Source organism: Muscardinus avellanarius, assembly GCF_963383645.1.
Source record: "Muscardinus avellanarius genome assembly, chromosome: 3".
NCBI lineage: Eukaryota > Metazoa > Chordata > Mammalia > Rodentia > Gliridae > Muscardinus > Muscardinus avellanarius.
In genome coordinates this window covers 43604529-43673649 of record NC_137788.1, presented here as the reverse complement: position 1 = coordinate 43673649, position 69121 = coordinate 43604529, and the positions used below count along the sequence as shown (strand labels likewise).

The 69121-nt window shown below is 42.2% G+C and overlaps 1 protein-coding gene across 1 annotated transcript; it reads right to left on the bottom strand.

The window, feature by feature from the left end:
* Nucleotides 1-31796: 31796 nt before the first annotated feature.
* LOC308260082 (uncharacterized protein C1orf185 homolog) lies at nucleotides 31797-68880 on the bottom strand (the record flags this gene model as incomplete). The annotated part of the gene is made up of 9 exons (XM_080691413.1): nucleotides 31797-31868; nucleotides 32017-32384; nucleotides 34897-34930; nucleotides 38014-38149; nucleotides 43050-43155; nucleotides 52077-52174; nucleotides 58947-59068; nucleotides 65889-66105; nucleotides 68723-68880. The coding sequence occupies 9 exons, from the start codon at nucleotides 68878-68880 to the stop codon at nucleotides 31797-31799; spliced, it is 1311 nt and encodes a 436-aa protein (XP_080547539.1).
* Nucleotides 68881-69121: the final 241 nt, after the last annotated feature.

The following is a 69121-nucleotide window of genomic DNA, read 5'->3' as shown; positions in this document are numbered from 1 at the left end:
ACAGGTATTCTACCTCCAAGCCATATCCTCAGCCATTTATTTATTTATTTATTTATTTATTTATTTATTTATGGTACTGAGAATGGAACCCAGGGACAATCTACCTCCAAGCTATATCCCCAGCCCTATTTTTTATTCTTTATTTTTTATTTTTATCTTTTACGGTACTGGGGATGGAACCCAGGGGCATTGCACCTCCAAGCTACACCCCCAGCCCTATTTTTAGTCTTTTTTTATTTTATTTATTTATTTATTTTTTGGTAGTACTGGGGTTCCTGGAAACCCTTCTACCTTTGGGCTACACTCTCAGACCTATTTTTATACTTTTTTATTTGGAAACAGGGTCTCTTAAGCCAGTTTGGCTGGCTTTGAACCTATGTGATCCTCCTGTCTCTGCCTCCCAAGCGCTGGGATTACAAGCATGCGACACTAGGCCCGGCTCTTTATTTGCTTTCTGAAACAGAGTCTCATTGAGTTGCGAAGGGTCTCAATAAGTAGCTGACTGTCCTCAAACTGTGATCCTCCTGTCTCAGCCTCCCAAATGCTAGGATTACAAGCATGCACCACCATGCCCAGATCCTATTTTATTTTTCATGTTGAAACAGAGTCTTGCTAAATTGCTGAGGCTGACCTCCAACCTGTCATGTTCCTGTCTCAGCCCCCCAAGTACTGGGATTACAGGCATGTGCCACCACGCCCTACTCAAGGCTTTTAAGGACAAAATAACAGTCTTGCTTGGGACAGCGTTGCAGACTACAGATTGAAAGGCTTTGTGTTCTGGCACAGTGCAAACCCCAGCGTCTTCAAGCATGTCGATAAGCACACACTGCCGGTGTGCTCCAGGAGCGGTACGTCATGACCCAGTCCCTCTCCTGAACTGCTGTGCCAGCAAAAGGGAGAGGCGCTGCTTAGATAATGACACACACTTCAAGTTTTTCTTATTATCGGTCATGCTTCCAGGCATCCTCCTTTTATTGGTGATCTTCATCCCACTATCAAACTGCTATTTCTTCTTCCAAACCCCCACTCTTTGATCCAGCCTCTGGGTCAAGGAGCTCAGTTGTCTTTAAGGCATAGTCCCTGAGGAAGACCAGGCTGTCGCTGCACCTCAAGGCACTGCCAGAAAGACAGCGATGCGATTCTGGGAGGGTCACATCTGTGACATCTGTGACTGCATCGAAGACCTTGCTTGTGGCTGGGGTGGTGTCACCCTGTGAATGAATGGCATCCGGAAGAAGACACTCCAGGAGTTCATCTGTGACTTCACAGGGCTTGCCAGGATGAGGAGGCTGCACAGATCAGCCAGGCTGAGGTGGAGATGGCAGACAGCTATGGCCTGGGCGTGCAGGGGGGTGACATTGAGAAGCACTTAGAGGAGGTTCCTGAGGAAGTGACTAATGACCCGTCGCTGGAACTGGAGCAAGAACACAGGCTGAAGAAGAGGCTGACGCAAACTGCAGAAGAGGCAGAGAACCCCCAGGAAAAGTCACGGTGAATGGTTTAGCAGAAGCATCCACAGACTTCTAAAAGCTTCTTAAAAGCCAGGCGTGGTGGCACACGCATATAATCCCAGTACTTGGGAGGTTTAGACAGGAGGATTGCAGGTTTGAGGACAGACCCAGCAATTTAGTGAAGCCCTGTTTCAAAACAAAGAATAAAAGAGGGCTGGGGGTGTAGTTCAGAGGTCGACTGCCCCTGGGTTCAATCCCTGGCACCACAAAAGAAAGCTCTTTAAAAAGTGTGAAAATAAGACCTGGGCGTGGTGGCGCACACTTGTAATCTCAGCGCTTGGGAGGCTGAGACAGGAGGATCACACAGGTTCGAAGCCAGCCTCAGCTACTTAGTGAGGAGGCCCTATTTCCAAATAAAATATAAAATAGGTCTGGGAGTATAGCCCGGAGGTAGAAAGCCCCTGGGTCACCCCCAGTACCACACACACAAAAAAAAAGTGTGAAAATAAGTCAGGCTTGGTGGCGCACGCTTGTAATCTCAGCATTGGGAGGCTGAGACAAGAGATTGCAGTTCAAGCCTCAGCTACTTAGTGAGGCCCTTTGAAACTCAATGAGTCCTTGTTTCAAAATAAAGAATATAAAGTAGGGCTGGGGGTGTAGCTCCAAGGTAAAATGCCCCTGGGTTCCATCTCCAGTAATGCAAAAAAAAAAAAAAAAAGTGTGAGAATACGGGCCCCAACACTGAAAAGCAGTCATTAGTAGAGCGTGCTGTTTATGTCTTCTTATAAGCAAATCTATGATGAGAACAAGCAGTCCAGCAAACCCCATAGTCATATTTCTAAGAAGAGTGGCATTTCCTTAAGAAGGGATCAGGCAGGTCGGTAGGGAGGCGCTGCAGGAGGCACTGCTCTCACCGGAGAGGATAACGTGCCAGGCGATGCCTGCTGTCACCCCAACACCCGCCAGTGGGATGAAAAGGTAAAGGTGGAAAATGCTGACTGGTGAATCTAACCCTATGTAGGCCTAGGCTAGTGCATTTAATCAATTAACTTATTTATTTATTTATTTATTTTGCGGCTCTAGGGATGGAACCCAGAGGCATTTGACCTCCGATCTACACCCTCTGTCCTATTTTTTTATTCTTTATTTTGAAGCAGGGTCTCACTGAGTTGCGGAGGGCCTCGCGAAGTAGCTGAGGCTGTCCGCGAACCCACGACCCTCCGGTCTCAGCCTCCCGAATGCTGGGATTACAAACGTGCGCCACCACGCCTGGCTAGTGCATTTATTTTAAAACAAGAGGAGTCAAGCATGGTGGTGTGTACCTGTAATCCCAGTACTTGGGAGGTTGAGACAGGAGGATATCAGATTAGAGGCCGGCCTCAGCAAATTAGTGAGACTTTCAGAAACTTAGAAACCATGTTTCAAAAACAATAAATAAAAAAAGGGCTGAGGGGGTGTAACTTGGAGGTAGAATGCCTCTGGGTTCAATTTCTGGTAATATATATATTTATATTTAATATATACTAATTAATAAATATATAATGTAAACAAAAACGTTTTAGCCAGGTGTGATGGCACACACCTGTGACCCCATGATCCTCCTGTCTCAGCCTCCCAAGTACTGGGATTACAAGCATGGACCACCATGCCCAACTGTTTGTGTTTTATTTAAACCATTACAAAAGTCAAAATTTTAAAAAAAGTTATAAAGTAAAAAAGTTACAGTACATTAAACTGTTATTGAAGGAAGAACGATTTTAATACATTTAGGGTAGTGTAATCGTACAGTGTTTATGAAGTTCATAGCAGTGCAGAGTCAGGTCCGAGTCCCTCACCATCCACCGACCTACCCAGGGCAGCTTCCCATCCTGTACAAGTGTGCCATTTCATTTTTTTTTTCCCCTACCTCTAAGCAACACCCCAGCTCTTTTTTAAATTGATTTTGAAGCAGGGTCTCAGTTGCTTAGAGTCTTGCTAAATTACTGAGGCTGGCCTCCATTCCTGAAAAGCTCCTGTCTCAGTCTCCCAGGTAGTGGGATTACAGGTGTGTGCCACCATGCCTAGCTCCATTTTTATACCACATTTTTACTGTACCTTTCAGTGTTCAGATCCACAAATACTTACCACCATGTTAAAATTGCCTACAGTACTCAGTTCAGCAACATGCCGTACAATTTTGCAACCTAGGAGCAATGGGCTCTACCTGTATGCAGAAGTCTTACCACCTAGGTTTGTGTAGTTTCTAAGAAGTCATCCCCATTGCTAAGCAACGCAGGACTGCAATGGACCTGTCACTTCCGCAGTGCTTTCATATGTGCCCAGCTCTATCCTGATTGGTTTAATGCTAGGAGTGAGATGATCTGCGGGCCTGGGAGCGTGGCTCACTGGGAGAATGCCTGCTTGGCATGCACAAGGCCCTAGACCCAATCTGTGGTACCACAAATAAATACACAACAACAAAAATCATCTTGGGTATGCCGGGCATGGTGGCGCACGCTTGTAATCCCCAAGCTTGGGAGGCTGAGACAGGAGGATCGCACAGGTTCAAAGCCAGCCTCAGCTACTTAGTGAGGCTCTCAGCAACGTAATGAGACCCTGTTTCCAAATAAAACACAAAATAGGTCTGGGAGTACAGCCGGGAGGTAGAAAAGACCCTGGGTTCCACCCCCAGTACTAAAAAAAAAAAAAAAAAAAAGTTAAAAAAAATCATCTTGGGTGTGGATGTAGCTCAGTGGTAGAGTACTTATCTACTATGCATGAGGCCCTGGGTTCAATTCGGAATAAGAAGAAGAAAAAAGAGAAGAAGATACGCAGAGTCAACAGGCCTAACACCAAGTCATGGCCTTTTTTGGATATTTTCAAGCTGATTGGATGTGAAAAGAGCATTTATTTTGACCCAGGTTGGATAATAACCATTATGGCAAACACTTATAAGACATTTTCTATATGACAGCATCTGTTTCATCTGCACTTGATGGTACTCATTAAACCCTCACAAATCTATGAAGTAGATTAATTTCTCCATATTACAGATGATGGAAGATATAAGTAGAGATGTGCTAGAGTTGGTTCATAGTAGTTTATAAAAGCCAATTGCTAGCTGGGCATGGTGGTGCACATTTGTAATCCTAGTACTTGGGAGGCTGAGACAGGAGGATCCAGGTTCATGGCCAGCCTCAGCTACTTACTGAGGCCCTCCACAATTTAGTGAGACCCAGTTTCAAAATAAAGAATAAAAAATCAGGCTGGGGGTGTGGCTAAGAGGTAGAATGCCCCTGGGTTCAATCCCCAGCAACACACACACACACACACACACACACACACACACACACACACACAGAGCCAATTGCTAGCCAGGCATGGTGGTGCAGGCCTATAATCCCAGTACTAGGATGGCTGAGACAGGAGGATCTCTGGTTCGAGGACAGTCTCAGCTATTAGTGGGAAGATTCCTTCAACACAGGAATTGGAGGCTAGAGGCTAGTCTGGGCAACATAATGAGACTATCTCAAAAGAAAAGAAAAAAGAAATATCGGATGGGCATTTGAGGGTAAAACAAGAATTTGAGCCATATACATTTATAGTTTTCATGAAGGGACTTCATCTCTTTTTCTTCCTGGTATTTCTCCTTCAGTTCCTAAAACTAAGAGAATGGGGGAAGACCTATCTCAAAAGCTCTTGGCCTCCACATAGATCCACGTGTAGGGAAGTAGCTATTCAGTGCTCTTTTTCCTAGCTTAGTGTTGGAAAAGAGCCCTTGGGAAGTGCCCTGTGTACCTGTGTAAGCTAATTATAAATATAATCTAAAATTGAAAATGGTAACCAGGACTATTGCAGGAGATTTTATTCAGAAGCAGATTATAAGAATCTAGTATCTTTTATTCAGCCAGACATCAAAGAGATATTGCAAAACTGTACAACATTTTATGTTTTGAAAATATTTTAATAAAAGTATATTATTTATCATTATTTAGGTTAGTATGTAATGTGTCTCATATTGTTTTTTTAAAAACAAATAAAAATTTATCAGGTGTTTCTTTGTGTGTGTGGTACGGGGGATGGAACCCAGGGGCATTCTGCCTCCGAGCTACACCCCCAGCCCTAGTTTTTATTTTTTATTTTGAAACAGGGTCTCACTAAGTTGCAAAGAGCCTCACTAAGTAGCTGAGGCTGGCCGTGAACCACAATCCTCCTATCTCAGCCTCCCAAGTGCTGGGATTACAAGAGTAGCCACCACTCCTGACTATCGTGTGTGTGTGTGTGTGTGTGTGTGTGTGCGCGCGCGCGCACGCTGGGGATTAAACCCAGGGGCATTCTACCTCTGAGCTGCAACCCTATCCCTATTTTATTTTTTTTGAAGTAGGGTCTCACTAAATTGTGGAGAGCCTCACAAGGTTGCTGAGGCTGGCTATGAACCTGTGGTCCTCCAGTCTCAGCCTCACAAGTACTGGGATTACAAGTATACGCCACCGCACCTGCACCTGCTCTGTCGTTTTTGTTTTTGTTTTTCTTTTCTAAAAAAATGAATGTAGTTTAATTCAAACACCGTGTGTGTGTGTGTGTGTGTGTGTGTGTGTGTGTGTGTGTGTGTATAGCTGGGGATGGAACCCAGGGGCATTCTACCTTCCACTACACCCCCTGTACTGTTTTTTATTCTTTATTTTGAAACCGGGTCTCACTGAGTTGCAAAGGGCCTAAGTAGGTGAGGCTGGCTGTGAACCTTGATCCTCCTGTCTCAGCCTCCTGAATGCTGGAATTACAAATGTGTACCACCACGCCCGGCTTGCTCACCCTGTTTCTCAGTTTTATTATTTATTTATTTATTTATTTATTTATTTATTTATTTATTGCGTGTCTGGGGATGGAACCTAGGGGCATTTGACCTCCAAGCTACACCCCCTGCCCTATTTTTTTTTATTCTTTATTTTGAAACCGGGTCTCACTGAGATGCAGAGGGCCTAAGTAGCTGAGGCTGTCCACGAACTGCGATCCTCCAGTCTCAGCCTCCCGAATGCTGGGATTACAAGCGTGCGCCACCACACCTGGCTTGTTTCTCAGTTTTAATTTCTAATATGATAAATCTTGGTAGATATTGTTCGCCTAAACCAAAGCTTGTTCTCTTACGATTAAATGTTTGAGAATCACTGATCTCAGCTGCTGACCAGTGTGTAGTCCATGCTGCAGCACTAAGATTACTGGTGAGCTTGTTAGAAGTGCTGAATTTGCAGGCTTGGGAGACTGAGACAGGAGAATCGCACAGGTTCGAAGCCAGCCTCAGCTACTTAGTGAGGCTCTCAGCAACTTAGTGAGACCCTGTTTAAAAAAAAAAAAAAATATATATATATATATATACATACATACACACACACACACACATATATACACATATATACATATATGTATATAAGATGGAGAATGTACTTTTTACCAGCATCCTCAGCCGATTTACATGCACAGTAAAGTTTGAGAAACACGGGCTAAAAATTCTTCTTGGAAGAGATTACATGAGTTTTATAAGGTGACCAGGAGCATGGGGGTGGAGGACTACAGACAGATGACTCAGGGAGAGCTTGGTGACGGCAGAGAAGAGAGAAATGTCATAACATGCTGGAGCACTGCAAATAGAATATGTCTAAATTCTTAGTAACATTTAGCCCTCCAAAAAATAAAACAAATTATGGTGATTAAAATATCTCTACAATAAAAAGCAGATGCTAAAGCTGCCTGTAGTCCTCTTCCTGAAGCTTTATTCTGAAAGATATTTGAAATGAAAAAAAAATCTTTTGGTACTGGGGATTGAACCCAGAGGTGTTCTATCTCTGAGCTATACTCTCAGCTTTTTACGTTTTGTTTTGAAATAGGGTTTCTGAGGCTGACCTTGAACCTGTGATTCTTCTGTCTCAGGCTCCCAAGTAGTAGGATTATAGGTATGTGCCACCATGCCCAGCTGTTTAGACTTTTAGACTCCAGAACTTCTCTAGTTTTGAATCTCACAAGACCTGATTTAACCATCGCCTAGTGTGAGAAGATGTCATACAGCTCTTGTCTTCCTTCCTTCCTTCCTTTCCTTCTTTTTTTTTTTTTTTTTTTGAAACTGGGGATGGAACCCAGGGGCATTCTAACTTTGAACTATATCCCCAGTCTTATTGATTGATTGATTGATTGATTGTGGTAACAGGGATGGAACCCAGGAGCATTCTACCTCCAAGCTATACCCACAGCCCTATTATTTATTTATTTATTTATTTATTTATTTATTTATTTTGCGGGTCTGAAGATGGAACCCAGGGGCATTCGACCTCCGAGTTACACCCCCTACCCTATTTTTTATTCTTTATTTTGAAACAGGGTCTCACTGAGTTGCAGAGGGCCTCACTAAGTAGCTGAGGCTGTCCTCAAACTGTGATCCTCATGTCTCAGCCTCCCAGGTACTGGGAGTGCCCCGGGCCTGGCTCAGCTTTTAGTCTTTCTAATGAATATTAGAAAGCTCCACATCCCAGGAGGTTGCCACGGCAGGGCAGCAACTCAGCTCTTCTCCGGAGGAATAGCCATCTGCCCAGCTCATGTATAACCACCCAGCAGTTAGCAGTTACTAGCTGCCAAAAGTTGCCACGGTTCCAGCCAAAATCATGCAGATTTTTACCCAAATTTTCTTTTTATCCCTTAAATTAATTACTTTTTGTTTTTTGTTTCAAAGACAAAGTCTCATCTCACTAAAAGACAATTTCAAAAACAACAATCTAGGCCAAGCATGCTGGTGCATATATGTAACCTCAGTTACTTGGGGAGGTGAGGCAGGAGGATTGCAAACTTGAGACTAGCCAGGGCAATTTAGCAAGACCCTGTCTCAAAACAAAGAAGGCAGCCTGGAGTGGTGGCGCATGCTTGTAATCCCGGCTCTTGGGAGGCTGAGACAGAAGGATCGCACAGGTTTAAAGCCAGCCTCAGCTACTGAGTGAGGCTCTCAGCAACTTAGCTAGACCCTGTTTCCAAATAAAGTATAAAATAGGTCGGGAAATATAGCCTGGAGGTAGAAAAGCCCCTGGGTTCCACCCCCAGTACCACAAAAATACATACATACATACAAACATACATACATACATACATACATATGAAGGGGTTGGAGGTAGCTCAGAGGTAGAATGCTCCTGGGTTGAATCCCCAGTACCACACACACACAAAATAAATAAGAAGGAGGAGGAGGAGGAGGAGGAGGAGGAGGAGGAGGAGGAGGAGGAGGAGGAGGAGGAAGAGGAGGAGGAGGAGGTGGTAGAGAGGGAAGGAGGAAGAGAGAGACAGAGACAGAGAAAGAAGAAAAGAAAGGAAGGAAGATTAAATATAGTATTTAGTACAAAATACAGAAAATAAAATGCAATGTGTTCTCTCATTAAAACAATAAAAATAACATATATATGTTGACAGAGACTAGATTTAAGAGCTTGGAGACAATAGTTGTAATGTGAAAACATGGGGAGTGGTTTATTTGATAGGGGACAGAAGTGCTAGCAATGTTCCCCACTCCTGTATTATTGTTTCAAAATGGTTTATGTGATGACAAAACATTTTTTTATTTTAATTTTTTTGTGGTACTGAGGATTGAACCCAGAGGCATTCTACCTCAGAGCTACATCCCTAGCCCTATTTTATTTTTATTTTGAAACAGGATAGGGTTAGGTAGATGAGAGTCTCACTACTTGCTGAGGCTGTCCTTGAACCTGTGATCCTCCTGTCTCAACCTCCCAAGTGCTGGGATTAGGAGCATGCACCACCACGCCCAGCTCCAAAACATTTTTTAAAATGAGATTAAAGGTGTGGATAGAACAAGATGCTCGCCAAGCTTATTCCTGTCAGGCCGAGCTCTATATCCCAAGGTGGGAAGGGGCAGTCCTTGCACTTTGAGAGTGAGAGAAAGGAGTTCAGGGAGGCAGAAGGATTTGCTTGGTGTTTGAACAGTCAGTAACACAGCACATTAGAATCAAGGAATGTGGGGAGGAGGAAATGGAAACACCCTGTATGGTCTGTGTCCTCCGTGCGCCTCTGAATTCACTACTGATCAGGTGCGGGCCAAGCATAGTGCTGTACAGTTTGTACTTGTTGTGAAGGTGCCCAACCCAGGAAACAAGTGGTGCTGAATCAGACCCGACTCTCCAGGCTGGCAGAGAGCAGCCCTGCCCGTAGAGTGGGCCTTGGCCTAATTTTCAGTGACATCACCAAGGACAGCTGAGGCCCTACCACGGGATAGTGGAGGGGGCCGTGGACTTAGTACATTGAGTCTAATGCAAGGAAAATACCTTCTTAGTTACAACACATCCATCTCTGCACCAGCAATACGAGGACTGGGATTAACAGAATGATATGAAGGCATTATTGATATGAACCCCACACCGTCCATTACCTGGCCTTGCACAAGTTGAAGACCAAAGTTGATATATTGGATGTAAGTAGAGAACATTAAATGACCTGTGGTCTGCTGATCCTGCTGATCCTGCTCTTGTGATTGAATGAAGAAATGGGGCTAGTGAGACCCTGTTTCATAATAAAATATAGAATATAAAAATAGCTCAGAGGTAGAATGCCCCTGGGTTCCATCCCCAGCAACACATACACACACACACACACACACACACACACACACACACACACACACACACAGAGTCTCCAGTCACTTCTCCCTCCCCCTCTCTTAGCTATCTCAGAAAAACTCATTAAAATAATTTTGGAGCAGTTTGTACTTTTCAAACCCTCCACACCAATCTCAGTAATCAGGTTCCCAAATAAGCCATGTGCTCTTACTGCTCTCCTTCCTTCCTTCCTTCCCTTTTCTTTTGGTACTGGGGATTGAACCCAGGAGCATTCTACCTCCAAGCCACTATACCCTCAACCTATTTTATTTTTTATTTTGAAATAGTCTTGCTAAGTTGCTGAGGCTGGCCTTGAACCTGTGATCCTCCTGTCTCAGCCTTCCAAGTTATAGGATCACAGGCATGCACCACACCCAGATCCTCCCCACCTCCTCCTCCTCCTCCTCCTCCTCCTCCTCCTCCTCCTCCTCCTCCTCCTCCTCCTCCTCTTCTTCTTCTTCTTCTTCTTCTTCTTCTTCTTCTTCTTCTTCTTCTTCTTCTTCTTCTTCTTCTTCTTCTTCTTCTTCTTCCTCTGCCCCTGCCCCTGCCCCTGCCCCTCCTTCTCCTTCTCCTTCTCCTTCTCCTTCTCCTTCTCCTTCTCCTTCTCCTTCTCCTTCTCCTTCTCCTTCTCCTTCTCCTTCTCCTTCTCCTTCTTCTTCTTCTTCTTCTTCTTCTTCTTCTTCTTCTTCTTTCCCTCTCTCTCTTTGGTACTGGGGATTGAACCCAGGGGCATTCAAACTCCAAGCTACACCCCCAGCCCCTTTCCTTTCTTTCTTTCCTTCCTTCCTTCCTTCCTTCCTTCCTTCCTTCCTTCCTTCCTTGCTTGCTTGCTTGCTTGCTTGCTTGCTTTTTTGAAATATGATCTCATTATGTTGCTGGAGGTCTCACTAAGTTACTGAGCCTCTTTGAACCTGAGATCCTCCCATCTCAGCCTCCCAAGGACCGAGATGATTACACCACTGTGTAGGCACCACTGTGTCAAGTGCCTTTTTAATTTTCTTCTGTGGTACACAGGGGGCATTCTATCTCTGAACTACATCCTCAACCCTTTTTTATTTTTTGTTTTGAAACAGGATCTCTCAGCCAGGCATGGCGGTGCACATTTGTAATCCCAGCATTCAGGAGGCTGAGATCGGAGGATCACGGTTCTTGAACAGCCTCAGCTACTTAGTGAGGCCCTCTGCAACTCAGTGAGACCCAGTTTCAAAATAAAGAATAAAAAAATAGGGCAGGGGATGTATCTTGGAGTTCGAATGCCCCTGGGTTCTATCCCAGACCCGCAAAAAAAAAAAAAAAAAAAAAAAAAAAATCAAAACCAAAACCAAACCAAACAAAAAACAGAAAACAGGATTTCTTTAGGTTTCTGGGAGTCTGTGCTGCTAAGGCTCATCTTGAACCTGTGATCCTTCTGTGTCAGCCTCCCAAGTACTGTGATTACAGGAGTACACTACTATGCCTGGCAACATTTGTTTATTTTGAAACAGGGTTTCACAAATATCTTGAGGGCCAAGTTTCTGAAACTGGCCTCGAACCTGCAATCCTTCCTTCTCAGCCTCCCAAGAGAAATAGCAATATTTTTTAAGCCAGTAAGTTTTGGATAATTTGTCACATAATTTCCAATAAATGTAACAGATTTGATATCTGCAAATGAGGTGCTTCTATAGAAAAATACCCCAAGAACAAAACAAAACAAAGAAACAAACAGAAAACAAAGCAACATCAGCTTTGGGACTAGGCAATGGGGAGAGGTCTTGAAGGGTCTGGAGGAGCCTGTTGGTGAAATTTGGGAAGGTCTGGAGGAGATTGCTGGTGAGGATTTGCCACCAATAATTTTTTTTTTGGGCGGGGGGGCCTGGGGATGGAACCCAGGAGCATTCAACCTCTGAGTTACACCCCCTGCCCTATTTTTTATTCTTTATTTTGAAACAGGGTTTCACTAAATTGTGGAGGGCCTCACTAAGTAGCTGAGGCTGTCTGCGAACCACGATCCTTGGGTCTCAGCCTCAGCGTGTGCCACCACACCTGGCTAACCACCAAGGAATTGTGATGGGAAACTGGTGGAGAATCTGACATCAGTGTTGTTGTAGCATAGAAAGTAGAAAGGTATTTAATGAACTTGTGGATCTGGCTGCGGAGTTTCCAGGCAGAAAGTGCAAAGTGTCCACTGGCTTTTTTGAGCTGTCTATGAAAAAATAAGACAAGAAGGGTGCAGGATCGTATTTCTGTCTTTCTTTCTTTCTTTTTTTTTGAAACATGGTCTCACTAAGTTGCTGCGGAATCCCTTTAAATTGCTGAAGCTGGCTTCAAATTTGTGATCCTCCTGTCTCAGCCTCCCAGGTACAAGAATTACAGGCCTGTCCCACCACTCTTGGCTTCAGGATCAGATTTCTATTCAGTGTAAGGTTCTCAAAGGAAGAAATGGTAAAGATTAAATCTATGGTGTGGCCAAGAAAATAGGGTCACATGGTGAAGACAAGTCTGGGGTGCAACTGTAAAACCTTTTAAGATTTTAGAAATATTTAAGGCAGTCTTGTAGGTCCTTTTAAAATCATTTCTAAGGAAAAGACAGCTTTAAGGATCTTAATTACATGCCTCATAGCCCCTCCCTGCCAAACAACAGGGTTCCTGAACCATGTGGGTGTGGAACCCGTCTGCGGCACAGGGCCTGTCCACAAGGCTATCAGAGGGGGCCTCGCATGTGGGTTTTGCTAATGGACTGGAATATAATCCCTTGCACAGGAATTTCCCTAAATTTTAAGAGATTACATTAATTTGGCCTGAAACTCACAGATACAGTACAGAACAAAAAGAGGTCTCTGGGTCCCCACCTACTATGGGGAGAAAGGAGTCAGCTGCTCGGGCTGAGGTGGGAGGGTGGCTCCAGACCAGCCTGCGCAACACAGTGAGACTCATGGGCAGGAAGCCAAGGAGGAAGGGAGGGAGCAATGCGCAAAGGAGAAAAAAGAAAAGAAAAACAGTAACCAAACGGGCTATTGCTATGGAAAAGGAAAATGACACGGAAGGCAGAAAGTCAGTTGGGGGTTGGCGTGGTGGTGCACACCTGTAATTCTGGTACCTGACAGGCTGAGACAGGAGAATCTCAGGTTTGAGGCTAGCCTCAGCACTGTAGTGGAACTTTGTTTCAAAATAAAAAATAAAAGACTGAGGGCGTAGCTTAGAGGTAGAATACTCCTGGGTTTAATCCAATCTCCTCCCCACAAAAAAAAGTCACAGGGAGTTATTCCCAGGGACCAGAACTAAGCCTTAATTAAGGAACTGGCATATGTACCTAGCTAGACTTCAGAATTTTTTTTTATTTTTTTAAATATTTATTTATTGGCCGGACGTGGTGGCGCACGCTTGTAATCCCTGTGCTTGGGAGGTGGAGACAGGAGGATCGCGCAGGTTCGAAGCCAGCTGCACTGGCTTAAGAGACCCTGTTTCCAAATTTAAAAATATATTTAAAAAATAGGTCTGGGAGTGTAGCCTGGAGGTAGAAGAGCTTCCAGGAACCCCAGTGTCACCAAAAATAAAATAAAATAAAATAACATTAAAAAATTAAAATATTTATTTATTTATTGAGACAGGTGTGGTGGCACACGCTTATAATCCCCACACTTGAGAGGCTGAGACAGGAGAATCGCACAGGCTTGAAGCCAGTCTCAGCTACTTAGTGAGGCTCTCAGCAACTTAGTGAGACTCTGTTTCCAAATAAAATACGAGTATAACCCGGAGTAGACTGCCTCTGGGTTCTACCCCCAGTACCACACACACACTATATATATATATATATATATAGTGTGTGTGTGTGTGTGTGTGTGTGTGTGTGTGTGTGTGTCACTGGGAATGGAACCACCCAGGGGTATTCTACCTCTGAGCTATACCTTCAGCCCTTTTTTTTTTTTATCTTTATATTTTGAAACAGAGTCTCACTGAGTTGCAGAGGGCCTCACTAAGTAGCTGAGGCTGTCAGCGAACCACGATCCTCCTGTTTCAGCCTCCCAAATGCTGGGATTACAAGCGTGCGCCACCACGCCCGGCTTCAGAATTATTTTTATGTTGTTGCATTTTGTTTTATTTTGAAACAGGAACCTCTAGGTTGCCCACATTGGCCCTGGATTTGTGAGTTCAAGTGATCCTCTTGCTTCAACCTTTCCCAGTAGCTAGGTAGGACACGTGTCTGGCTAGATCTCAGAGTCGCTCTGCACCAGCGGCTGTCATGTACTCCCCCACCCCCTTTTCTCTCCCCTTTTCTAGGTACTGGGGCTTGAACCCAGGGCCTCGTGCGTGCGAGGCTCTACCACTACTACTCTTGCTACGTTACCCCGGCTGCTCTGGAACTTAGGATCTTCTCCGTGAAGTGTCTTCCCGTAGACGATCCAGGTGTGCGCCACCAGGCCCAGCCGTGTGCACAGGAGTGTCTCTAGCGGTTCTCTTACACCCATCTCACCCTGTAGCTGGGGGTGGGAAGGCTGGTGACTTATTTTTTTAGTTCACAGGTGTTCAGAAAGGAATACTATCAAGCTGCTACGCCTGGGAGCCGTGTGGGAAGCCACAGCGCACCTAAGGCTTACTCCTGCGGTGCAGTCACGGTGCTGCTGTAATGGGCTGGGTTTTGCTGCCCTTAGAAGATGTGCGTGCACTTTGCATGTAAAAGGAATGCAAATAACTTGTAGCCCTTAAAGAGCAGGCTGTCACATTTTAAAGATGGCTATAAATTCCTCCATAATCCTGCCAGTGACAGGCAGGGTCTAGGTCTCCTCCTCTTGAGTCTGGGTGGGCTCTGTGAGTGCCTTGACCATCACGCTGCAGAAATGACCACTATACTAGTCTTTACTTTCTTTCTTTCTTCCTTTCTGTCCTTCTTCCTTCCTTTCTCCTCCTCCTCCTCCTCCTCCTCCTCCTCCTCCTCCTCCTCCTCCTCCTCCTCCTCCTCTTCTTTTGTGGTACTGGGATTGAACCCAGGGGCATTCTACCTCCCAGCTACATCCCCAGGCCTTTTACTTTTTATTTTGAAACAGGGCCTCACTAGGTTTCCAAGAGTCTCACTATGCTGCTGAGGCTGGTCTTGAACCTGTGATCCTCCTGCCTTGGCCTCCCAAGTACTGAGATTACAGGCGTGTACCACCAAGCTTGCTAGTGTGCTAGTTTTCAATTCCAAGTAATTCAGAGACGGTAACTTCAATTACTTGTCTCTAGGGAATCACCAGCACACTCTGGAGAGATCCAGTGAAACCACACAGAGTTGGGAGGGGCCCAGTGGAAGCCAGCTGGCCGGCCATCCCCCACGGCTCAGAGCATATCTGTGAAGCCGAGTGAACGGCACTGTGTGACCCCGGTTGACTTCCTGTGGAGCAGAAATGACTGCTTATCTCTAACTGAATTTCTGTCTCACAACATTGTGAGCAATATTAAAACGGCTAAAACACTAGACTCCGCAGTGTGCTGTTACACAGCAGTAATAGAGCTTCTCTACCACTTTGTATCCATCTCCTCTCCAGAACCGTGCCCCAGCCTGGGCACTGATAGTGAAAGCTGGCTGAGCTCCAGCAGCCTTTAATTTCTGGGTTTTAGCTCTGATGCAGACTGTAACTGACAGAGGTTGGATTAATCTCATATGGCATCCTGGCATTTGTTGGATGACCAGAGAAACACAGATGATATATAATTAAGCATGTAATAAATATTTTAATGAGTTTGGAAGGGTGAATAAGAGCTGACTAGGTAGAAATAAAGGGAAGGACACTTCAGACAAAATACATAGTATATACAAAGACTCAACGGCCTGGGAAGGCCAGGCGTGGTGGCACATACCCGCAACCCCAATACTTAGGAGGCTGAGATAGGAGGCTCGCAGTTCACAGCCTCAGCTACTACTTAGTGAGATCCTTTGCAACTAACTCAGTGAGACCTGGTTTCAAAAATAAAGAATAAAAAATAGGGCTGGTAGAACGCCCCTGGGTTCCATCCCCAGTACTGAAAAATAAAATAAAAGAAAATAAAATTGAAGTGGCACGTACAAGAGAGAAATGAGGAGATGAAGCTGAAACTCTTTCTCTTTGTGGTACTGGGAATTGAACTCAGGAACGTTCTGCCTCTGAATTATACCTTCAACCCTATGTTATTTTTTATTTATTTTTATTTTTATTTTTTTTAGTGGTACTGGGGATGGAACCCTTCTACCTCCGGGATATACTCCCAGACTTATTTTATATTTTTTGGAAACAGGGTCTCTTAAGCCAGCGAGGCCGGCTTCGAACCTGCGCGATCCTCCTGTCTCCGCCTCCCAAGCGCGGGGATTACAAGCGTGCGCCACCACGCCCGGCATATTTTTTGTTTTGAAACAGAGTCTCACTACATTGCAGAAGGACTCATGAAGTTGCTGAGGCTGGTATTGAACCTGTGATCCACCTGTCTTAGCCTTTCAAGTACTAGGATTATAGGCTTGTGCCATCACACCCAGCTTTATCTTTCTTTCTTTCTCTCTCTCTCGTTTTTCAGTAATGGGGATGGAACTCAGGGGCATTCTGCTCCCAAGATACACTCCCAGCCCTAGTTTTTATTCTTTATTTTGAAACAGGGTCTCACTGAATTGCAGAGGGCCTCACTAAGTAGTGGACACTGGCTGTGACCCATGATCCTCCTGTCTCAGCCTTCCAAGTACAAGCCTGCACCACCATGCCAGATCTCTCTCTCTTTTTATAGATGTGGAAAATGAGGCTCTGGATGGGTGTGCTGCCTGTCAAAGAATGCATTATTAGTAGGTGGATGATTAGGATTTGAATCCATGTCCAATAACTCTGACACTGATTTTTAAAAGACCTTGAGAGTGAATATGACTTCATTAAAAAATAACTTTGAACATATTCTTTCTTCCAGGAATTGTGCAAAGTAGAGAGCTGTGAGAGTAAATGTCCTAAGAAATGTAACAGTATGAGTGCATTATAGTAGATAGGATTGGCTTTCCTTGGGGAACTGAGAAAAGATTCTCAGAAAACTGAGCATTTTATCTATTTCTTCATTATTTTTGTATTATTATTTTAAACCAAAGCTAACATTCATTAAGCGCTAATTGGATGCCTGGCATTGTACTACATGTTTTATGTGTATTATTTTATGTCTCAAAAAACCTATGAAGTAGGCATTATTATTTCCCAGGGTGAGGAGAGGGAATGAGAGCCAGGTGTGGTGGTAGAGGCCTATAATCCAGCACTTGGGAGGCCACGGCAGGAGGATCGCAGGTTCAAACACAGCCTCAGCAAAATTTAGCAAGACTCCCAGAAACCTAGCAAAATCCTGTTTTAAAATAAAAAAGGGCTAGTCCCTATTAAGATGTATGACTACAATGCACCAATAAAAAATAAATAAAAAAGGGTTAGGGGTGTAACTTGGAGATAGAATACTTTGAGTTCAACCTCTACGACCAAAAAAAAAAAGGAAGAGAGGAGGGAGAGAAGGAAGGAGAAGAAAAAATACTTTCACTGGAATGCAGAAATCTATACTGAGTCATCAAAATGCTTTGATTTTTTAGATTTTTTTTTTGTGTGTGTGTGTGGTACTGAAGATGGAAAACAGGGGCCTTCTATTTCTGGGCTACACCCCCGATCTATTTTATATATGTATATATTTTTTGGGGGGCGGATCTGGGGATGGCACCCAGGGGCATTCAACCTCCAAGTGACACCCCCTGACCTATGTTATATTCTTTATTTTGAAACAGAGTCTCACTAAATTGCAGAAGGCCTCACTAAGTAGCTAAGGCTGTCTGTGAACCCCGATCCTCCAGTCTCAGCCTTCCGAATGCTGGGATTACAAGCGTGCGCCACCATGTCTAGCTATTTGCTTCTCTTTTTTATTTTTTGTTTTTTATTTTTTATTTAGGTGGTACTGGGGTTCCTGGAAACCCTTCTACCTCCGGCTACACTCCCAGACTCCTATTTTTTATATTTTTATTTGGAAACAGGGTCTCTTAAGCCAGGGAGGCTGGCTTTGAACCTGCACGATCCTCCTGTCTCCGCCTCCCAAACGCGGGGATTACAAGCGTGCACCACCACACCCGGCTTGCTTCTCTTTTTTAAAAAAATTCTTTGTCACCTCACAGCAGTGTCACACACCTGCAATTCCAGTACTTGAGAGGCTGAGACAGAATGTTCATAGATTCAAAGCCAGCTTCAGCAACTTAGAACCTCAGCAATTCAGCAAGACCCTGTTTCAAAATAAAAAACAAACCAGATGCAGTGGTACACTCTTGTACTTGGGAGGCTGAGACAAGAGGACTGCAGATTCGCAGCCTGCCTCAGCTACTTATTGAGGCCCTGCACAATTTAGTGAGACCCTGTTTCAAAATAAAGAATAACAAATAGGGCTGGGGGTCTAGCTCAGAGGTAGAATGCCCTGGGTTTAATCCCTAGTACTGTAATAAATAATAAATAAATAAATAAATAAATAAATAAATAAACAAACTGTATGTGATGACACACACTTGCAATCTTAGTACCTGGGAGGCTGAGACTGGAGGATCGCTGGTTGAAGGACAGCCTCAGCAATTTAATGAGGCTTTCAGCAACCTAGTGAGACCCTTTTTCCAAATAAGAAGTAAAATCGGTCTGGGGATGTAGCTTGGAGGTAGAATGCCTCTGGGTTCAATTCTCAACACCACTGAATGAATGAATGAATGAACCAACCGCTGGGCATGGTTGCACATACCTGTAATACCTGTATGTGGGGGGCTGAGACAAGAGGATTAGACATTTCAGGCCAACCCCAGCAGTTTAGCAAGGCCCTCCACAACTTAGTGAGACCGTTTCAAAATAAAGAATAAAATAAGGTCCCTAGATTGAATCCCCAGACACACACACACACACACACACACACATACACACTGACTGGGAGTATAGCTCAGACGTAGAATGCCTCTGGGTTCAATCCCCAGTACCAAAAAAAAAAAAAAATGCTTTTGTCACACACACACACAAAATATGTTTGTAATTTTTTAAAAAGAAAAAGCCCTCGAGCCTACAGCTGACACAATCCGTGGAGATTGTGTCTAGCAGGCCCCTTAGAAGAAAATAAAAACTGAACTGTTCAGACACACATCTAAGCTTCAGAGCAGCCAGGCCTTTGATGTTGTGTAGACTAAACAACCAGATGTTTGACTGAAGTTTCCGTTTTCATCTGAAAGGCTGACATCATGTAACTGTAGCCTGAGTGTATAACTGATGTCGGCTACTATTAAGTTGGACGAGTCGGTAACACGGCCCCACACACTCCTGCCTGCCTTCACTTGGTGCGCACAAATATCATTTTAATTTGCTCTTAGCCCTAGGTGTTACATAACTGTGATTATTCTTCATTATCTAAAGAGTAAAGGCTCAAGGTAACCCTTCATAATGTACTTCCAAATGACCTCACCGTCTCTACCTCTCATTACTCCTCTCCCTTGCAAGGTATATTTTCTAGATACTAGAGATTTAATCCCTGACCCTCAAGACACTCATGATTACATCATCATCATCATCATTGTCATTATTTAGGCAATATTGTTATCATTTATTGATCTATTATGTGCCAGAATGCTAGGGCTTTGTATTTATTATTATTAATATTATTTTTGTTATTTTTTGTGGTGCTGGGGTGGAACCCAGGGGCTTTTCTACCTCCGGGCTATACTCCCAGACCTATTTTGCATTTTATTTAAAAACAGGGTCTCACTAAGTTGCTGAGAGCCTCACTAAGTAGCTGAGGCTGGCTTCGAACCTGCGCGATCCTCCTGTCTCAGCCTCCCAAGCGCTGGGATTACAAGCGTGCACCATTATGCCCGGCTTATTGTTATTTTTATAATTTGATGCAAGAGGCTGAATTGAGGGGCGTTCTACCTCTGAGCTGTATCCCAAGCACTAATTTATTATTTTTTTCAAACAGTATCTCACTAAGTTGCTGAGGGTCTTGCTAAATTGTTGAGGCTGGCCTCAGACCTGTGTTCTTCCTGTCTCAGCCTCCCAAATATTGGGATTACAGACATGTGCCATTATGCCTGGTGTGTATACATTATTTAATTTCACTACCACCGTCTGTACTGTTAGGATTTCCAATTACACAATAAAAAAAAAAAAAGGCTCAGGGACTTTAAATATCTTTCCCAAAGTCATAGCCAGTAAAGAACAGAAGCAGGATTCAGACTCACAGATTCTAACCCTATGTTCTAATCACACACCATAGAGGCGCATACTAATACATTTACTAAGATATGATGGTGGCTAAAGTAGAAGTACAGAGAGAATGAAAGGCCATTAAATTACAGGAAATGGGTAGAAATAGGCAAAGTTTCAATTAAACAAAAACATTTATAGAGTTTCTAGTATGTTCTGGGCCCTATGCCAAGCATTCGCGATTCAGTAAAGTCAAAACTCATCTCTCCTCTGAAAGAAAAATCCATCTGCTAAGGATGTCAGGCACCTAAAATTAAGTGCAAAGCTCAAGTGTGCCGGAAACGGAGCCAACAGGAGTGATGGCGGCATATGCGCAGAGCTGAGCTGGTGCAGGGCTCCACAGTTCCATGAAAAGGAGAAATCTCAGGTATAAAGTGACTCAGAGAGCCCTGGGAAGATGTGTCTCCCCACAGGAATACTTGAGGGATGAGGAAAGAGGAGTAACTCCCCCAAATCAAGAGAGCACTGAAGCATAGGACAAGCACAACTCCTTAAAACAATGAAGATGTATTCATCGCACTCCTTTGCCGAGCACCAGCGATGGAGACAGGAGTCAGACACGGCCCCTCTCTGCAGTGGACCTTATGCATGGCTGTGCCTTTTATCTCAAGTTCAGGAGCCTACTGTGTGTGAGGCACTGTCCTAGGCGTCGGGTGACATCAGCAAATAAAACAGACATGGAGCTTACGTTCTATCGGGGAGAGAGACACAGAGGGAAAGGCAGGCTGTCAATCAAGTGTACATATATATACTGGTGGGAAGTATATGAACACACACCAACACACACACACACACACACACACACACACACGCACACACGCATGCACACAGAAAAAATCAGGAAGAAAAATAAAGCAGGGAAAGGAATGGGAGAGTGGGCGGAGAAGTCAGGGCAGGCCCTTCTGAAGGGCTGGCACGCGTCTTCCTTTTGACATAGTGATTTGCTCCGGTGAGTGAAGTATCAGTCAGCCAATCTGGCAGTCCTCTGGCTTCAGAATGCAATTAAAAGGTAGTTTAGTTAATTTTGACACTTCATTCACTGGTTTTGAGAAACAATGCTTTATCCCTCAAAAGTAAATGAATTTCTTTTCTGCCAGCAGCTAATTTGTGCTGATGGGGGAACCAAACGCAGGTCATAGTCAACGCAGAAAGGAGGCCGCAGGGGAGATACCTGAAGAACGAGGAGAGGCCCCAACTGAACGGCCCGCGACGCTGCAGGGCTCTACTGTCCGCCACATTTGCCAACATTCCTTTCGTGGATTAGGACAATTTGAATTTCTTTCTACTACTTGCTGCTAAATGGATCCCAGTTTGACACACGTTTGCATATGATCAGTGTGCTTTAGCTCACGTTTTCAATTGGGTGGTATGTGAGCAATCATACCATAGCATGAGAGTCTATCTTTTTATTTTATTTTTTTTATCACTAGGGCAGTTAGATGAAACACAGAATGTCCAGTTTCACAGCAGACACTGGTCAACTTTCATATGATCTATGTGGATATGACTCTGGAGAAGTGGACAAGGACAGTGTGTTATTTTTTCTTTTGTGTTGTTTTTACTTTTGTGGTACTGGGGATTAAACCCAGGGACATACCCCGGTGTGGGGGTGCACGCTTGTAATCCCAGCGCTTGGGAGGCTGAGACAGGAGGCTCGCACAGGTTCTAAGCCAGCCTCAGCTACTGAGTGAGGCTCTCAGTAACTTAGTGAGACCCTGTTTCCAAATAAAGTATAAAATAGGTCTGGGAGTATAGCCCAGAGGTTAAAAGCCCCTGGGATCCACACCCAGTTCTATAAAACAAAAACAAAAACACAAAAAAACAGTGACATTCTACCTCTGAGCTACACCCCCAGCCTTATTTTAATTTTTATTTTGTAAAAAGGCCTCACTAAGTAGTTGAGGCTGGCCGTGAATCTGCAATCCTCCTGTCTCAGCCTCCCAAGTACTGGGATTACAGGTATGTACTACCATGCCCAGCTAATAAATATTTATTAAGCACTTCCTATGCACCATTCATAGTTGTAGGAATTTAGGATATAGTAGTAAAACAAAATAGATAAAAATTTCTGCCAAGCTGGGTGTACCACAAAAAAAATCTTGCCAATTTACACCCTATTCAAGCCAAGTAGTAGGTTTTCTAAGATGTCTGCCTGAACTTTTCCTCAATCATATTTAATAATTCTTTCTGCTCTTATGGCATATTGTACCACTGTAAGCACATTTTTCATCATCTATACTGAGTTAGAAGTCTTTCTTCAGATGTCAAGAATCTCCGTCACTAAACCAAGGGGTTCTTGGGCTGAGCATCTGTGATTTTAATCTGTCCCCCAAGCATAGAGCTGGCTCAAAGCGACTGCTCATGGTATTTGTATTTGTATTTTTTTTTTTTTGGTACTGGGGTTCCTGGAAGCCCTTTTACCTCCGGGCTCCACTCCCAGACCTATTTTATACTTTTTATTTGGAAACAGGGTCTCTTAAGCCAGTGCGGCTGGCTCCGAACCAGTGTGATCCTCCTGTCTCCGCCTCCCAAGCGCGGGGATTACAAGTGTGCGGCAGCACACCCAGCTAATAGCTGTGTTTTATATTCATTTGAATATAAATTGCTATAATAAAGAGGCAAGACCTCTGGGTTTTCTTAAAAACAAAGCAAAAGAGGGATTTCTGTAAAAATCCAAAGAAATTTCTGCTGGATGTCAGATGGTCACTGTTTTGTTGCTACACAGCCAACAGAGGGAGTCCTTGTTACAAAACCTAGTAACTTCTATAGAATTTCCTACAGTCATTGGAAGAATAGAAATTTTGAAGAAAGAATAGTAAAAGATGTTCAAATTTTTCTGAAAACTATAAGCCCACGTCAAAGCAGATTAAACATTAAGAAATTGACTTGAAGAAACAGTGATCAAGTACTGGAAATCAGTTAAAAGGAATACAATTATGCATGGTTTAATAATAGGAATATATCTTGAGAAATGCATTATTAGGTGATTTCATTTTTGTGCAGACATTATAGGCTGTACTTAAACTAAAATGGTTACAACATCACTAGGTGATAAAATCTTATGAGACTACTGCTGTGTATGAGGTTCATACTTAACTGAAAAATTGCTATGCAACTGCCTGTTAAGAAAAGTAAAAGGAGCCGGGCATGGTGGCGAACACTTGTAATCCCAGTACTTGGGAGGCTGAGATAGGAGGACCACAGGTTCGCGGCCAGCCTCAGCTACATAGTGAGGTCTCTGTTTCAAAATAAAATAGGGATGGGGGTGTAGCTTGGAGGTAGAATGCCCCTGGGTTCAATCCCTAGTACCACAAAGAAAAAAGAAATGAGAGAAAGCAAGCAAGCAAGCAAGCAAGAGGGAAATCTACACAGGATCTAAGGTAAGGAAGAGTGTATACTTTTCATTCAAAACTATGCAAATAGAAATTAATGGAAAAATATCTCTAAAGTACTGATAGAAAAAATTATCAATGCCAAATTCTATACACAATGAAAATATCTCCCAAAACTGAAGGAAAATAAAGATTATTTCAGGCAAACAAAAGCTGAGATAATTCATGACTACCAGACCTGCACTGTGTTAAAAGAAGTTCTTCAAACAGAAGGAAAATGATATAAGATGAGCCAGGCACGGTGGCGCACACTGTAATCCCAGTCCTTGGGAGGCCGAGAGGCGGATTGCGGGTTCAAGGATAGAGGATTCGCTGTAATTTACCAAAACCCTGTTTCAAAATAAAAGATGTAATAGAATAGCCAGGTGTGGTGGTGCACACTTGTAATTCCAGCATTCGGGAGGCTGAGACAGGAGGATCACGGTTCGCGGACAGCCTCAGCTACTTAGTGAGACCTGTTTCAAAATAAAGAATGAAAAATAGGGCTGGGGGTGTAGTTTGGAGGTCGGCCCTGGGTTCTATCCCCAGTACTGGAAAAAAAAAAGGCATGATAACTAAAGCAAAGATGGTAGGAGAAAACGAAGCCTACAGGGTTGTGAGAGTCTTGTGCTCTATCTGTATAAACACAACGTACCAAGTACACTCTAGTAGTACTTGAAGACAAACTATGAGAAGTTAAAGACATATTAAACATAATCATAGTGATAGATCATTCTTTTCAATCCTGTTCTCCTCAGTTTTCACATTTTCTGTGAAGTCGATCAATGTTGCAATAAGAACAAGAATCATAGCCGGGCGTGGTGGCGCACGCTTGTAATCCCCGCGCTTGGGAGGCTGAGACAGGAGGATCGCACGGGTTCGAAGCCAGCCTCAGCTACTTAGTGAGGCCCTCAGCGACTTAGTGAGACCCTGTTTCCAAATAAAATATAAAAAAGGTCTGGGAGTATAGCTCAGAGGTAGAAAGCTTCTGGGTTCCACCCCCAGTACCACAGAAAGAAAGAAAGAAAGAAAGAAAGAAAGAAAGAAAGAAAGAAAGAAAGAAAGAAAGAAAGAAAACAAGAATCATAGACTTTCTCTTTTGTCTGAAATCCAACCTTTAGGCAAACTTATCAGTACTTCTTGCTTGCTCTGACTTAGAAGGACAATGTTCTCAGATATTGCTTTCATTGGTGTTTGGGAGCCTTAGGAAAAAAAGGTTGGGGATGTAGCTCAGTGGTAAAGTAGTTGCTTAGTGATGCCCTGGGCCCAATGCCCATCACTGCAAAAACAAAAGCAAGCAAGCAAACAAATACACATGCTGAAATATTTATTTCAAGATAAATATTATATACCAGGTGAGATGGTACACATCTGTGATCCCTGCTACTTTCGAGGTAGAGGCAGGAAGATCACTGGACCTGGTGAACAGGAAGTAGGCACTATGGTAGATAATTTGGTATGATAATATGTCAGAAGGTGAAAATAAATGCCACAAAATTTAAGGAACTATTGTTTCAGTAAAATGACTAGGCACCAGTGGTCTGGACAGCCTTCCAAGGTGAAAGACTAGTTCCTGTATCTGACGCCTCCAACCACTAAAGCACAGTACCTGGTGGGCTGCTCTGTGTGTGTGTGTGTGTGTGTGTGTGTGTGTGTGTGTGTGTGTGACTGGGGGTTGAACCCAGAGCATTCTACCTCTGAGCTACACTTCCAGCTCTTTTTATTTTTTATTTGGAAACCGGGTCGTGCTAAGTTGCAAGTTGAGGGCATCGCTAAGTTGCTGAGGCTCATCTCGAACCTGTTATTAGAGGCATGTGCCACCATGCCTGGCTAAGCGGGCTTCTTTGGATACTGCGGGCAATGTATACTTCATTTGGCTGTGCCTCTCTGACCCATTAGCTGAGTAACCAAGAGAGTTCTAGTTCTGTGTGAGCCCAGCAAGATCGAAGGCTCTGGAACTGGCCCAGGTTGCCAGGTCAGTTATTTTATTACCTGACCCAGCACTGCCATGCTATTTGAAATGTCTATAGCAAACATGTTCTAATAGAGCCCTTAGCAGACCACCAGAGGTTAATCAGAACCTATAGGATTTGAAGCAAAGCTATAGTCTCTTCTGCCATTTCTCCTTTGGAAACATCCTAGGGTTTGCATTAGACTACCAGAGACTTAACACATGACCATGGCCAGCAAGTTACCACAAGTTGCGCTGCTCAAGATGAACTGAGTTTTGTCTGCTGCAACAACCCAGAGTTACTCATGAAGGTCTGCATTTGACCAATGGATGCAATTGGGACATAATTGACCTTGAGGGAAAAAATTTTTTTTTGCAGTCCTGGGGATGGAACCTGGGAGCATTCTATCTCTGAGCTACACTCCCAGCCCTATTTTTTATTCTTTATTTTGAAACAGGGTCTCACTGAGTTACAAAGGGCCTCACTAAGTGGCTGAGGCTGGCCATGAACCCGCGATCCTCCTGTCTCAGCCTCCCAAAGGCTGCGATTACGAGCGTGCACCCGGCTTTTTTGAGCAAATTCTGAAGGCGCAAGTGAACTGCCTGAGGGAGTGATGAAGACCCTGACAGCATTACTCCCCTTACATGATCTTCTCTCTCTTAAGGGGTATGGGTGGCATCAGTGAGGTTCCTTGTCACCAGCTAATGGGGGATGAAAAAGTAGTTGAGCTTGGTTTATAGGCAGTTCTCTTGCTCTGCCAGGATCACCTGAAAGCTCAAGGCTGGAGCACCAGCGCCCACTAGGCAGGGTGTCAGCGAGCAGCGGTGAAGGAAAATCTTCCCAGTAGGCCTAACTTTGAACAGTGCACCTAGTTGTATAGCCTGGGAGAATAGATATTTGCTGGTGTAGATTGCTGTGATTCATTGGCAGTGGCAAATTGTTTGGCTGGAGGGTTGGGAGCCTGTGAAGAGTACGGTTGGAAAACTGGGGCCAAATCTGGGAAAGGTGTATGTAGGTAATTTCTTTCTGAATGCGTATAGAATGTGAACATAAATTTCAGTCCCAGTAGATGCTCCCTAAAGACACACATCAGAAGATGGTGATAATCAGGTGCACAAGATGCTTCATTATATGGGTGTCAGAAACCCTCTTTCAACAACCACGGGCCCAATGGACTCCTGAAGCAAGTAGAAGGGATAGAGGTAACTCAAGGGCTTAGCAAGATGGACTTCCACTCACTAAGGCCAACGACTGTAGCCACTTCCGAGTGTTCAGCCTGCAAACAATAGAGGTCAACACGGGCCTCCCATTCCCTGGCATGGAAGAGGTGGTGGGGAAGAGCCAATCATCTGGTGACAGGCTTATTGTATTGAACCCCTTCCACCATACAAAAGGCATTGCCTGTGTTCTTACTGAAATATACACTTATTTTGGATATGTAAGTGAGATCAGGCAGTATTTTTCTATGTCTGCCATATTTCATTTAGCATGTCCTCTAGATTCTTCCAAGTTGTTACAAATAGCAGATCTCCTTTTTAAAGCCAGATAATATTCCAGTGTGTGCTTAGGTATGCATCACTCTCTTTATCCATTAGCAGGCATGAAAGTTGTTTTCGTGTACTTTCTCTTGTCAACAATGCTACAATGTTCTGAGAGTGCAGGCATCTTAAGAAGGCGGTGTTTTCATTTCTTTGGGCATATACCCAGAAAAGAGATTGCTGGGTTAGATTGTCGTTCTATTTTTAACTTTTCAGGAACATCCACACTGTTCTCCATGGTGGCTGCACTGATCTACCATCTCCCTAGCTGTGTGCAAAGGTTTTCTCTACTCTGTGCTCTCACCAATCCCTGTTCTTTTCTCACTGGCTCGAATAAAGTCCACAACCAGGTGTGGTAGCACACGCCTGTGATCTCAGTACTTTGAAGACTGAGACAGGAGGATGGCAGGTTTACAGCCAGCCTCAGCAACTTAGCAAGATCTCTGCAACTTAGTGAGACAATGTTTAAAAAAATTAAAAAATAAAATAGGACTGGAGTGCAGTTCAAGCCTCAGTACTACAAAAAAAAAAAAAAATCATCCAGATAAAATGTGAGCCTATTTCACCCTTTCTATCTTTTGTATCCTACATTATTTAGATTCTGTTGATGGAACAAAATATTTTTCTCCCTAAGCTAATCTGTTTGGGGTTTCAAAAGCACTGTACCTAATACTCTATGGCAATGTTAATTATAGATCTTTTTGGGTTCTGCATATCTATAAGCAGAGACAGATTTTCTGTGTTCCACTGTAGGCATTCAAACATGTTTTCACAGCAGGCAACCTTGGGAGATAGTGGTACTGGCTTCCTCGGGTGCAAAAAGGCATGCGTGCTTTACTTCCCTTTATAAAGGACTTGGCTCCACAGAATCTTCCCTGTAATAATGCAACCCACTGAGTAGGCCTTATCCGGTCTTCTCCACCTACCCTGTGGGGACTGGGGCTCAGGGGACAGTGTGAAAAAGAGGACACTGGCCACTGCTAGTGCTACGAAAAATAAACTCACCCTTGTGTCTAACCCAAAGACCCAAAACTGTTGTAGGGTAAGTGGTCAGCTTGTAGAAAAGGTGAAATCTCAGATCATTAACACTTCTCAAAAATAAGTTGTTTTTTTTTTTTGGTGTTTTTTTTGTTTGTTTGTTTTGGCAGTACTGGGGATGGAACCCAGGGGCATTCTACCTCCAAGTTACATCCCTATCCCTATTTTTTTATTCTTTAGTTTGAAACATGGTCTCACTGAGTTGCAGAGGGCCTCACTTAAGTAGCTGAGGCTGTCTACAAACCCCAATCCTCCTGTCTCAGCCTCGCAAACTAGGATTATACCCGGATAAAAATAAGATCATTTTTGACAACATATTTAGACTTGTGAATTTAGTATAAATACCTGTTCACTGGACTTGTCAAAGAGAACAACGTATATGCTTATGATATGGAGTAACCTTTTTAAAAATTATTTATTTATTTATTTATTTTGGTGCTACTGGGGATGGAACCCAGGGGCCTTCTACCTCCTGGCTACACTCACAGACCTATTTTATATTTTTTATTTGAAAACTGTGTCTCTTAAGCCAGCGGAGGCTGGCGTCGAACCTGTGCGATCCTCCTATCTCAGCCTCCCAAGCGTGGGGATTATAAGCGTGCGCCACCGTACCTGGCTATTTTTTTTAATTTTTTAAATTAAAAAAAAATTTTTTTGTGGTACCGGGGATGGAACCCAGTGACATTCTACCTCCAAGCTACACCCTAGCCCTATGTTTTAGTCTTTTTTATTTTTGAAACAGGGTCTCACTGAGTTGTGAAGAGCCTCGCTAAGTAGCTGAGGCTGTCTGTGAACTACAATCCTCTGGTCTCTGTCTCCCAAATGCTGGGATTACAAGCGTGTGCCACCATGTCATGCTGGAGTAACATTTTAAAAAAACAAGTAAACAGCTGGGCATGGTGGCACACGCTTGTAATCCCAGCATTTGGGAGGCTGAGACAGGAGGATCCGGGTTCACAGACAGCCTCAGCTATTTAGTGAGGCCCTCTGCAACTCAGTGAGACCCTGTTTCAAAATAAAGAATAAAAAATAGGGCTGGGGGCGTAGCTTGGAGGTAGAATGCCCCTGGGTTCCATTCCCGGTTCTGCAAACAAACTAGTAAACATCTTATGTTTAAAGAAACTATGATAGTACAACAATTGCTTTATATACCTAAGTATTTTAATTTCTCGTTTGTAACATAGAAAAGAATTTAGTCAGGATACTTTGGCTTATTAACAGAAACAAAAACTCTTTTGTAGTTTATGCAAAAAGGAGAATTTATTACAAAATTAGAAGGGTACTTTAACAAAGCCAAGAACAACAGTTAGATCCAGGCCTTAGGGATAGTGGCCAGTAATAGAAATCAAATCTTCTAGCTTAAGAAAAAGGGATGTTTACAACCAGGACACAAGGACACTTTACCAAGCAAGGATGGGGTATGGCCAACCTTCAGGAAAGAGGAGAACAAGGCGTGGCATCCGCACAGCTGCGCTTTTCACGCTGGCAAAGGTGTCACTGCTCTCACTACAGACTTGCTGGCTTTTCTTCCTAAGCCACACAGGAGGGCATGGTGGCCCAGAGCTCCGCAGTTACTATTCCTCTCCTCCAGAGACCAGTCAGAGGAGGGCTGGAATTTCTATTTCCCACCCCAAATTCCTAGGAAGCCTTAGGACCTTGCCAAAAATAGAGATAATGTCCTTCTGTGGGATACGCAGTAAGACAGAAATTATCGGGCAACAATAGACAGAGACCATTGAAAGTTTCGTTTTTACTGCTCCTTAAAGATCTAGAGCCAAAGCTGGGCGTGGTGGCACAGGCCTGTAATCCTAGCATTTGGGAGGCTGAGCAGGAGAATTGCAGGTTTGAGGCCAACCTCAGCAATTGAGCAAGACCCTCAACAATTTAGTGAGACCCTTCTCTCCTTCCCTTCCTTCCTTCTCTCTTCCTTTCTTTCTGGGATGGGAATTATACCCAGGGGCATTCTACCTCAGAGCTACATACCCAGCCCTATTTTATTTTATTTTTATTTGAAACAGGGAGGGTCTCACTAAGTTACTGAGGGCCTCACTAAGTTTCTAAAGCTGGCAGTAAACCTGTGATCCTCCTGTCTCAGCCTCCCAAGTATTGGTATTACAAGCATGCACCACCATGCCCCCTGGGTATGAGACCATGTTTCAAAATTTAAGGTAATAATAATAACAATAATAAAAAAAATAAGAATAAGAAAAGGAGAAGGAGAAGGAGAAATAAGAAAAGGGCTAGGGGGTAGCTCAAAGATAGAATGCCTCTTATACAATTCCTGGTACCAATTTTAATAATAATAATAATTATTATTATTATTTAAAAACCCGGAGCTGGCTTGGCTTACTTAGATTTAGTCACAGACAGAAGAGATCTGCTCAGAACCTACAGCACACTGTGTGGAAATGGCAAGGGGTTTCAAACAAAAAAGATGTCCTAATTCCTTTAGTATTTCCTGGGTCAGAGTTGACAGGCCTGGATAACGATATCATCTTGCAATTATTTATTGTAAGAGGTATGGCTTGTCTTTTGGGAAGGTATGAACAGGTCTTTGTATAAATCATTTAAGCACAAAACGTAGCATTATACTTTGTTAATCATTTTCCCTAAGAGAATGAAAAAAGGTATTAATTACCTGGTGAGTATTTAAGAAAAAGAAAAAATAGATTATATGGTGGGTGTCAAAAATCTCTCAGAACCATAATCAAAAATTTTTTCATGCCAGGTGTGGTGGCATATGCTTGTAATCCCAGTACTTGGGAGGCTGAGACAGGAGAATTCAGGTTCAAGGCCAGCCTCAGCTACTTAGTGAGGCCTTTTGCAACTCAGGGAGACCCTGTTTCAAAATAAAAAATTAAAAAATGGGACTGGGGGGTGTATCTCAGAGGTAGAATGCCCTTGGGTTCAATCCTTAGCACCACACACACACAAAATTTTTTTGGTCAAAGGTCTCTCGGGCTGGAGGGGACTTTCACTCAGTTTGGTGCTTACAAGCCATTTTAATTATAATGAGAGGGTATTCTGAGAATTAGAGACAGATGAGGGGAAAGAAAATTATTTTCTGGATTCTTTACAATGTTCCAAGCTCCCTGTAAAAACAAATTTATATTGCTTACCAAAAACACAGCATAAGAGTTGAAAGATTTATGTATTTTAAATTCAGCAGGCTGGGTGTGGTGGCCCACGGGAGGCTGAGACAGGAGGATCTCAGGCTCGCAGCCAGCCTCAGCAATTTCCTGAGGCTGTCAGCTTAGCGAGACCCTGTTTCCAAATAAGAACATAAAAAGGGATGGGGATGTAGCTCAGAGGTAGAATGTCCTTGGGTTCAATCCCCAGTAGTACACACACACACATACACACACACACACACACACACACACACACACACACACACACACACACACACACATTCAGCAAAGCTGATAAGAGGTATTCCACCAGGCCTTACTCACATTGAAGTTAAACTGATAATGTCCAAAATATGAGACCGCTGTGGATGTGTTACTTTAAAATATATTCACACTGAAGATTTCTTAAAGTATCCCGTATGATGAAAACTCATGACTATTATTTATTATATCTTTTGATCTAATACAAGGAGTTAAGCTTAATGTTCATGACACGGCCATCGTTCTCACCATAATTTTGTTTCTAGAAATAAGAACCAGCAAGGGCAGCAGCACTCTCTGGTAAAGAACCAGAAAACCAGCGTGAAGTGGACGTGTGAGGACACGCCACAGCTGGTCCTTCCCTTTGAACTTCACCTGATTTCAGTGGATACGAGGTTTCAAAAGGGAGTCATTCAGGCTTTTATTGACAGCTCTGCATTCCCACCTCCGCGTTTCTTTGCGAATACAGCTCCTCGCCACAGCCATCTTCCCGATCATCATAAAGTGTCATGTTCTTTACACTTTCAGTACAGTCTTCCAGCGAGATGGTGGACAAGTATGAGAACACTTTTTCCACGAGGGGCTCTCTGAGACAAGGCTTTGCAGAGTGGCTTCTTGCTAGAGAATCATCCGAAAACCAGTCTTCAGCTGCTTCTATACTTCGGCTGTAATATGCCTCAGAGTTAGGTAACGATGACATACTCAAGGAAACACTGCTGTTGGTCACAGAGCTGGTCCCTGCGGGGCTGCAGGGGCTGCAGGGGCTCTTTTTTGCTGCTAGGTAGGATTCATCTTTAGTGTGATCTTTAATTGCTATTAAAAAAAAAAAAGGAGATTTACCACAGACACGAGCCATAGCTTAACTTCTGAGGACAATGTTTCTCTTTGAAATTCAGACCCCTTTTCGGGCCATCATGGACAGGATAATGGCAGAGGGAAAATTCTGACTTGCTATCCTCATCCAGACGATGTGAACCGTGTAACTGGCAATATTTTCTTAAAGAGTATGAAAGTCTATTCTAAATAAAATCAAGCTGTTTTCACAGGAAAATGTCTAATTTGGCTAGAAACTTCAGTTCTGGAATGTTCCTTAAGATTAAAAAAATACAAAAAAGCTGGATGTGGTCACGCACACCTGTACTCTCACAACCTCAGAGGCTGATACAAGAGGATCGCAGGTTTGAGGCCAGCCTCAGCAACTTAGTGAGATCCTCCGCAACCTAGCAAGACTCTGTTTCAAAATAAAAATATAAAAGGGCTTGGTGTGTACCTCAGAGGTAGAAAGACCCTGTGTTCAATCCCTAGTACTAAAAAAATTAAAATAAATTTAGAGCCGGGCGTGGCGGCACACACATGTAATCCCAGCATTCGGGAGGCTGAAACAGGAGGATTGCAGTTCGTGGACAGCCTCAGCTACTTAGTGAGGCCCTCTGCAGCTCAGTGAGACCCTGTTTCAAAATAGAGAATAAAAAATAGGGTTAGGGGTGTAGCTCAGAGGTAGAATGCCCCTGGGTTCCATCCCCAGTACTGCAAAAAAAATAAAAAAACTAAATTTAATAAAGTTTTTAAGATTAAGAATATGTGTACTATGTCAATGTCAACATGATTTATATTATGATATGAGATTATAATGCACCAATAAAAGCACACACACACACACACACAGAGACACACAGACACACACAGAAACACACACACACAGACACACACACACACAAGACACACACACAGACACACACAGACAGACACAGACACACACACAGACACACACACAAGACACACACACAGACACACATACACAGACACAGACACACACACAGACACACAGAGACACACAGACACACACAGACACACACAGACACACACACAGACACACACAGACACACAGACACACACACAGACACACACACACACACACACACACACACACAGTTTTTTAGGAGCTGGGCATGGTGGTGCACGCTTGTAATCCCAGTACTTGGGAGGCTAAGACAGAAGGATTGTGGGGTCACGGACAGCCTCAGCAACTTGTGAGGTCCTCTGCAACTTAGTGAGACCCTTTTTCAAAAAATAGGGCTAGGGTTTTAGCTCAGAGGTAGAATGCCCCTGGGTTCTATCCTCGGTTCCCAAAAAAAAGTTATTTTAGTGATTTATAGTTAAATATTGCCTTACTTTTTTTTTTCCTTTATTTTGAAACTGGGTCTCACTGAGTTGCAGAGGGCCTCACTGAGTAGCTGAGGCTGTCCGCGAACCGCAATCCTCCGGGTCTCAGCCTCCCAAATGCTGGGATTACAAGCGTGTGCCACCACGCCTGGCAATATTGCCTTACTTTTAAATCAAATTTAAAAATACAAGCTTCTAGCCGGGCGTGGTGGCACACACTTGTAATCCCCGCGCTTGGGAGGCAGAGACAGGAGGATCACTCAGGCAGCTGCGCGTGCTGGCTTAGGAGACCCTGTTTCCAAATAAAAATGTAAAAATAGGTCTGGGAGTGTAGCCCGGAGGTAGAAGGGCTTCCAGGAACCCCAGTACCAAAAAAAAAAAAAAAAAAAAAAAAAAAAAATACAAGCTTCTTCTAGTACTTGGGAGACTAAGACAGATCATAGGTTTGAGGAAAGCCTCAGCAAGTAGTGAGACTCTCGTCAACCTAGTGAGACGCTGTTTCAAAATAAAAATAAAAAGCCAAGCATGGTGGCGCAAGCTTGTAATCCCAGCATTTAGGAGGCTGAGACCGGAGGATTGCGGTTCGTGGACAGCCTCAGCTACTTAGTAAGGCCCTTTGCAACTAACTCAGTAAGACCCTCTTTCAAAATAAAGAATAAAAAATAGGGCTTGGGGTATAACCTGGAGGTAGAATGTCCCTCGGTTCTATCCCTAGTACCACAAAAATAAATAAATAAATAAATAAATAAATAAATAAATAAAAATAGGGCTGAGGGTATAGCTCAGAGGTAGAATGCCTCTGAGTTCAATTCCTAGTACCTAAACAAACAAACAAATAAATAAATACTTAAATAACATTAAGGATAGCCTCTTGATTCTTTAAAATGCAAATTACTATATGTTAAGATTTTATCTCTCAAGAAATTATTGAGAGAGCTAGGCATGGTGGCACCCATTTGTAAACCCAGTGCTTAGGAGACTGAGACAGGAGGATCACATGGTTCTAAGTGCCCTCCCCAACTTAGTGAGTCCTGTTTCAAAATACAGAATAAAAGATAGAGCAGGGAGTGTAGCTTGGAGATAGAATTGCCCCTGGGTCCCAACCCCAGTACTGAAAAAAATAAAGAGAGAAAAAAGAAAAAAGATTATTGAGAAAAAGTACCTTTTATATGTGCTGCTTCTTGTTTCCTTTGCTCCTACATAAAGAAAGTTTTTGTATTTTTAAAAATGAAATTAGTTTTATATAATTTCTGTATATATTAGATCTATAACTTCTATATGAGAACTAAATTTTAACATTACAAAATTTGTGTGTGTGTGTGTGTGTGTGTGTGTGTGTGTGTGTGTGTGTGGTACTGGGGTTCCTGGAAACCCTTCTACCTCCGGGCTACACTCCCAGACCTATTTTATACTTTTTAAATTTGGAAACAGGGTCTCTTACGCCAGCGCGGCTGGCTTCGAACCTGCGCGATCCTCCCGTCTCCGCCTCCCAAGCGAGGGGATTACAAGCGTGCGCCACCACGCCCAGCCGACATTACAAAATTTAGATGGATATTTTTTCCCACAATATGATTTTTTCAATATAACAGATTTTGCTAGTATTCTGTTGAGAATGTTTGCGTTCGTGTCCACCAGGGATATTGGTCTGTAGTTTTCTTTTGGGTTGTGTTTTGTTCCATTTAGGTTATGGGTAGTTAGTGCTGGACTCATGGAGAAAATTTGCTCCTTTCCTTCGTCTACCTTGGAATAGTTAGAGAGGAACTGATGTTAGCTCCGTGTGATTCTCCTTTAGTTTTATTTTTTATTCCAGGTTCAAGGCCAGCCTCAGGAACTTAAAAAGATAGCCAGCAATCTAGCAAGACCCTGTTTCAAAACAAAATATAAAGAAGGGCTGGGGGTGTAGCCTTGAGACTGAATGCTCCCAAGTCCAATTCCAAGCACTATAAACAAACAAACAAACAAACAAACAAACAAACAAATAAATAGGAGCCAGTAGTCGTGGCGCACGCTTGTAATCCCAGCATTCTGGAGGCTGAGACAGGAGGATCGCGGTTCAGACAGCCTCAGCTACTTAGTGAGGCCCTCCGCAACTCAGAGAGACCTTGTTTCAAAATAAAGAATAAAAAAATAGTGTAGGGGGTGTAGCTTGGAGGTACAATACCGCTGGGTTCCATCTCTGGTACCGCAAACGTAAATAAATAAATAAATAAATAAATAAATAAATAAATAAATAAATAAATATTGACAAATAGGATTGTGTCAAATTAAAAAGCTTCTGTAGAGCAAAAGAAACACTCATCAAAAAACAAACAAATTTGGAGAAAATAAGCCGGGCGTGGTGGTGCACGCTTGTAATCCCCGCTCTTGGGAGGCTGAGACAGGAGGATCGCACAGGTTCGAAGTCAGCCTCAGCTACTTAGTGAGGCTCTCAGCAACTTAGTGAGATCCTGTTTCCAAATAAAATATAAAATAGGTCTAAGAGTATAGTCCAGAGGTAGAAAAGCCCCTGGATTCCATCCCCAGTACCACACACACAAAAAAAATTTCAGACAAAAATTGGAGAAAATACTTGTAAACTTTTTATCTAACTAGGGATTACTCTCTAGTTTATAAGAGAAACCCAAACAACTCAAGAGCAAACAAAACATAAATTAAAAAAAACAAAGCCCAAGTAATCACATTTAAAAATTGGTGAGTGGCCAGCTGTACACACCCGTAATCTCTTGGTACGCTGAGACAGGAGGATGGCAGGTTGGAGGCCAGCCTCAGCAATTTAGTGAAACCGTAGAAACTGAGCAAGACCCTGTTTCAAAATAAAAACTAAAAAGGGCTGAGGATGTAGCTCAGAAGTAGAATGCCCCTGGATCCCATCACTGTACCAAAAACCAAAAATGTCAAGCCAAACAAAACTCTTCACAGCAGCCAAGACACAGGATCAACCTACGTGCCCATCAAGGGACGAGTGGATGGAGAGAATGTAATACATACAGGATGGAATATTCTTTAACCATAAAAAGAATGAAACTCTGTCATTTGCAGCAATATAGATGGGATTGAAAGATGTTAAGTGAATCTAAAAAGCTGATTTCAAAGAAGTAGAACGTAGAATAGGGGTTACCAGAGACTGGGAAGGGAATAGGGAGGGAGGGATAAAAAGAGGAGATAAATGAATTCAATGGTGCAGTTGGATAGGAAAAATGATCCCCCCCCCCTCTGGATTGAACACATGGGCTCTGAGCTATAACCTCAACCCTGTTTTATTTTGAAATAGGCCACAAAGTTGTGAAGGGCTGCACTAAGTAGCTGAGGCTGGCCTCAAACTTTTGATTGTCCTGTCTCAGCCTCCCCAAGAACTAAAATTATAGGCATTTGCCTCTTTGTTAGGTGTGTGTGTGTGTGTGTGTGTGTGTGTGTGTGTGTGTGTGTTACTGGGGATTGAACCCAGAAACCCAGAGGCATTCTACCTCTCAACTCTATTCCTAGCTCTATTTTATTTTATTCTGAATGCTTTTCACATACTGATTCATTTGAAGGGTTTTCTCATTTTGCAGTTGAGGAAATAGATAGCTAGCAGTGGCCAAGCCAGGGTTTAAACCTGTGTAATCTGGCTCTATAGATTATGCTCTTGACCATAGTCCTGTAACATCTCTAGTGGATTTAAGACTGTGGAGCAAAATCCCAAATCTTTAGATAACAAAGTTTATCAAAGTCTTATCTTCAAGGACTTTCCCTACAGCTACTTTCTATGAATTCTAGGCTCTAAACATCATCATCATCATCATCATCATCATCATCATCATCATCATCATCATTATTACTATTATTATTTGCAGTACTGGAGATGGAACTCAGGGATATTCTATCTCTGAGCTACACCCATAGCCCTTTTTATTTTTTATTTAGAAACAGGGTCTTGATAAGTTGCTGACAGCCTCACTAAGTTGCTGATGCTCCTGTCTCAGCCTCCCAAGTACTGGGATTAGTTTTGCATGTGCAATGATCTTCAACCCTACCACAATCTCAACATAAGGGGATGCCGCTTCTTGTCCTAGAGATGCAGAAAAGCAACTATCCATGGAGTATCTTCATTTAATTGTTTGATTTTCCCACAGTAAGAACTCTACCTAGTTTGGGTAATTTAAACTTTGCTACAAATCATCATCCCTCAAATTAAAAAATAACAGTGGCTATACTATCCTTCAAATGTAAAGACAACAAGTCTAATGACGTGGTATCAAAACACATTTTTACAAGATTGCTATAAAATATTATACTCTACCTGTAATTGGAATCTTCCCGTGTGAAAATTTCGAGATATAAAAATACACTGAGAATGAGATTTAACCTTTGCCTTTGATGGTCTTTGCCTGAATCGCTCAACAGTTGCTTTGAATTTGGAATTTTGAAATATTTCTCTGAAAGATATTTTATAGAGAATATTATTAAACATGAATGAAATTAAAAATCAATTAAAATAATTTATTCTCTCCAGGCATGGTGGTGTACGCTTGTAATTCCAGCATTTGGGAGGCTGAGACAGAGGATTACGCAGGTTCAAAGCCAGCCTCAGCTACGTAGTGAGGCCCTTACATCTCAGTGAGACTCTGTTTCAAAATGAAGAATAAAAAATAGGGCTGGGGGTGGCACTCGGAGGTATAATTCCCCTGGGTTCTATCCCCAGTACTGCAAAATAAAATAAAATAAAATAATTGATTCTATTATTTGTATATAAGTGTTTACAAATCAGAGTAAATATATAATAGCATACTTTTTTTTATGTGGTACTGTGATAAAACCCAGGGGACTTCTACCTTTGGGCTACATTCCCAGACCTAGATTTTATATTATATTATGAAAACAAGGTCTCACTGAGTTGCTGAGAGCCTCACTAAGTACCTGAGGCTGTCTTTGAACCTGCGTGAACCTCCTGTCTCAGCCTCCCAAGCACTGGTATTACAAGCTTGTGCCACCATGGCAGGCAATAGCATACATTTTTTTAAAGCACAAATCCATATATATATATATATATATATATACTTGCTTCTCAGATGCTAGATTTCATTACATCTATTTTGCTCACAGAATAAAAATAAAGCTAATTACACTTGGTTAATATTTTCAGTTTGAATATTAACCAGGAGTCAGTCATTGATATATTTCTTTCTGATTGTGAGAGAATTAGTTGGCTAATGTTAATTTAGCCTTTTTATAAATTTGTCCTTCAGTACAAAGGAAATGAAATAAAATGAAACTCATTGGTGACTTTTAGTTTATTTATTTATTTATTTATTTATTTATTTATTTATTTATTGTGGTACTGGTGGTGGAACCCAGGGGCTTTTCTACCTCTGGGCTATACTCCCAGACCTATTTTATACTTTATTTGGAAACAGGGTCTCACTAAGTTGCTGAGAACCTCACTAAGTAGCTGAGGCTGGCTTCGATCCTGTGCGATCCTCCTGTCTCAGCCTCCCAAGTGCGGGGATTACAAGCATGCACCACTATGCCTAGCTATTTATTTATTTATTTATTTATTTATTTATTTATCTTTGTGTTACTGGGGGTGGAACCCAGGGGCTTTCCACCTCCAGGCTACAATCCCAGACCTATTTTTTATTTTATTTGGAAACACTAAGTTGCTGAGAGCTTCACTAAGTAGCTGAGGCTGACTTCGAACCTGTGTGATCCTGCTGTTTCAGTTTTCCTAGTACTGGGATTACAAGTGTGTGCCACCATGCCCAGCTAACTTTTGGCATTTAATAATATCTCTAAAAAAAAAGTAAGAGGAAGCTGGGTGTGGTGGCAAGTGCCTGTAATTCCAGTACTTGGGAGGCTGAGACAGGAGGTTCACAAGTTTAAGGTCAACCTCAGCAACTTAGTGAGGCTTTCCACAACTTGGTGAGACCTTGTTTCAAAATAAAGAATAAAATAGGGCTGGGAATGTAACTCAGAGGTAGAATGCCCTAGGTTCAAGCGTAACACACACACACACACACACACACACACACACACACACACAGGAAGAGGAAGAAAACTGAAACTAAGGACTTACAATGGAAGAGAAGAAAATACCTGTGATCTCTTATTATCCAGGTAACCACAAACAACTCAGAAAATATTACAAATAATTAAGCGGTGCCAGGCATGGTGGGACATGCTTGTGATCCAAGTTTTGGGAGCCTGAGACAGGAGGATTGCAGGTTCAAGGACAGCCTCAGCAAGGCTCTGAGCAACTTGGTGAGATCCTGTTTCCAAATAAAAAATAAAATAGGGCTGGAGATGTAGCTCAGAGTTAGAATACCCCTGGGTTAAATCCCTAGAATACTACTACTACTAATAATAATAATAATAATAATAATAATAATAATAATAACAACAATAATAATGTGACAAGTAAAACTTTAGCTGATAAAAGACAATTATGCAAAAAGGAATGTGGTCTTAATCCCAGCATTTGGGAGGCTGAGACAGGAGGATCGCACAGGTTGAAACCAGCTTCAGCTACTTAGTGAGGCCCTTTGCACCTCAGTGAGACCCTGTTTCAAAATAAAGAATAAAAAATAAGCGTGGTGGTGCATGCTTGTAATCCCAGCATTTGGGAGGCTGAGACTAGAGGATTGCGGTTTGTGGACAGCCTCAGCTACTTAGTGAGGCCCTGTTTCAAAATAAAGAATTAAAAAAAAGGTCAGGGTTGTAGCTTGGAGGTCAAATGCCCCTGGGTTTCATCCCCAGACCTACAAAAAATAAAAAATAAAATAAAAAATAGGGCTGGGGATGTAACTTAGAGGTAGAATGACCCTGGGTTCCATCCCCAGTACCGCAAAATCAATCAATCAATCAATCAATCAAATAAATAAAATAAAAAGGAATGTGGCCTCAAACAGTTATAAACAAAGATTTAAAAAAACAGTACTTAACGGGGTGTGGTGGCTCCTGCCTGTAATCCCAGTATTGGGGAGGCTGAGACAGGAGGATCGCAAGGCTTGATACCAGCAACTCAGTGGGACCCTCAGGGCTTGGCAAAACCCCCTTCCTTCCTTCCTTCCTTCCTTCCTTCCTTCCTTCCTTCCTTCCTTCCTTCCTTTCTTCCTTCCTTCCCTTCTCTTCCCTTTCCTTCCTTCTTTCCTTCCTTTCTTCCTTCTTTCTTTTCTTTACTCTTCTTTTTCTTTTTTCTTTTTTTTTTTTTTGTGGCACAGAGGTAGCTCTACCTCTGAGGTATACCCCCAGACCTCTTTTGTATTTTACTTTGAAACAAGAGCTCTAAGTTGCAGAAGGCTTCAGTAAGTTGCTGGGACTGGCCTTGAACCTGCGATCCTCCTGTCTCAGCCTCCCAAGTACTGGGATTACAGTTGTGCACCACCACACTCAGCTAAGAGACTACTTTTAGAACATACCAGAGTTCTTTGTCAGGTCTCTTTTTAACTATCTTCTAAAGAAAGAGTGTCACCCTTTTAGTAATTTTTTTAACCTCTAAATTGAAAATTGAATATTTAAAAATTTCTTTCTTTTTTTTTTTTGTGTGTGTGGTACTGGGGGTGGAATCCAGAGGCTTTCTACCTCCGGGCTATACTCCCAGACCTATTTTCTATTTTATTTGGAGACAGGGTCTCACTAAGTTGCTGAGAGCCTCACTAAGTAGCTGAGGCTGGCTTTGAACCTGTATGATCCTCCAGTCTCAGCCTCCCAAGCGCGGGGATTATAAGTGTGCGCCACCACACCCAGAAAATATTTAAAAATTTCTAGCTAGCATTAGATTACAATAAGACCCATATCTTCTAGGAAATAAACATTTTTGCTATTCCTCAAAATTTTAATACATAAAAATTGAAATTATATTGTTCTAGTTTTTTTATTTTTATTTTTTATTTTTTTGGTGGTACTGGGGTTCCTGGAAGCCCTTCTACCTCCGGGCTACACTCCCAGGCCTATTTTTACATTTTTATTTGGAAACAGGGTCTCCTAAGCCAGCACACGTGGCTGGCTTCGAACCTGCGCGATCCTCCTGTCTCTGCCTCCCAAGCGCGGGGATTACAAGCGTGCGCCACCACGCCCGGCAAGTTCTAGTTCTTTTTTTATTATGAAAACAATTTATTGAATTGTGTCCTAGTATAACTTTAAAAACTCCATTTCCTAAAGGAGTCATAAGAGAAAAAACATATATATTAAAATTGTAGATTAATAAAAGCACCTAAAAGCACATGGGGTCAGAAGGAGCTTTGCCCTCTTGAACAGGCTGCTTAGGCACCTCGCTTCTCCATCTTTAAATATCTGCAGCTGCTCTCGACATCATTCTGTAACCCACTGCAATTTCCCATTGAAGAGAAAAAAAGCATGTGATGGGCAATGATCTACTATCAGGCACTTCCTTGACTTCATTCATCTTGCTGGGTGAAGGATCGCATTTAAGCATTGGAGTACAAAGACACACATACTTTGCATCCAGCTTATGCAGTAGTCTTTGTAAAATGGAGAAGCCATAGGTTTAACCTGACTTGGATGGATGAATGAAAGTGCAGCCTGTGGCGACTTTTTGTTATGTTCAATGACGTATGAGAGAGGAATTAATCCTTGTGTTCATGATGTTCTTGAGATAAATGTTAGTTTAGTTCTTAAAAATAATCTTCCTCTTAAAACCTGAGATCGGATGTTACAGTCACTCGTAGGGTAAAAAAAAAACACATATACATCCTGCCACACGCTGGTTACATGACATCCGTATCCCAGAAACACCTCACCAGGGAGCAAATACCAACCAATTGTCATTGCTTTGAATTCCACTTGCAACCAAGTGATGCTGCAGGATATTTTAAGGGCTGTTGGTTCACTGTGCCCCCAACAAAGCCATATCCACAAGGAGACGAACTAAAACTAGCTTTAAGAGAGGCTTCATGACACCTGACCTACGGCCACAACCTCAGGAGGCAGAAAACAAAACAAAACAAAAATCATGCTAGTTCTTCTTATGGGCTATTTAAAACACATAGTACTTGGGATGTTGAGACAGGAGGATCGAAGATTCACGGACAGCCTCAGCACCTTTGTGAAACTCTTAGCAATTTAGCAAGACCTTGCTTCAAAATTAAAAGGGCTGGGAGTGCAGCGTGGAGGTAGAATGTCCCTGGGCTCAAGCCCCAGTACCAACACAAAACAAAACACATAAATCCTTCCCTCCCCACCACAAGATCTACAACTAAATCCCAGATTGTAGAATCAATACTATTATAGTAACTCAAGTTTATTACTTACTACTTGAAGAAGTCCTTCACTGAATTTTTAAAAGAAAAAAAGTCAACTAAAGATATTAATAAAACTTACCTTCGTTTGCAAATCAGGAACCACAAAGCTGATGCCAGAGCGAAGAAACCAATTCCCAAACTAACAGCACCAGCAGCCAGAAAATAGGTTAAGTGGTTAAAGAAACCTATACAAAGAAGTCATAAAAGATTATTTCACGTATGTACCTTCATTCTCTAGGTGAAACTGAATGATGCCATATTTCAAATATTATAACTTAGCATAGTGCTACAAATGACCAGGAGATTGGGAGACCTGGATTGTAGCCCTGTGCATCTCTAACAAACTTGAAGATCCTGAGTTAGCGGCACAAGGGCCAAGCATGGTGGTGCACACCTAGAGTACCAGTAATTGGGAGGCTGACACAGGAGGATCTGGGTTCGAGGACAGCCTCAGCTACTTAGTGAGGTCCTCCACAAATTAGTGAGACCCTATTTCAAAATAAAAATTAAAAATAGGGCTGGGGCCAGGCGTGGTGGCGCATGCTTGTAATCCCCGCGTTTGGGAGGCAGAGACAGGAGAATTGTAGGTTCAAGGCTAACCTCAGCAACATAGTAAGACCCTCAGCAACCTAGGGAGACCCTGTTTCCAAACAAAAAGTTTTAAAAAGGGCTGGGAGAAAGCCGGGTGTGGTGGCGCACGCTTGTAATCCCCGCGCTTGGGAGGCAGAGACAGGAGGATTGCGCAGGTTCGAAACCAGCCGCGCAGGCTGGCTTACGAGACCCTGTTTCCAAATAAAAATGTAAAAATAGGTCTGGAAGTGTAGCCCGGAGGTAGAAGGGCTTCCAGGAACCCCAGTACCACCAAAAAAAAAAAAAATAGGGCTGGGGGTGTAGCTCAGAGGTAGAATACCCAGTACCACACCCACACACAAAATGAGAGAAAGGGAGGGAGGAGGGAGGAAGAGAAGAGAGACAGAGACAGAGACAGAGAGACAGAGAGAGGAAGGAAGGAAGGAAGGAAGGGGGAAGGGAGGAAAGAAGGGAAATGGAATAGGGGTTCCTGCAGATCAGAGCTTTTTATTGGGGGGTGGTGGTACTGGGGGTGGAACCCAGAGGCTTTCTACCTCCGGGCTATACTCTCAGACCTATTTTATACTTTATTTGGAGACAGGGTCTCACTACATTGCTGAGGCTGGCTTCGAACCTGTGCAATCCTCCTGTCTCAGCCTCCCAAGCGAGGGGATTACAAGCGTGTGCCACCATGCCTGGCCTTACCCCTCTACTTTATAGACAGCAAAATGGAGGCCCGTATGAGAGAAGTAACTGGACTAAGGTTGTGCAGCAAATTAATGCCAGTATTCTGGGGTTTTTAAATCCTTGCTACCAAATATATTAATGCTGATATCAAAAATAATTAGGAATGAGGAAGCCAGGCACAATGACACAGGCCTGTGATCCCGGCATTAGGGAGGCTGAACCAGGAGGGTTTAGGTTTGAGGCCAATGCACAGTAATTTAGCAAGAGCCTATTTCAAAATAAAAATCAAATAAGGCTGGGAGTCTAGCTGGGAGGTAGAAAGCCCCTGGGTTCTGTCATATGAGAAGAGCCGATTCCTCAACTCAGGATCAGGGGGTCTTTGGCTTTCATGATTGAAAAGAATTCCAACACATGAAAGAGATAGATTTATTTAGATAGTAGGAAATATACACTCATGGAAGAATATAGGCCACCTCAAAAGGGAGAGTGGCACCTTGGGGTCTTAGGCTCTCCCCCCCCCCCCAGTACTAGGGATGGAACCCAGAGGCATTGTACCTCTGAGCCACACCCCCAGCCCTATATTTTTTAATTGTTTATTATGAAACAGGGTTTCACTGAGTTGCAAAGGGCCTCACTAAGTAGTTGAGGCTGTCCGCAAACTGTGATCCTCCTACCTCAGCCTCCTGAATGCTGGGATTACAAGTGTGCGCCACCACCCCTGGCTGGACTCTTCTTTTACAGTGGGCTTTCATGAGGGTGGGCATGGGAAGGTATAGTGGGATGACTTCAGGCCAGTGGTCTGGAGGCAGGTTTCATGGTCTGGTGATTCTTAGGGTCCTCAGGCTGATCAAGGTCTCCATGATCTGATCAATAGATAAGCTGTAGAGTCCCCTAAACTAGAGGGTTCTCAAGACACCATATCTCTCCTATAAACAGTACACTAGGCAATTACAGTTTCTTTCAGCTAACTCTAGGATCTAGAGATTTTCCAGGAATTTGGAAAGACAGGCCTGGGAAAGAGAATTGGCTTAGCAAATAAAGGTTGAAGAACATTAGCCCCAGCTCTTATTTTATTATTTATTTATTTATTCATTCATTCATTATACTGGCAATGGAACACAGAAGCATCTTACCTCTGAGCTATACCTTCTGCCCTTTTTATTTTTTGTATTTTGAAACAGGATTTCCCTAAATTGCTGATGCTTAGCCTCAAAACTGTGACCCTCCTGTCTAAGCCTCCCAAGTGCAGGGATTACAGGCATGTGCCACCATGCCTATCGCTAGCACCAGGTTATTATATTAAAGTTATATTTTACTTTTCCTTCCTATCTGTCTCCTTCTACCTATTTGTTTCTTCTATTCTACATCAATTTCCTTACATTTACAATGGGAAAACAGAGGAAGCCAATTATGGCTGAGTACCTTTCTCCAAAGCAAACAACTGGTAACTAGGGAGAACTCGATAATTTTTATTTATTTATTTATTTATTTATTTATTTATTTATTTAGTGGTACTGGGGTTCTGGAAACCCTTCTACCTCTGGGCTACACTCCCAGACCTATTTTTATACTTTATTATTTAGAAACAGGGTCTCTTAAACTAGCGCGGCTGGCTTTGAACCTGATCGATCCTCCTGTCTCTGTCTCCCAAGTGCGGGGATTACAAGCGTGCGCCACCACGCCCAGCAGAACTCAATAATTTAAATATTGCCGAGGTCCTTCCTTATCTAGAATTAGAGATGCTGAATAGCTTTTGACTTTGTTGAAAAAAGCAGAGGACTTTAAAATTCTAAGGACATCATCAAAAAGAGTATCTAAAAGGCCAATAAACATATGTAAACTATTAATCATCAAAGAAGTACCAACTAAACCACAATGTGATACTATGACCACTATATATAATGCCTGAAATAAAAAAAACAACGAATCAAGCGCCAATAAGGGCAGAGTAACCCATTGCTGCTCTCCTAGCTGCTGGTGGGATGGAGCTGGCACAACACTTCAGAAGACCGTGCAGTACCATCATTCACACTGCACGTCAGCTTCTCTTGTGGTCCCACAATTCAACTCCTAGGCATACACCCGACTCACGAGCGTGCCTACATCACAAAAACATGTACTAGAATGGTTACAGCAGCACTATTTGAGACAGCCTACAAATTGATAAGTGCCCAAGTACCCCATTAGCAGTTGAATGGGTAAATTAAAAAGTTGAATTGATTAAAGAAAACAAAATATCCCACAGCAATAGAAAAGAATGAATTATAAACATCAATAACAAAATGGGTACATTTCATAGACCTAAGGTTGGGCAAAAGAAGACAGACATAAAGTTCAGACACCTCAAGGGTAGTTTTGGAACATTAGTGATGTTCTGTTTCTTGACTTGGGTGTTGATTGGATACATGTGTTCAGTGAATCTTGTTGAAGCTTGACATTTATGACTTGAAATAGATCTATACATGTCAGCATACATGTAATTGAACATCAATTTCCTGTTAAAAATCTGCAAACTTATATTCAATAATTCCAACAGATAATAATTTCATCTATAATCACTGAGAGAAAACGCACAGTCACATTTTTTATAATTAGTATTTTAAAAGTGAGTCAAGTCCTTGTCAGGTACCTGTTATTCCAGTATTTGAGAGGCTGAGACAAGAGGATCAATTGCAGCTTTGAGGCCAGTCTCAGCAACTTAGCAAGATCCTTAGCAACTTAGAGAGAGCTTGTTTCAAAATTAAAAAATAGTCGGATGTGGTGGTGCATGCCTGTAATCCTAGTACTTGGGAGGCTGAAATTTGGGAGGATCACAAATTTGAAGAGAGTCTCAACAAGACTCTGAGCAATCTAGAAAGACCATGTTTCAAATCAAAAAATAAAAAGGGCTGGGGGTGTTGCTTTGAGGTAGAATGCTCCTGGGTTCAATCCCCAGTAACACACACACACACACACACACACACACACACACACACACACACACTTAAATTTTTTGTTTTTGTGGTGCTGGGGATTGAACCCAGGGGCATCCTATCTCTGAGCAACACCCCCATTCCGATTTTTTATTCTTTATTTTGAAACAGGGTCTCACTGAGTTGCAAAGGGCCTCACTAAGTAGCTGAGGCTGGCTGAGAACCATGATCCTCCTGTCTCAGCCTCCAGAATGCTGGGATTACGAGTGTGGACCACCATGCCCGGCTCACAAAATTTGTAAAAAGAGCTGGAAGTGTAGTTAAATATCTCAATTTTGTGAAAAACAAAGGGAAACATTTGTGTAAGGGCCAGTCAACACTGGCTATTCTTGGAGGACAAGCTTATAGGTAAAAATGTCACTCCGGGCTTTTCTGTGTTTTCAAATTTTCTGCTATGAATGTCTGAGAACAATTGAATTCTCATATGTAATTCCTGATTCCTTTACTCAGAGGCAGCAAGTCTCTTTGCAGCACCTTCTCTATTTATCACTGTAACCCACTTGGCTTTCACGGCCCTAAGGATCTCTTCCTTGTTTCTACCTTCCTAGCAACATTTTTTTATTAGAGCTGGGCACAGTGGCCCACACCCACCATCCCAGTTCTTGGGAGGCTGAGAGAGAAGGATAACAGGTTCACAGCCAGCCTCAGCAGCTTAGTGAGACCTTGTTTCCAAACAAAAGATAAAAATAGGGCTGGGGGATGTAGCTCAGAGATAAAGTGCCTCTGGGTCGATCCCCAGTACCACAAAAATACATACACACATATATACATACAATAATAAATATTTCCCTGGGTTCAGTCCCCAGGACTCCCCCTCAAAAAAATGTTCACTAGAGCAGAAAAATATAGGTGTGAGGAGTATCCTTCTGCCTATTCTTTCTAAATTTGTAAAATGAGAACCCTGACTCAGCGATCACTAAGTTCTCCCACTTTGAAGGTTTATTAAGTATATCGTAGGCAGCAATGTTATACACAAAAGCAGTATTTTTACTTTCTTGACTCTGCCCTTAATTATTCTATCTCAACTCCCAGATTTAAACAACCACTTTATCATATATCACATGGTTTCTGTCTTTAATAATTGTTATTGCAAACAATTTTCTCTATTTATTGGTTTATTGTCTGACCTCTTCCATCACAAAATGAGCGGGTTTTTTTTTTGTTTTGTTTTGTTTTTTTTTTACTATGGTATTCTTGGAATGTAGACGACTGATTAGTTACTCAAAAACTGATTGCCCGCTTGGGAGGCAGACAGGAGGATCACGCGGGTTCGAAGCCAGCCGCATGCGCTGGCTTAGGAGACCCTGTTTCCAAATAAAAATGTAAAAATAGGTCTGGGAGTGTAGCCCGGAGGTAGAAGGGCTTCCAGGAACCCCAGTACCACAAAAAAAAAAAAAAAAAAAACAACTGATTGCCTAGTGAATGAATAAAGGACAAACACTAGCCGGGTGTGGTGGCGCAAGCTTGTAATCCCAGCATTTGGGAGGCTGAGACCGGAGGATCACGGTTCATGGACAGCCTCAGCTACTTAGTGAGGCCCTCTGCAACTTAGTGAGACCCTGTTTAAAAATAAAGAATAAAAAATAGGGCAGGGGGTGTAGCTCGGAGGTCAAATACCCCTGGGTTTCATCCCCAAACCCGCAAAAAGTAAAAAAAAATAAAATAAAAAGTAAAAAAATAAAGGACAAGCACTGTGCTAGAAACTAGTATTAATGAAATGAATGAAATTATTTCCCTTGAGAAGTACTTTGCTCAGTAGAAAGGACATACATTTACAGAGAAATCCTTCCAGATGTGGTGGTGCATACCTATAATCCCAGTATTTGGGAGACTGAGCCAGGAGTATCTGAGGTTTGTGGCCAGCCACAAAAACTTAGTGAGGTCCTCTGCAACTTATTGAGATTCTGTCTCAAAAACAAAAAATAGAGCTAGGCATGGTGGCGCACGCTTGTAATCCCAGTACTTGGGAGGCTGAGACAGGAGGATCACAGGTTTATGGCCAGCTCAGCAACTCAGTGAGACCGTGTTTTAAAATAAAAAATAGGGCTGGGGGTGTAGCTCGGAAGTAAAATGCCCCTGGATTCAATCCCTGATAACACCCACACACACACACACACACACACACACACACACACACACACACACACGTACACATGTCTGGGGGTATATCTCAGAGGTAGAATACCCCTGGGTTCAATCTTTAGTACCAAAAGGGGGAAAAAAAGGAATTAAAAGATATTATAGATGTGATCATGGAAGAACTACAATGTATAAAGATATAGGAAGACCTATAAGTGGAAAAAAATGTTTAAGGCTTCCTGGTTAAACACTGTGAGAACTTTTTATTGCCAAATCCTTGTGGAGAATTGATGCAGGCCTGTAATCCCAGTGCTCCAGTGGCTAAGACAAGAGGATCACAGATTCAAGGCCAGTACTCAGCAATTTAGTGAGACCTTGTTTCAAAATAAAAAATGAAAAGTGCTAGCTGGGTGTGGTGGCATAAGGCTGTGACCCACAGTATTTGAGAGGCTGAGAAAAGAGGATCACAGGTTCGAGGACAGCTTCAGTAACTTAGTGAAACCCTCAGCAACCTAGCAAGATCCTGTTTCAAAATAAAAACTAAGCCAGGCGTGGTGGCTCACGCTTGTAATCCCTGCACTTGGGAGGCAGAGACAGGAGGATCACACTGGTTCCAAGCCAGCCTTGCTGGTTTACGAGACCCTGTTTCCAAATAAAAATATAAAAATAGGTCTGGGAGTGTAGCCCGGAGGTAAAAGGGTTCCCAGGAACCCCAGTACTACCAAAATAAATAAATAAATAAATAAATAAATAAATAAATAAATAAATTAAATAAATAAAATAAAAAGGGTTAGAGGTATAGCTCTGAGATAGAATGTCCCTGGGTTCAATACCTTGTACAAAAAAAAAAAAAAAGTCAAAGCATTTTTATGACTTGGTATAGATTTCTACATTCCAATGAAATTGTAACTTATCTTGATATAAACAATTTATGAGTTCTCACAGTGGATTTTTGTCTCTCATCCCCAGACCGTTAATTTTTTTTTTAATTTTAAGAGTATTGATATTGTCAGCCATACAAAAAAAATTGGGGGGTTACTAGGAGTTGAGTCTAGAGGTATTTTACCTCTGAACTACACCCCCAGCCCTATTTTATTTTATTTTTATTTTTATTTTTTGGTGGTACTGGGGGTGGAACCCAGAGGCTTTCTACCTCCGGGCTATACTCCCAGACCCATTTATATTTTATTTTGGAAACAGGGTCTCACTAAGTTGCTGAAAGCCTCACTAAGTAGCTGAGGCTGGCTTCAAACCTGTGCGATCCTCCTGTCTCAGCCTCCCAAGCACGGGATTACAAGCGTGCGCCACCACGCCTGGCCTAGCCCTATTTTATTTTGAAATGTGGTCTTACTAAGTTTCTGAGTCTGGCCTGGAATCTGTGATCCTTCTGTCTCAAGTACTGGAATTATAGGTGTGTACCATTACTCCCGGCTACTGATTTATTTTTTGAGTATTCGCAAATGACCTCATTATTATTATTATTATTATTATTATTATTATTATTAATTTATTTTGCGGGTTTGGGGATGGAACCCAGGGGCATTTGACCTCCGAGCTACACCCCCTGCCCTATCTTTTATTCTTTATTTTGAAACCGGGTCTCACTGAGTTGCTGAGGGCCTCACTAAGTAGCTGAGGCTGTCCGAGAACCGCGATTCTCCGGTCTCAGCCTCCCAAATGCCGAGATTACAAGCATGTGCCACCACTCCCGGCTTTGCAACCTCATTATTTTACTCTTAGAGTTTTACCATATTTCAATCTCAGGATATATATTTATAAATTCAACAAATATCTACTGAATATCAGTAGGTTCACTGTGGAATGCAATATGTAAAATACCAAGGAGGTATGGAGTAAACAAAAAAAAAAAGCTTGTAAAGTAAGAATTAATCCTCACTCTGCTTTTAAAAATATATAATAAAATATAAGCAGGGCTGACGGGCCCATGTTTGGGAGGCGGAGACAGGAGGATCGCACAGGTTCGAACCCAGATGTGCTGGCTTAAGAGACCTTGTTTCCAAAAATAAAATAGGTCTGGGAGTGTAGCCCGGAGGTACAAGGGTTTCCAGGAACCCCAGTACCACCAAAATAAATAAATAAATAAATAAAATAAAGTACTATATGTAAGTATTTGCAACATAGCTGGAGCCAATTTTAGGGGAAATGGAGACCCTAAATGCATATATTAGAAAAGAAAGCAAAAAACAATGAGTATAGTATTCAAATTACATGTTAAAAAAGACCCACAAAGTAAACATAAAGAAGGTAGAGGCAGAAAATAATCATAAAACCCCAGAAATTAATGAAATAAAAATTAGGATTTTGGTAAAGATAGTAAAATTGGCAGGTCTCTAGTAATAGTAACCAAATAAAATTTGAAGACATAAATAAATATTAAAAATGAAGAAACACACACACACACACACACACACACACACACACACATATATAGTAGAGGTTAAAATAAAATACTTTCAATTAATTAATGCTAATTTATTTAAAACTTATATAAAATTATGTATACCTAAAATATGACTTACACAAAGTGATTCAAGAAGTAACAGAAAACCTAAATGAATATGTAGCCATTACACTGAATTAGCAGTTGAAAAAATTTCTCCAAAGAAAACACAGGCCCCAATAACTTTACCATTTCTACTGTATACCTATGATTTAAGTATTTCTTATCTTATACAAGCTCTTTCAGAGAACAGAGAGAGATTGCTGGTTGGTTGTCCAAATACATTTTCCCCTCTTCCCAGGCAAAAAGCTAGACTACAGGTCCCAGAGTCCTGTACCATTAGGTGAAGCCATGTGACTAGATTCCAACCAATGGAATTCGAGTGGAAGTGATGTCATAAAAGCCTCCCGAGCACTGTTCTCCAAGCTCTTTCTCCTGAGTAAGAGGAAGATGATCTCCAGGGAAACCTTAGAACCCAAGTGTTGACATCACCACCATCGACCAACTGGAACTAATTGACATTCTAGAAAATTCAATCCAACAACAGAAGAATGCATATTCTTATTAAGAGCAGTCTCCAATATAGAGAAAGAGTAAAAAAAAAAAAAAAAAGATTAAAACTTTGATATAATACATTTCTAGATAATCCATGAGCAAAAAGAGGTAGTCTCAAAGGAAAATAGAAAATACTTTCAACAAATAAACTGAAAATATATCAAAATTTACAGGATTCCATTAAAGCAATACTTAGGAGATATAATCTACATTTTTTTCATAAAAGGGCAATTCCCTCGCTTTCTAAAATGATAGAACCACCAGCATATTCTATTTTATGAATAATTTATTATATTTTTTATTCGTAATGAACTGTACAGATCTACATTATATACTCTAACTTATATAGAGAAGTTTCAGAAACAACTATTCCTCTGGTGATCTTTCTTTCTTTCTGGTACTAGAGTCTGAACACAAGGGTGCTCGGACTCTGAGCTATATCCCAAGATGAGTCTTCCCCCAACCCCGCCTCCGTGGTATCAGGGATTGAACCCAGAGGCATTCTACAACTATGAGCTATGCCCTTAGCCCTTTTTTTCCCTTCCTTCCTTTCTTTCTTTCTTTCTTTCTTTCTTTCTTTCTTTCTTTCTTTCTTTCTTTCTTTCTTTCTTCCTTTCTTTCTTTCTTTCTTTTCTTCTTTCTTTCTTTCTTTCTTTTTTATTCTTTCTTTTTTCTTCTTTCTTTCTTTCCTTCTTTCTTTCTTTTTTCTTCTTCTCTCTTCTTTCTTTCTTTCTTTCTTTCTTTCTTTCTTTCTTTCTTTCTTTCTTTCTTTCTTTCTTTCTTCTTTCTTTTTTTTGTGGTTCTGGGGATTAAACTCAGGGGGATTCTACCACCAAGCTATACCCACAGCCCTGTTTTATTCTTATTTTGAAGTTGGGTCTTACTAGGTTGATGAGAATCTCATTACTTGCTGAGTCTGTCCTCAAACCTGCAATCCTCCTGTCTCAGCCTCCATTACAAACATGTATTACCATGCCCAACTTTTTATTTTATTTATATTTATATTTTATTTTTGCAGTACTAGGGATGGAACCCAGGGGCATTCTACCTTTAAGCTATACCTCCAGCCCTATTTTTTATTCTTTATTTTGAAACAAGATCTCACTAAGTTGCAGAAGACCTCATTAAGTAGATGAGGCTGTCTGTGAACCACAATCCTGTCTCAGCCTCCCGAATGCTGGGATTACAAGCAATGCCACCATGCCTGGCTTATTTTTTATTTTGAAATAGGGTTTCACCAGGTTGCTAGGCAGGCCATCCTGTGTTAGTTTCCCAAGTACTGGATTACAGGCATGCACCACAATGCCAGGCTCTCAGCTGCTTTTTATTTTGAAACAAGGTCGCATAAGTTACCATGCAGTGGCCTGAAACCTGTGATCCTCCTGTTGTAGTCTCCCAAGTACCAGGATTACAGGCCTGTGCCATTGTCCCTAGCTGCTTGTTTTTAGAACAGATTAAATCCAACAAATAACATGGTTGTTTAATCAGCTCTTTCTCCTGTTCTTCACTGCAGGTATTCTAAACTTTCCAATTTTTGTTCAACTTTTAAAGTCCATTCATCACTATCCTTAATTTCAGATGAACTCTTTCATCTCTCTTCCCAAGCATGAGTTTCCTTCAGAGTGTTATAAATCTTGGCCAGGCACAGCAGCACATGCCTTTAATCCTAGTACTCGGGAGGCTGAGACAGGAGGATCACAGGTTCATGGCCAGCCTCGGCAACTTACTGAGGCCCTCAGCAATGCAGTGAGACCTTATTTCAAAATAAAAAATAAAGTGGGGCTAGGGGTGTAACTCAGAGGTAAATGTTCCTGGGTCCAATCCCTAGTAAACACACACACACACACACACACACACACACACACACACACACACACACAAAGAGCCTTTATTTGCCACTGATGCAATTACTAGAGGCATTTTTTTTTTTACAAAGTTAGAGGGACTTAGACGGGCGTGGTGGCGCACACTTGTAATCCCTGCACTTGGGAGGCTGAGACAGGAGGATGGCACGGGTTCGAAGCCAGCCTCAGCTACTTAGTGAGGCTTTCAGCAACTTAGTGAGACCCTGTTTCCAAATAAAATATTTTAAAAAAGGTCTGGGAGTATAGCCTGGAGGTAGAAAGCCTCTGGGTTCCACCCCCAGTATGCAAAAATAAATTGTTGAACAATATGGTACCAGTAGAGAACATGAGTTCGTTGACCTTTACTGAAGTACTCCTCAATTTTCTCTCTCAAGTCTCCCCCAAATTTACTTGGGTTTTCTTCACTTCAGCCTTACTTCCAAAAGATGAGTGGGTCGTAGCCCAAAAGATAAACACATGTCGCTGTCAGTGTAAATACTCAAGCGCTACTTTCCCTGGGTTGAACTAAGAAGATGTGTTGTCACCAAGGCCAGTGTTGGCTTCTCTCTGTGCAGCTGTAGCATCCTCTGGTGGGCGTTAATTTATTTTATAGCTTTTGCAGGAAGCTTTTACAGCTTTTGAGAAATAGCTTTCTATAGCTTTTGGCACAGAAATAAAATGTATAGTGCTTCATTATTTTCAGGAAGCTATCAATTTCACAAAGTACCATGTTTGTGCTTATTGTCAAATTTAACAAATATCTGAGAAAATGCAATTGTGTAATATTGTTATGACCAATAATAAATGGTAATATTCATTATTGGTAATGTTACCAATAATAAATGGTAATATGTATCCCCAAAAGCCTTCCATTTAACTTTTAAGAGAAAAACAAAGTTTTCACACAAAATTTTCATACAATTCAAATTTTATAATTATGCATATCTTTTTTATCATATTTCCATTTATTTTCTTTTTTTCCATTTATTTTCTATTTTAAAATTTTTAATATTTCTTAGAAGATTAAGTATGTTTGATTATTCTTTTTGAGTTTTTTCATTTTTATTCGTGCATTGTAGTCAAACATCTTAATGGGGTACAAGATGAGAGAGGCATACATGCACACAATCACTTATTTAGCCCTCTATTCAAAAAATTTAAAGGCACAACTGAAAAAAGGTAAAATAAGATACCTAGGTATATTTTTTATTCAAAGAGACAAATATTTAAATAATTTGTTTCCGGCTGGGCATGGTGGTGCACGCTTGTAATCCCAGCATTTGGGAGGCTGAGACAGGAGGATCCTGGTTATCCAACAGCCTCAGCTACTTAGCGAGGCCCTTCGCAATTCAGTGAGACCCTGTTTCAAAAATAAAAAAGACTAAAAACTAGGGCTGGGGGTGTAGCTCGGAGATACAATGCTCCTGGGTTCCATCCCTGGTACTGCAAAATAAATAATAATAATAATAATAATAATAATAATAATAATAATAATAATAAATGTTTCCAGTGAATAATATAAACTTAATTAAATAAAATACTGTAATTTATAAAACAAGTAACAAAGATCCTTAGTTCTTTCTTCTTTTCTTTCTTTTTTCTGTGATCCTGGGTATGGAATCCAGAGGCATTACACTCTAAGCGTTACCCCTGCCCCACGTTTTGCTGTTGTTTTGCAGCGGAGTCTCCCTAGGTTGTTGAGCATCTCGTCAAGTTGCTGAGGTTGGTCTTGAGTCTGCCATCCTCCGGGCTCAGTCTCCCAAAGTGCTGGGATTACAGGCATGTTCCTCCATGCCTGGCTCTAGGTCCTTAGTTCTTATAGGTTGCTTTATACCCTAATCGAAAGGCATGGATAATATATAATGGGCCATATAAGAAAAAGCTGGAGGTTAGTGCTGTTGTATTCTGGAAACACATTCCCTTCTTGTTATGTTGCTACTGCTCAAGAATTGTAATAAGTGGAAGATCTCAAGAGACCAATAAAGACAAAGTCATGACTCTGGGATTAACCAGCAAACTCAAAGCCCTGTGATTTCAGTATCAGAGATAGGAATTGTTTGCCGGGAATGCAAATTATGCATTGCTGTCATATCACAAATGTTTATAATAACAAAGAAGTAAAGAGGAGTTGGGACTTTGCAGATCTTAACTGATACATAAGAAAAAAGCAAATAGAGCCGGGCGTGGTGGCGCACGTTTGTAATCCCAGCGTTCGGGAGGCTGAGACTCGGAGGATCGCGGTTCGTGGACAGCCTCAGCTACTTAGTGAGGCCCTCTGCAACTCAATGAGACCAGGTTTCAAAATAAAGACTAAAAAATAGGGCAGGGGGTGTAGCTTGGAGGTCGAATACCCCTGGGTTCCATCCCCAGACCCACATTAAAAAAAAAAAAAAGAGCAAATAGGAAGGAGATAGTCAAATGCTTATGAATTTTAAAGGGAACTCTAAAGATACCAAGTTTCTACCAGAGGTGCAACTACAGCTGCTGTCTGGGCAAAAAATAGATCTTCAAGCATGAAACAAATGTTCAGCCAGCCTACAAGAGTGCCAAGCAGTACATTCTTATTATGAATCTCTCCTATTCCAAATTAACACTTTACCTAAGATTGGCACTCTGATTACCACCTAGGTTGTGAATGTCTACTCTAGTGAAGGGCAGTTTCCATGTTACTGAGTTGACTCAACTTCCACAGTATTGTGAAATATTGTCACTGTAAATACTGTACTATTTTCTATTCCTCTCTAATTTTGATAAGAGACCTTTAAATGAGGTAAGCAACTATATAATTTAAGATCATTATACATTCTGAAATGACCTAATATATGACTACAAATTATTTTATTTTATTTTTTAATATATTTTTATTGGTGCATTGTAGTCAAACTTCACAATGGAATACAAGACTTGTGGGGATTTCCAAGCACACATCATCCAATTGGCCCTTATCCAATCCCCATCCTACTCCCTCCTTCTCTCTCAGTCCCATACTTGATTTAGTGATTAACTTTGATATATTTGTTTACACACATCATGTGTTGTAAAGAGATTTCATCTTCCCCATCCCATTCTCTCTGACTGGTCACCTTAATTGCTCCTCGATAGGGCCCCTTCTTCAATCAGATTTCCTCCTATTACCCATTTCTTCCTATTTTTTGCATATTAGGGAAAGCATCTGATTTTTGTTTTGTTTTGTTTTCTGTGATATTTCTCTGTGTATGCTGCATTGCAAGTTCTGATCTCACTCTTGAAGGCCCTGGCACCGGCCTAGCTGCTCAGTAGACTCTAATCCCGACCTCGCTGGCCTCGCTGGCTCCAATACTGGCCTTGCCTCATGGCAGGCTACATCCTGGCCTCGGAGGCCCCAGCGCAGGCCTTACCTTAAGGCAAGCTCCTATCCCGGCTCGTTGGCTCCAGCTACGGCCTCACCACATGGCAAGCACCCATCCCAGCCTTGTTGGCCCTAGAACCGGCCTCACCACAAGGCAGGCTCCGATCCCAGCCTTGGAGGGCCCAGCACCGGCCATGCCTCATGGCAGGCCCCAATCCCGGCTTTGCTGGCACTGGCCTGACTACAAATTATTTTAACCACCTAAAAACTGGCAAAAGAGCCAGGCATGGTGCCTCACGCTTGTAATCCCAGCATTTGGGAGGCTGAGACAGGAGGATCGTGGTTTGCAGACAGCCTCAGCTACTTACGCAACTCAGTGAGACCCTGTTTCAAATAAAGAATAAAAAATAGAGATGGGGGTATAGCTTGGAGGTAGAATGCCCCTGGGTTCCATCCCCAGTAAACACACACACACACACACACACACACACACACACACACACACACACCAGGCTGGGAGTGTAGCTTGGGGGTAGAATGCCTTGGGTTTAATCCCCTATATCAAAATAAAAAAACAGCTGGGTGTGGTGGCACATGCTTGTAATCCCAGCATTTCGGAGGCTGACATGGGAGGATCACAGTTGGTGGACAGCCTCAGCTACTACTTAGTGAGGCCCTTTGCAACTCAGTGAGACCCTGTTTCAAAATAAAGAATAAAAAATAGGGCAGGGGATGTAACTCTGAGGTAGAATGCCCCTGGGTTCCATCCCCAGTACTGCAAAACAAACAAAGAGACAAACAAAAATCAAAACAAAACCTGGAAAAGATCAAAAGGGAAAAAGGAGACTAATTTGTATTGCAACAAACTGCAATGTTCATACCTTGAAGAAAGCAACCTTACAGATGTGACTTATACATTTAAAATGTTGTATGGGATCCCATTGACTCAAAACTACATATGCAAGGGCAAAAGAATGCCTTGTATTCAGTGCTATAATATAGCTTCTTTTTTCCTTTCTTTTTAAGTAAATGCAGTCTTGACCTTGTTTTCAGACCCTGGCTATAGACTAGTTAGCTCCCTTTCTGGAGCAGCCCATTATGTCCACACCTTCAACCATCTCTCTTATTGGGATCTCACACTATACAATGACTCTAATTACACCAGGGTCAGGTACCAGACAACCAGGATGTCTTAGTCTATTTTGTGATGCTATAACAAAATACCAGAAACTGAGTAGTTTATAAGGAAAAAAGACTGACTTTGGTTTATAGTTTTAGAGTCTGAAAAGTCCAAACTCAGGCAGTCATATCTGGAGAGGGCCTCCTACTGCATCATAATTGGTGGATGGTATGATGGAGTGGGCGTGCATGTGCAAGCTGAAAGCAGCATGTTCAGAAAAACCCCAACACGTGGAGTGGCCTTGCTCTACAATAACCTGCTCTCCACTTCACAAATCCTGTCCTGCAAGACCTGACTCACTCCAGGGAGATGAGTTTTAATCCAGATTGAGAGTGCTGCTTCCATGACGTCATTGCCTTGGCTAGACCTCTCATCTTAAAGGTCCTACTCTTTCTCAATACCATCACATCGGGGTCGAGCTTCTGTTAATTGAAACATTGAGAGACAAACCATATCCAAACCGTATCCAAACTCTATGTTGTAAGAACCTGCTGGATCTTTTAAACTAGCCAATTCTAAATCTATTGACCCTCTGTCCACCCACTCCTTCTCCTGGAAACCACTGCAAAGTCACTTGCCCAGAGTTCTCTCAGAAAGCCTCGTGAGTGACTCTGGTGCTTTCCCTGAGTGGGCTTCTAGATCATTCTGTTTCTTCCCAGGCATCTGTGAGTATAATAAACTGTAAAACTCTTTTTGGTTTATCTCTCTTGCTCTGTAGCTGGCATTGTCACTTTTCACCAAGGTAATATGATAAAAACAAATGTCCATGTTAGTTGTCAACAGGTCAACAGTCATAGTTTAGACAACTATTTTCTGTTAGTTTGTGGTTGCCACAAAATAACAAAATGATTGCTATGTTACCCTAACAGCCAAAGTGTGCGTGTGTGTGTGTGTGTGTGTGTGTGTGTGTGTGTGTGTGCGTGTGTGCGTGTGTGTGTGTGTGCATGTGTATTACTGGGGTTTTTTAATCTAGGGGCATTCTACCTCTGAGTTAGACTCCCAGCCACATTTTTAATTTTTTTATTATTTATTTATTTATTATTTATTATTTATTTATTTTTATTATTTTTTATTTGGAAACAGTGTTTTACTAAATTGCAGAGGGCCAAATGAGGTTGCTGACACTGAGTGGAAACTGTGATCCTCTGCTCTCAGCCTCCCAAGTACTGGGATTACAGATGTGAGCCACTGCGCCCACCTCAACATTCTATTAGCCAGAACTCCAACTAGACATTTATTTTAACCAATATGCTAGACCTAAAACTTTACCACTTGATTTCTTATTGTCAATAAAATGATATACTTAAGGCTTATTTCAAAACTAATAAAGAAGCTACATACAGTAGTCATCCATGCTTGTCATCCCAGTTCCTGGGAGGCTGGAACAGGAGAACTGCAGGTTCAAGGCCACCATGTGGTAACTTAGTGAGACTCGGTTTCAAAATAAAAAAATAAAAAAGGGGCTTAGCTCAGAGATAGAGTGCACCTGGGTTCAATCCCCAGCGCGCACACACACACACACACACACACACACACACACACACACACACACAGAAAATAATTAACAATTTAAATTATCATGTAAGGAGATTATTACAAAGGAGTAGCCACAGCAAATAAGCAAGGCAATAAGGTGGAAGGTCTAAATGTGCCCTTCCAAAAGTCGTGTTGGCACCTAACCTTCCCTACCTTCCCTGCCGTGGTTTCCGAGGTGAGGCCGCTGAGAAGTCACCCATTGGTGCACTTCTGAGGTTTGAGTGCTCCCTGCCCTCCCACCGCATCAGGGTGCTGCCACCCATGAGGGGGGCGGGAGCGAGATGTTACCAGCCACTGAATCTGTTAAAGTCTTGATCTTGGGCTTTCTAGGTTGCAGAACTGTTGACCAGTAAGTTTCTATTGTTCATGAATTACCCACTATAAGGCATTTTGTTATAGTAGCCCAACCAATTAAGACAAGGGGTAACAGAAACCTAACACAAAATGAAGCACAAATGAAGCAAAACTTTATTTGCCAGCATCCTTTGCACTTCACCAAAGAGTTTTGGTACTAGATGACTATATGAAAATTATGCAAAAGTTGATTTATAGGAAAGAAAGCCTGACATATTACACATGTTGAATTGATTTAATAAGTGGAATCACTACCACAGTTATAAGGATGGGCTTTTATCTTTCTGATCATCTTGTAACCCCCACTAGGAAGAACACTTGGCTCCATGGTCTGAGGATATCGCTCAGTGGAGAAGCACTTGACTATCCCGTGTAAAACCCTGGGTTTAATCCTCAGCACTGCAGGACGAAACACAAAGGACGGTAGGTTCTAACTTACTCATATATTCATTGGTACTGGGAGTTGAGCCCAGGGAAATACTGTCTTCAAGCCACACCCTAATCCTTTCATTTTTGTTTTATTATTATTAATTATTATGTAGCACTGGGGATTGAATCCCCTGGGCATTCTACCTCTGTGCTATACCTCCAGCCATATTTTATTCTTTATTTTGAAACAGGGTCTCACTAAGCTGTGGAGGGCTCACTAAGTTTCTAATGCTGGCTGTGACCCTGTGATCCTCCTGTCTCAGCCTCCCAAGTACTGGGACTACAGGTATGCATCACCACACCTGGCTCATTTTTAAAATATTTTATTTTATTGAAACTGGGGGTTGAACCCAGGGACATTCTACCTCCGAGCTTCATCCCCTGCCCTGCTTTAATTCTTTAATTTGAAACAGGGTCTCACTAAGTTGCCAAGGGCCTCATTAAGTAGCTGAGGCTGGCTGCAAATCTGTGATCTTCCTGTTTCAGCCTCCCAAGTCCTGGGATTACAAGCGTGCACCACCATGCTCGGCCTTGCTTTTTATCTTTAAATACAGTCTTGCTAAGTTGCTGACATTCTTGCTGAGTTGCTGAGACTGGCTTCATAACTGTGATCCTTCAGTCTTAGCCTCCCAAGTACTAGGATTACAGGCACCACCACACCCAGCTGGTTTTAACTATAAATAATTAATTAGCCAGAACTAGAGTTGTGGTTATTTTTCATAATTTATTGATGCATTGCAATGCTACATCATAATTAGATTCCGCGTGTTAAAAACATACATGCACACAGCTCCTTGTGCATTCCCTCCGCGTACCAACCTGCTTCCCTTCTTCCTTCCCACACCAGTTAATGAGACTGGTGACGCCACGCTCCCGTAGTGCCGTGCTGTCATTTGAACTCTTTCCTTGCCAGCCCTAACTCTCAGCTCAGCCCCCTCCAAATATTCTATCAATCTATCTTCATATTAATAAAGTCTTTCTAGATTCACAAAGGAGAGAAAACATACTGCCCTTGACTCTGAGCCTGGCCAAGTTCACTTTGCATAATATTCTCTAGTTCCATCTATTTTCCTACAGATCACGTATTTTTGTTCTTCTTTATGGCTGAGTAAAATTCCGTCATGTGTACACACCACATTTTCTTTATCCATTCATCTGTTCACAGACACCTGGGCTGGTTCTATAACTTGGCTATTGTGAATTGCGCTGCTATAAACACAGGTATAATATTCTAATTTTTTTTTTTTTTGCAGTATTGGGGATTGAACCTGGAGGCATTCAACCTCCGACTACACGCTCAATCTTTTTTTTTCTCCTCAGTACTAGGGATGGAACCTAGGGGCATTCTACCTCCAAGCCACACCCTCAGCCTTTTTATTCTTTATTATGAAACACAGTCTCACTGAGTTGCAAAGGGTCTCACTACGTAGTAGCTAAGGCTGTCCTCAAACCGTGATCCTCCTGTCTCAGCCTCCCAAATGCTGGGATTACAAGCATGTGCCACCACGCCCAGCTGCACACTCAACCCTTTTATTCCTGATTTTGAAACAGGATCTCACTAAGTTGCAGAGGGCCTCACTAAGTCAAATACTAATACTGGTGTAAGCTCACAGTTTTACAGTTTTTATATTTTGCTATAAATTGGACTAAAATTATGACTGTACCACCCAGATATAAGTCAATGATTAAAGTGTCCATAAATCATTAACCAAAAACTCTGAAAATACAACTATTTCAGAAAGTTTCTTATTTCTTGTGCCTCCTTACAAAATTGTTTTCTAAACTTAATTAATCATGACTCTGACAGTTTATACTCCCTATTAGTATAAAGGATTTTCATTTTATTCAATTAGTATGAATAACTGTTTCAATCTCTGTTATCCATTTTATCCCAAAGAGTTCTTAAGTTACCTTAAGTATTCTTGTTCTATTAACAATAAAATCTATATTCTCTATAATTTGACTCTTGAATTCTGGTTGATTTTTGCTCAACAGAGGTTAGGAGGACTGAAGGACTTTGGTATTCCTTTTTTGGGGTAAACTTTGGTAAATGATTTTTCTGAGAATATTTGCTAAGTGCTTATAACTTTTATTAAACTATTTAAAGGGCTGAGAGATGTAGCTAAATGGTAGAGCACTTGCCCTGCATGTGGGAGGCCCTGCACTGAGTCTCCACCACCACGAGAAATAAAGACTGTAATAGTCCTCCATGACACGCTTACATAAAACATAATGGGGTTTTCTCTCTGTATTTTCTTGTTTAACACACAAAAGAGTTTTGAAGACAGTGATTTAAATAGACCATATGGCTTCCATGTTCTGAAATTCTGATGAATATCAAGTTAAGAAATGTTAGCAATCTCCTAAAAACATAGTATGTATTTTTTATTTTTAGTTTGAAATGATTGTTTTTGTCATGATGAAGAAAGCTGGTTATATTTAATACTAAGATGCTTCTACGTCTTTTTTATTCCTATGAGCTTTTCTCAATGCATTTGCCAACCATGGGTCAGATCATACTGTTAATATTGGAGAGGGGGGAGTGCTGGGATTGACCTCAGGGCCATTCTACCTTAGATATACCCCAGCCCTTTTTTATTTATTTTGAAACAGAGTCTCACTAAGTTGCTGAAGGTCTTGCTATGTTGCTGAAGAAGTTCTTGATCCTTCAAGAGCCCTGTGTCAGTCTCCTAAGTACTGGGATTTCAGGCATGTACCACCATGCCTGACTATAAGGTGGCATGTGCCTGTAATTTCAGTACTTGGGAGGCTGAGACAGAAGGGTCATAGGTTCAAGGCCAGAGACAGCAACTTACTGAGATCCTGTTTTACAATAAATAAAAAGGGCTGGGGATGTAGCTCAGAGGTAGAATGATTTGAGTTCGATTGCTAGTAGGAAAAAAAAGTATGTGTGTGGTTCTGGGGGTTGAACTCAGAGGCATTTTATCTTTGAGCTACACCCCCAGCCTGATTTTATTTCTTATTTGGAAAAAGGGTCTCACTAGATTGCTGAGTCTCACTACTTGCTGGAGGTGTCTTCGAACTTGCGACCTTCCTGTCTCAGCCTCCCAAGTACTGGGATTTTAGGTGTGTGTCACCACTCCCAGCTGAAAAAAAAATTTAAAAATCTCAGTAAAAGTTTTGTTGTCAATTCTTGACTTTGTTAATATTTTGTGTTGAAATTCAGCTGTATAAACTTTAATAAATTTTGAAATGTGTCATGCTAGTGGAGGATCTAAGTAGCTGAGGCTGGCTGTGAACCTCTGGTCTTCCTGTCTCAGCCTTCCAAGTACTGGCACCATAAGCATGCGCCACCATTCCTGGCGGATTTCCTTTAATTTGATCTAAAAAGCATTATAACATACACACCGAATATTGTAAAGCAGCCAGGCGTGGTGGCACACACTTGTAATCCCAGCATTTGGGAGGCTGAGACCAGAGGATCTTGGTTCAAGTTCAAAAAAGCCGGGTGTGGTGGTGCACACTCATAATCTGGCAATTGGGAGGTGGAGACTGGAGGATCGTGTAGGTTCGAAGCCAGCCTCTCTGGCTTAAGAGACCCTGTTTCCAAATAAAACATAAAAAGTAGGTCTGGGAGTGTAGCCTGGAGGTAGAAGGGTTCCATCCCCAGTACCACCAAAAGAAAAAAAGAAAAAAGAATAAAAAAATAGCCTTGATGTAAATACAAACATAGATGTAGACTTTACATTATAATTCAATAATAACAAAGTAATTAACCTCTAAAAAAAAAAAATAGGGCCGGGAGTGTTGCTTGGAGGTAGAACGCCCTTGGGTTCTACCCCAAGTATCACACACACAAAAAAAGGATGATATCTTATGAAAATCTGATTTTATGAGCTTAATTTGGGAAATAATCCAAATCACCTTATCCTTATCCATCGAGTAGAAGTTATAATAGTACTCACTTGCCAAAAGATTGTGAGGATTAAATAAAACAATGCATAGCTGGGCGTGGTGGCGCACACTTGTAATCCCCACACTTGGGAGGCCGAGACAGGAGGATTGAACGAGACAGGAGGATCACACAGGTTCGGAGCCAGCCTCAGCTACTTAGTGAGGCCCTGTTTCCAAATAAAGTATAAAATAGGTCTGGAAGTATAGCCCAGAGGTAGAAAAACCCCTGGGTTCCACCCCCAGTACCACACACACACACACACACACACACACACACACACACACACACAATTGCTGAAAGTCATGCATCGCTGAAATATTTACACTTCATTACTATTACAGTTTCTGCAAAAGTAAGATCACTTAAGAACTTAAGGAAGCTCTTGATGTTCACCTTAATTAGCAAGTGGTGGGAAAATAGTTCCTTTCCAGATGTCAAGAAGGAGGACGAGAGGGCTATCACCTCATCCTCAAGACCAGACTGAAAGGGAGCCAAGCGAGGCAACATTTTTAGTTTTATTTTACTTGCTTATTTTTATTTTTAGGGGGGGGGGAATAATGAGGATGGAACTCAAGACATTCTACCTCCGAACTATGAATACTCCCATCCCTATTTTATTCTTTTATTTTGAAACAAGGTCTCACACTAAGTACGGGAGGGCCTCACTAAATTGCTGAGGCTGGCTTTGAACCTGCGATCCTCCTGTCTCAGCTTCCCAAGTACTGGGATTACACGCATGTGCCACGACACTTGGTTCATTTTTAGAGTTAGCAATATTTTCCTCCTTTCTAAAAGATTCAAGTCTTTCCCTTATGAGGAGGGCAAAGGGGCTCTTCCTTGCAAGCTAGAAGTATCCACCAAAGCATGTATGTGCTCCCCCAGGAACTCTAGGTGAGAGAGAAGCCACTGGCTTCAAGGCCCCAAAGCCTAGTGGATGCTATGGAAGAGGAGAAAGTGAGAGTGCCAGTGGGTGCGAGTGGCTAACTCAGGCCCTGGGAACAGGAGACCTTCTCACAGAGGCCGCCCATCTGCACGAGCGCAAAAGGAGCTGGGACCTTTTGTTCGGTGTGCATGAAGTTCACTGGGGCGGCAGAGATGGAGCGAGAGGGCCCGACGCGGGCCAAGGAGGCCCGGAAACAAACCAGGCAGCCCGCAGGCCTGGAGGCAACCTCCTCCCAAAGTGGGGGCTCCGGGCAGAAGCTGCGGGCTCCAGGCTCCTTGAAGCTGGACCCAGAGACCAGAGGCTTGGAGTCCCTGTGTTGGGATTCCTAACCTCTCTCAGAATGCCTGTCACCGCCGGGGTGGTGGCGCAGGCTTGTAATCCCCCTACTTGGGCGACTGAGACAGGAGGATCGCAGGTTTGATGCCAGCCTCAGTAACTAGTGAGACTCTCTCAACATAGTGAGACCCTGTTTCAAAATAAAAATAAAATACAGCTGGGGGTGTAGCTCAGAGGTAGAATGCCTCCTCCAAGGCCTTCTTCACAGTCCCAGGTTCTTTTCAGGTAACCGGCCACTGCGGTTTGCCAGACCCAAAGGTGTATCAAGCCCTTCCAAGTCCCTCTCCTGGGACTCCACCTTTGCTCCTATGGAGTGACAGACTGAGGATCCTCAAGTTGGGTCTCAGAGCAAGCGGTGTGTTTTAGTCACTTACTGGTAGTGTTTAATTCAGCAGCATGTAATAGATTTACATGTGCATCAAAGTCTTGAAAGAAATGAAAAGTCAAACAGTGTACTGGGTTTGTCAACTACAGCATTTTTCAGTTTTCTTTTTTTTTACCAAATCTTAAGGAAATAAAACAGGGTTCTTGCTCTTAGGGTTAGGTAAAAATGGTCAATTTAAGCATATCAGTATTTCTTCGTATATATTAAGTTCAGTGAGCATTTATTAAAACATCTATTATATCGTAAACTCTGGGCTCTGTTACAAAGGCATATGAAGTTGAGTCCATCTTAGTGCTCTGAGCTCAGTCCAGCTCCATCTTGAGGAGAGAAAGGTACAGAGCAGAAAACAATGATAAGGTATAAGCTACTGGACAAACGCTGATAAGTCCTGGGACCCAGATTCAGGACAAGCGGGGGGTATAGAAAACAGTGGAGCTGTGTGTTTAGAGGGAATTGGGAAGGCTTTGTAGAGGGAGGTGTGAAGGAGGAGAGGTTGTTTATAAGTGGAGTTCTGGCCTAAGTTTTGTACTTTCTAGCAAACATCACTTGAGGGTTTTGTTCCATTTTTAACCTTTTATTTTCTCTTGCTGCCCAATCTGCTTTGCCGTCCATCCGCCTATTCAGTCCTTGATCTATTGGAACTAGCATAGGCCAAGGTCTATCACTTCTAAATGATAATTGCCTTTTATTACAAAATATTTCTTCAGGGATAGGACTTGTGAAGAACAAATTTTCATTCTTTAGAATTGTTTTAGCCAAGTCAACAAAGCACAGTTCCTGTGGCCCATCTGTTAGAACACAAAAATAACCTCACTATGCAGAAACAGATGTTTAAAATGGTATTCATTAAAATGAGATTCCACCTGTAATGGAAAGCAGAAAGTGGTTGCAGGAGGAATGCTGTCAGCTGGCAGACCTTGCTGTTGTCTTCCATCCCCTTAGGAATGTGTATTTGTGGGTAAAAGATTACTAATAGGAATGAATATGCTTCTAACTTTGCTGTCTAGTGATATGGATTCATACTAATATTGAGACAGTTACTCTGGGTTTCTTAGGAGGGGAACAGCCATGGGCCGACAAAAGATCTCAGAGTAGGTTACTTCTTAGCAATGAACAAAGTTGTCTTGGGCAGAAAATTCAAGATCAGCCTATAGTACTTACAGAGATTGGTACTCACTGAGTGTCTTCTTGGTCAGATGCTTTATTGCACATTTTTACAAGAGTGCCGTGAGGGAGATATCTTCATCTTATAGGTAAGGAAATTTAAACTGAGCAATATATAAAATAACTTCCCCAGAATTACAGGTAGATTAGCGTGCAAGACAGATTTCTAAGCCATTGTGATTTTTCCACTATTCCTTACTGCCTGGTTAACAATGAAGGCACACCGTGGTTAAGTGACCTAGACTAGCAAGTGGAATATCTGGAAATCCAGAGCCATCTGATTCTGAAGCCCATACCCACGTCCCTCTGCTGTCTCTGGCCTTTGACTTCAGGTTCATTTAGCCCCATTTATGGCACAGAGGATAAAACAACAACATCCAGTGAATAGAGTTCTAAATTGTAATTAAGCCGGGCATGGTGACGCACGCTTGTAATCCCAGCATTCGGGAGGCTGAGACCGGAGGATCGCGGTTCGTGGACAGCCTCAGCTACTTAGTGAGGCCCTTTGCAACTCAGTGAGACCCTGTTTCAAAATAAAGAATAAAAAATTGGGCAGGGGGTGTAGCTCGGAGGTCAAATGCCCCTGGGTTCCATCCCCAGACCCACCCCCGCCACACACACACAAATTGTAATTAGCAAGCCCAGTTAGCGTTAGTAACCATAAGCAATTCCAAAAAAAAAATTTGTAAACTGATGAAAAAAAATGAGCTCTTTTGGATGAATATAAAAGATGCATTAACTTTATTACTTCTTAAACCATATTATTTCATTTGTTAATCCAATAAGTATTTGTTGATCTCTTACTTTGTGCGAGGTACAGGTACAAAGGTCCCTGCTATCCATGAAGTTTACATTCTGATTGGAGATGCAGGCAGTAAGATAAATACTAAGCAGTGAAATATGTTGCACATTAGCTGGTAAGTGTGGACGAGGAGAGTAAGGAGGGAATAGGGATAGGGAGTGTAGTGGGGACGATTTCAATTTAAAATAGGGTTTGTCCCAGAGGAATGTACCTGAGGAGGTAGGAGAAGCAAGCAGACACCTGCGGGGCTTGCCCTCCTGAGGACGGGTGTCGAGCAGGGGCCTTGAGGCCAGTGTGGCCAGAATGAAATATGGGATATGTGGCTACTAAAATAAGATTGGAATGATAATGGAGGATGTTCAGATTCATTCATTCATTCATTCATTCATCCATCTAGTGATACTGGGGATTGAACCCAGGGGTATTCTACCTCCAAGATAAATCCCCAGCCCTGTTTCATTTTATTTTGAAACAGGGTCTCAAAAGGTTGATGAGAGGCTCACTGTTTTCTGAGGCTGTCCTTAAACCTGCAATCCTCCTGTCTCAGCCTCCCAAGAACTGGTTACAGGCATTTGCCACCACACCTGGCTGGATGCTCAGATTTTGAAAG